The following is a 60,948-nucleotide window of genomic DNA, read 5'->3' on the forward strand; positions in this document are numbered from 1 at the left end:
GTGTCCGAATTTGCAACAACAACAACAAGGACACCTGGTTTTACCCAGAAGGCGAAAACACGACGTAAACAAGAGACGCACCACAATATATAAGGGAGCCCGAAGACCAGCAACGGCAGATGTACCAAAGCTATCAACAACTGAGCACTTTCACGTCACTCAGCCACTTATTTAATTTGTTACATGTATTTTGTTGTATGCAATAAAACATATTACGTTATTAAGTTTAACTTTCATTCAAATTAACCATTTGGATTCAAATCTGATACTGGCACGCAACAAGATTTAAAAATAATTTAATTGCGATCGATCAGTAATTAATGTGAAAGAGACGAATTTATTTAAAATGAAACATAACATAATAAAAAGCACCACATGGCTTATGGATTTTAAAATAATTTATTTGCGATCGATCAGTAATGAATGTGAAAGTTATTAATTTATTTAAAAATGGAACATAACATAATAAAAAGCAACACATGGTTTATGGATTTAAAAATAATTTAACTGTGTACATTGTACAATCAGTAAATTCAAAAGAACCGAATTGATTTTAATAGGTAATTTAATGCACACTGTACCGTTTTATTGTCGATACACACCAAATTGCCCAAAAAACCTTTTAATATTATAATTGACGCATTATAAAGTAAAATTTAGATTTTATTACGTGACTAATATTTTTGGATGTTTTGGATACAATTTACGATTAATTATTTATGTAATGGGCAATGACGTCAATGCCTTTATAGTATTCGGAAAGTATAAAATAAGATGAGTAAATGTGAATTTCATCAGTTAATTTTAAACAAGTGTGGTTAGTAATAATGTCGAACACGAGTGGTCAAAATTCAGATGAGGAATATATCCATGTAAGTACATATTATTATTATTTGGTATATCATTAATATTTTAATTTAAAAATATAATACTGTAAATTTAGGAACTTTACACCAACAAAAAATGGCACTTAAAAATTTGAGTTTAAAAACAAACGCAAAATCAAAAAAACAAAAAGTATCCATGTCATACACGAGTAGTCAAAATACCGACGATGAAGATACTGTTGTAAATACACCATTATTATCATTATATCAATAATATTTTAATTTAACCACATTAAACACATCAGAATTGAAAACATGATAGTATAAATTTAGGAACTTTATGGTAGCCAAAAAAATGAAAAAAGTCAAATGCTGAATTTAAAAAAAACCGGAGCCATTAGAAAAGTTACCCCAAAAAAACAGAAGGTAAAATATTTAATATTTAATAATATATGCACCAAATTATATATGTTTTTATTTTTTTATTTTTTTAGTTTCAGGCATATTTATCAGAATTAGAAAAAGAATACCATGGTATAAGCAATGAGGACTGCATACGAATAAATAAATCAGAAGGTGGAAAATTTTGCATTAAAATACCCACAAGAAAAACAGGGAGTGATTATTTGGTAGTTACAAAATATAAAACAACAGATATGAATAAAGTGGAACAAAAAGATAGGTAATTATTGTTATTTTGTATTAACCAGTGAATATTAGGATTTAACCTAATAATACACTGGAAGTGATAACATATTAAACTAGCACACAATTGAACCAACTAGCATACTTGTTAAATAATTATCCATAATATGGAAATATAGGTAATTAAATCATAAAATCATTAAATAATTTATTTTTTATTGATGGAAAACCTCTACGTTTACTGAAAAAACTTTCGTGGATGAAAAAGTGAAAATAGACAATGCAATCCTAGTGGCATTTAATCATTTACAAGATTTATTAATGGAGAAATGTATGATAAATGATAATAAAAAAATTGAATCTTATAATAAATAACAAACCATTTATATTATTTTAGTTTAAATCATAGGCGTGCGCAGAACATTTTTGCTGGGGGTGCACAATACTAAATTATAAATTTAACATTTAAATAAATTACCTCTCTTTATAACAAGCCATACCAAGATTAATAATAATAATAATTTTATTTATTTTCAAAGTTAATGTTTTACATATAAATTATAATTCAAGACGACGTGTACCCGGGTATATGGACTTGAATTCATCAATTATGTCTTCTAGATTGATTTGTGATGCTAATTCTTGTTCCACAAAAATCATCATCATAGAATCTAATCTTTTCTGCTTCATTTGACTCCTTAATTTAGTTTTTACTAAACTAAGTTTTGAAAAAGCTCTCTCACATGAGCATGTCGTAACAGGGATTGTTGAAAATAATTTTAAAGTTTTATGAACATTTATAAAATTTCCAAGGACTGATAATTTTTCCAACCATTTATGTAAGGTATTATTTGAAGTTCCTTCTTCAAAATCTGGAATAGCATGAATTAGTCTAAGTTCACCTTCAAATTCATCTCTATGTAAATCAAACTTTTTAGTTAAAATATCAATATCTGAACTTTCCATTTTGTGTTGCATCATACGACCTATAGCATGTATAAGATCTAATGTTTCTTGATTGAAACGGTTTTCTAAGCCATTAAATAGATCATCTAATACAACATAATAAACAAAAGTTTTCATTTCATTCTTTTTTTCTAAACTAAAATGTTGTGTATGGTTATTATCAATTTTATTAGATACTCTTCTATATTTAACATCTGGTATTTCTATGTGATGTGCACTACATACATTAAGAACTTGATCGTACAGCCTGGAATATTCATCTTCATCTAACCTTAGACTTTTTAAACTTTTTTTTAATGCTTGAACAATTGTTACAGCAGAAAACAAATTTAAATTGGGAGTTTGTAATTTAGCACTCACTATTTGAATTTGAGCTAAAAGAGATTTCATCACATATAACGCAAAAATAAAGTTAAAACATTTAATTTGGTATATTATTCCATTAGATTTTGCTCTGACATCAGGTTGTGTTGTTGTTTTAGAAATTTCTTTAAGACATTGTAACAGAGAGTCATAATTTTTTTCTATAGCTGAAACTGCTTCGGATCGACAAGCCCATCTTGTGGTCGACAGAGATTTAAGTGTTTTCAATTTAATATTTGTTTCTTGGACAATACGTTCTAAAACAGCATGTCTACTAGGACTTCCTTCTATGAAGCTATATATTAATTGGACACACCCAAAAAAATCAAAGATAACACGGTTTTTATTACCCAAACAATCAACTAATACCAAATTCAAACAATGTCCATAACAGTGGACATATGAGATGTTTGGATTAAGCTCTTTGACTTTAGCTTGTACGCCATTACATTTCCCAGACATTGCAGATGCTCCGTCAAAACAAACTGCTATCACTGACTTCCATTCAATATTTAAATTAGAGATTTGGTTTGATAAACTATTGAAGATAGCTTCAGAAGTAACAGAAAATAGACGTTGGAGACCAATCCCATACAGCAAATAAATGATTTTGATATTAACATGATATCAGGTTATTGTAAATATTAAGATATTTCACTTAGTGATATCCTTATAATATTATAGCAATAGCTTAAAATAATTATTCTACTATTTTTATTATTATTATGTTATCCTGATATTCAAAATGAGATATTTTATAGTATTTATTTATATTATAATACAAAGATATCACTAATTGTATATAAGCAAAATATGCATTTCTTCATATCTGTATGATATTAATTCTATATTAAAATTGAGATATTTAAAATTGTTCATTGATATCATAACACACAGATATTTTTAAAATAATATTATAATAATATGCATTTCTTCATATCTGTATGATATTAATTCTATATTAGAATTGAGATATTTAAAATTGTTTATTGATATCATAACATTCATAACACACAGATATTTTTAAAATAAAATATAATAATATGGATATCTTCATATCCTATATGAAAAATATATGTAATATATTATGTAAATATGTAATATATGTATGGTATTAATTCTATATTATTATTAAAATTGAGATATTTAAAACTTTAAAAACATTTATTGATACCATAACAAAAGATATTGCATTATTGCTAATGTTGTAATGTGTAAGTGATATTACAATAGTTGAATAGTATAATTATTATGCAACTATACCTACATATTTTCTTCAAAATATCTGTATGTAACAACCGGGTGGATAGCGATTAAGTGATTCCATCATCAGAGGGCCCCGAGATAGGTACCATTACAGTGACAAATAATACTGATCTGTCGGGCGTTTATAATTTGCATTACTTTTTAAGGTTGTAGTTTTCGTAACATAAAACTAAATAAAAGGGTCTTGAACCATCTTGAACTTTTAAACATTATTGTAATTTACGCTATTATTCACCTTATTCAAATTGTAATTTGCAACACTCTTATAAATACCTAACTAAACAATTTTTTTTACAGATTAACATAGGTATTATATTTTTAATCATTGATCAAATAATTAAGTTCATTTTAATAATTACATTTCTATAGAATGCACACCCCAATAATATCGAGCAAACTGTAAATATCACGATACTGTTGTTCAATATTGTACAATATTTTTTTATATTAGATTAGACTAGATTAAGCATAATTATGTATATCATATAGCCGATGCGATATTAGTAAATTTATTAGCTGGTAAATTCCAACAATTAAAGTTGAATATGCGGCGCAGGCCGCAGATTACATACAATTAATTTTCGTTTTCTGCCGTAGCGCATAACCAAAAGCTATTATTTATGTGATAGGTACTAGAATATTATATGTATCCAAAAATAGTTAACATAAATCCTATCGGTTATAATATCATGGGTTTTCCATAATATTATTGATACAGTCGTCGTTCCGCTGATTACCGATTGTCGACTATACACAGACCCCTTCGACCATCTTCGTCTAGAAGACATTTTACTCTATGGCCTATGCCCGATGCCGCTGCGGGCCGTTTGTCGTTTGTTATTTTTTTTTTCATTTTGGTATTCGCGTTTTTCGCCTCGTCATTCGCGTGTGTGTTATTTTTGTGTTATATCTACTTTTCTGCGTTGTATTTTTACGATCTAGTATACACTTCAACAATACTAGATACCTACTGTAAATTGTAAGTATATATATCAATATATCTATCTTTTTAGTTTGTAAGTATAGAACTATAATTTTAACTGTATAAATTAATTTATATATATATATATATATATATAAAAACAACATGCATAGACAAAATTTTATGAGTAAATCTACCAAACGAAGGAGATTATTGAAGAAAGAAAGCAATCTATTAGATAATTATACTGAAATTCCTCCACTAAGTGTAAGTGTTTCTAATGTATTAATTAAAGATAATTTAGAAGATAATCCTACTTCAAATATTATCGATGGAAATACAAATCCAATATCTCATTATTCCAATATTATTAAAACTTCTAATATTAATAAAAATGTAATAAATCAAATTGTATTAAACAAAGAAATCAATAATTTAGAAGAATTTACCACAAACAATTCAAATTGTGTAAACACTTTTGACAATAGAGGGGAAACATTTGAAAATTTTCAACAGTTAGATTTGAAGAGTGAATTAAGTAAATGGGCGGTTGAGTATGATGTACCTAATAATACACTATCAGGTTTATTAAAAGTTTTAAAAAAACATAATTGTTTTAGTAATTTTCCCAGTGATGCTAGGACTATTCATCAAACTAATATTAATAATCCATATAGTCAATCTATACTAGTAAAACTGTATCACCTGGTGTATACTATCATTTTGGATTAGCAAACGAATACAACAAACTATAGACAAATGTTTTTCTGATGAAACTATTAAGTTAGTAATTGGAGTTGATGGTCTGCCCTTGGCTAAAAGTTCAGGTAGTACTTTTTGGCCTATCTTAGGTTATATAAGGCAATTTAATCAAACTGTGTTTCCTATAGGAATTTATTGGGGTCATGAAAAGCCAGGTGACAGTAATATTTTCATAAATGATTTCATAGAAGAGGTTAGGGATCTCATTTTGAATGGACTTACTGTTGAATTATTTGATAAAGATAAACAATTAGTTAAGTTAAAAAAAAAATTGCTATTGATGCATTTTGTTGCGATGTTCCGCTAAGGCATTTTTATTAAAAACAAGGGTCATACTGGGTTTTATTCTTGTTCCAGATGTTCAGTACAGGGTACTTTTTTACTTAGACGTGTTTGCTTTCCTGATTTAGAATGTTCAAAAAGAACTCACCAAGATTTTTAAAAAAATTCAAGAACAATATCATACCCCAGGTCATATTACTAATATAATTAATATTCCTGGTATTAATGTTGTTCATGACTTTTCTATTGATTATATGCATTGTGTACTTTTGGGAGTTATGAAAAAAATGCTTACGCTGTGGAAAGGAAGTGGTGAAATTGGTAGAGTTGGTGTAAATAAACAAAAATTACCTTCCAATTTAATTAAACAAATATCTACTCGTCTAATATCATTAAAAAAGTACATACCTTCTGATTTAAGTAGAAAACCTCGGAGTTTAGATGAATTAAGTCGATGGAAGGCAACTGAACTAAGGCAATTTTTGCTATATACTGGACCTGTAGTGCTTTATTTACTAGTGTCAAAAAAATTTATTACATTTTCTTTACTTAAATGTATCTATGACAATATTCTTAAGTCCCAATTTTAACCACCTTGCGTTAGATGCTAAGGCTTTAATAATAAATTTTGTTAAACAGTTTGGTAAATTATATGGTAAACATTTTTATCTAGCAATGTACACTCGTTAATTCACTTATACGATGATTATGAAAAATATGGTTCACTAGATCAGGTTAGTTGCTTCAAGTTTGAGAACTATATGAGTAAATTAAAAAAAATGGTTAGGAAAAATGAAAAGCCTCTCCAACAAGTAGTAAAAAGATATTGGGAACAATGTAACCTCAAACCTGACCATGAAACTAAAATGTATTTTAATAATGATAATATAAAACCAAAGTTTGAAAAATACACACTGAAGGTCCTTTAATTAAAGATACGGCTTCACCACAATATAAAATATTAATTTTGGAAAAAAAGATTTTAAAAATTCATTCTGACTCTGATTCGTATGCAAGTGTATATACCAATGGAGAAACAAACATTATTAAGATAGTAAATATTTGTTATAATTCACACTTGAAGAAAGAAGTTATACTAGGTAGAAAATTTGAAACTGTAGAATGTTTCTTTCAAAAACCAATAAAAAGTTCTGACATAGGAGTTATAAAATTAGTAATTATTCTAAAAAAGTTGAAATGTGGAATATTAGTGATATAAAGTAAAATATGCTGTGTTACCTATTGATGGAAATATGTCAGTAGCTACACCAATTATTCATTTTAATAATTAAACAATATAATAACTGTGGGGTTTAGGTTTCTACTTAATATATTTGATAATAAATAATATTTGTACATATTTTATACATACCTAACCTACCTATATATTATATTTAAATTTGTTTCAATTCTCAATATTAGTTTAAGGTTAAATAACAAAAATTACTATTTACATCAAAGAAAAATGTGGGCAATAGTTCATTTCTTAGATGACAATAGTGTAGAAAGTGTTCCTGTTCACTGGATTGAAAATGACCAATGTGCATGGCCCAAAAATAGTCATAATATACATAAGCTAAGAACAAGCTGTGTCAAAACAAATGCATTTGAATTTAACTTTTATCGCATAAGAGTTCTTGCAAATAATATTAGTAAGTATAATCAATAAGTAATACTAGTAAGAAATATCATTAACTTTTTCTTTAAATGTATACAGATTCTATTTGTGGTGGATAATAACAGAATCTGTGTAGTGTACACTTTTTTAAATTCATTACTTAAATAATAAATTAATAACAATAACTTTGTTTCATAGAATCTTTAATGGAAGCAGAAGAAAAAGTACTTACTGCACAATACACATCAGACATATCTGATGGTTCTTCATTTTCAAAAAAACATAAAAACAAAAGGACAATTGATTCGATAAAATTAAATGCTGTAGCTGGTATGATATTTTTGTGTTTAAATGTTTTTATTTTAAATAATATATATATGTTAAATAAAACCAATTTAAATTCAAAATTTGAATAGATCGTTCTAATACTATGAAAATGAAAAAGTACAAAATTGGTAACGGTGATAATACTGTGGATTCAAAATTCAAAACTAAAATGTATAAAACAAAAAAGCTATATCAACAAAAGTACAATCATCATCATCATCAGAATCGGATGACCATATGTCAGATTTGTGTAAGCATTTTATTAAATTTCAATTAAATTGTGTTACTTACCTAAATATGAGACTTTTTCAAGTTAATTGTATATTGATACTATGATACTGTTTTAATAGTTTTTTGTATATGACTCATTATTTATGATAAAGACTTAATTTTTATTTATTTAATTAAATATTTTGTCTAATGCAATTTACTTAGCTGATCATGATTCTGACAAGGATAAGGAATATATTCCAGATATTCAAAATAAAAACCAGATAATAAATGATGGTAATAATTCTGATGAGGAAATAATAATTGTTAATAGTTTAGTAATACCAGAGGTTAAATCAATTGAAAATAATGAATCAAATATTGTTGAAAGTCATATTGAAAAAAGTATGTATATGTTTATGTTTGTGTAAAACTTTTAATTTTTGTATTACACAAGGCCTCGACTACATTGGTCATTGACTGGTCGTTAACTTTTTTATATGTTTATAATGTATTATCATTATAATTCCTGATTTTCAGCCACGTATCTTAATACTAACAAAGAATCGTCATCTATTTCAAAAAATATAGCTCATCCATGTATTTCAGTTGATAATAGTAAGTAATATACAGTATGATAAATTTTAATAAAATTATGTAAATGTTTCTGTTTATATAATTTATTTATTTTAACTAAGATAAGTTTTTGGGTTACCTACAAAAAAATCATTACCTGATTTTTATAGTAGCAAAAGTTTTTTCTAATCGTTTAGTACTTGAATTAATCCAAAAACATATGATTCATTATTCAATGTTTTTGATGAAGAGAATAATTTTTTTTTTTAATAAATATAATTTGTAATAGCTAGCAAATTTTGTTAATAAATCTATACTTGTCTTTTCTATTTCTAGAAGTTATAAAAAATGAACTTGCTAAAAATATTTATAGGAATTTAAAAAGTAATTTTGAACTTGCAGTTAATTATTTCTAAGATTGAAGTTTAATTATATTATGATAAAAAAATAATACTATTTTTTTTTCAATTTTATTAATTTCTTAAAACAAATATGATAAATTCACGTTAACAAAAATCTTAAAAATATTACATAATAAAATTTTATTTTTTTCAGCTGTACTGAAAAATATTTTGAACTATCTGGCATACTTAAAAGTTGAAGTTACCAAAATTTCTGATACTCAACAAGAAATAATTCAAGCGATTAACAATTCAAGTTCATCTAATATCAGTACTTTTTATTCATGCGAGATAGATTATTTTGTAACTGCTTGGCCTGTACCAAACCACGATGAATTAAACAATTTAGAAAAAAATTACAAGCTAATGAACAAATTTTAAAAACAAAGTTGTAAGTTAAATTAGTTAAATTATGCTAAATTGGTTAATTCTTTTAGTAGAAATGAACATTTGTTATCTCAAAAAATATTAACATTTTTGAAAATAATTTTTTTTATTGTTTAAAAAGAACAATTTTAATTTCAACATACATTTTAAGTTTTTTTTTTTAAAAGCAGATTAATTTTAGGAGTATTTGATTATATAATAATTTAATTTTGGACAAGTTATATATGAGCTATAAGCTATAAGTATTTAATGTTATAACTTATAACTAATAAGTAATAATAGAGTATACACATTACACGCGAGTAATGTGTCCGACATTTAATTTTTAATTATTTATTCAAAAAAAATTTAAAATGATGACGATTAGAAATAGTGAAAAGTATAATTTTATTTCAAAAAATTGGTTTTACAAATAATTAAAAGTATATGAAGAAAATATATTTTCTGAAATATAGATGGTTTTATTTATAATCACCCGGTTAGTATTATATTAAAAATGTTAATTTAATTTATTAATTTTATGATTAAATGTAGTTACTTGAGTTAATAAGAACAGGAGGAAAATCAGCCAACAAATGCTCCAAAAAATAATGAAAAAACTTTTTTCCGATCATGTTTTAAAAGATTTTACTTATTTTGGATTAAGAAATAAATATAATTTTTCTTCGTTATTGATCAACAGAGTAATTTTTGGTAATCTAATTAAATACATTTTTAATTGATGAATAATAATGATAAAAATGTATTTTAGATGCTACAAAACAATCTAAATTCCAAAACGTCGTTAAAGATGATGAAATAATTTCCATAATTGGGAAATGGTTAACAACAGCTAAATCCAGAATAGAAAATAAAAAACATATGAATGATGTGACTACAAATTTTCTACACTAACATTTTATAATTGTATATAATATGCTTTATAGCTTCTTATTAAGTAGCATTATTACATTGTACAATTAAAATAAAATATAATAAACCAATCTAAATCATACTTATTAATTATTTATTATTCTTATTTTATAACTACCTGTTCTATATTTTTTTATTCTTGTCTAATACAAATAATAATAGGTATACATCATAAATTATTTATATACAAAATATTTGTGTATATATGTTATAAATAATACATGGATGAGATATTCAGTTAATATAAATAATGTTATATCAGATAAATATTTGAATATAACTATTATAATAATATATTATTATGTACAATATTAAAATATGCAATATTACATATTCATAAAATAAAAAGATAATAATATTTGTATATTATTTCAATTTGAATGTTTAATAGTATATTGTGTGGCAAGGGCGGGAAGTGAGCCATTTCAGTCGCGGGCGTTGTGTGCGGCACGAGCCGTAGGCAAGTGCCGCATTTCGCCCAAGACTGAAATTGCCTTCCCGCACGAGCCACACATACTATTTTTTGTCACGCCCAACAGTGCAAATTAAATATGTTTAAATGTTTATGCGTCATGCAAGGAGGTTACTATACATTTAAGATGTAACCAAAAGTTTATGTTTTGTAAGAACCGTGGTAGGTGTACATTTTAGTTTCTGGTTGTGCAGAGGATACCTACGCGCCCGGCGGCCGGCACTTTTGGGGATTTCCTCTTTTCCGCACGGCACTTTTGGGGAATTCCTCTTTTCCGCCCGGCACTTTTGGGGATTTCCTCTTTTCCGCCCGGCACTTTTGGGGATTTCCTCTTTTCCGCCCGGCACTTTGGGGATTTCCACTTTACCGCCCGCTGGACGGAAAAAGGACGCTTTCGAACGCTTCAACCGTGGTCGAAAACCAAACTTTCGGTGCAGGCGTGACAAAAAAGATATATTGTATAAAACATCATTATGATGTTTTGTGTTGTTTATCTTATTAATATGAAAAATTGGTTCATAAGACATCTATACAATATCTGTAGAATATTAAAAATTATTCCAGAGACATGTTGAAGATATTAAATTAATATTAATAACACAGTCAAGATATCTGGTAGATATTTTTATGATATAATTTTGCTGTATGGGATGAAATGTTCTACTGGTTGACACTTTTCTTCATCAAAGTATCGTATTATCACTGACATTTGTTCATGATGCCCTACATCTGAAGTCTCATCAGCCATAATAGATACTATCTGGTTTTTTATTTTTGATTGAATAGTACGTTTCATAACATTATTTATACATATCAATAAGTCATTCTGTATACGATTACTTAATATTTTGCATTAAGAGCACCCTTTTCTAAATGATTTTCCAATACATTATCATACTTTTTCAAAACATCTATAAAATCCAAGAATAAACCTTTAGAGACAGAAGAGCTGTTTTCATGATGACCTCTAAAAGGTTTCCCACTTTTTGCTAAACAAAGTGTTACATCAATCAATCGCCGCATTATACTTCGATTATGTTGACGTTGTTCTTCTTTTTGACTAATCAATAATGTTTTACAATCATCAAGAAGAATATTAATAGATTTACCATTTAAAAAATCACTATGGGCTTTTACATTATGACAATGATTTTTTGTGTTTTGATGCATTTTAAACTTTGATGTTGCATTATTCCAATTTTTAAATCCCACTTGAGTAAATGCTAAGTCAGTATATCCCGCATTAATTCCTGAAGATGCCATGAACATACGGCATGGAAAACAAAATGCACGATCAAGTTTAGGACTATATTCCAACCAATCAAAACTTAAATACCAGGACTTATTAAAACTTCGTAAAGTATTTCCAAACTTAGATCTAGGATATATGTCCAATTTAGGACAGAAAGGCCCTTTCATTATTCTTTCTTTTTTTTCAAGCTGATATTTGGGTAATTCATTTGCTGGATCACATGGATCACACGTTTTCTCTATGAAAGTACATATCAATGAAAATCATGTATACAATTATTTTAATAAAATAATATTTGGTAATAGTATAATACAAACCTGAAGTAAAATAATTTTCATTGTCATCATTGGAATTTGACTGTAGATTTTCTTCAGTTATATCTAAAATGAAAAAATGACATAATAATATAAAAAAAATTGGTTGTAATAAATTTTAAATGTTTTTTATTTTAACTAACATACCTAGATATTTTATTTGTAGAATTTAAGTTATTACAAATGTTTATAATATTTTATGACTAATATTTACTAATTACTAATATTTACTAATACAAACCTGAAGTCAAAGAACAATTTTCATTGTCATCAATGGAATTAGGCATATTTTTTTCACTTAGATCTAAAATGAAATAATAGTAAAGATAATAAAATAATTGTTAGTTATACCTACATATTTTATTTAAGACCTCACTTTTGTACACCACAATATCACATATTATACATTAGGTACTTTATTTTTGATAAAATTAAATAGGTATATTATTTTAGTTTTACTTACTATAGTCCGCGCAACGAAAACTGGCCGGTGACTGGCGCGACTCTAGTGGCAATTTTCAATTAGTGGTTATTAAACTATAGGCCGTGGCGCGCGCCGCCGTGCGCCTGCCGCCTATTGTGTAAGCATCACAGTGGCGATGCGTAGCTTGAGAACCCACGGCTAACGGCACGTTCACGGCGGGCGGGTTTCGGGGGTAACCGGCCAGTTTTCGTTGCGCGGACTATAATTACAAGTACTTGCAGACTAATTCATAGATAAAACTGTTTTCAAATATATTAAAAACTATTCATAATTCAACAGTAAGTAGTGAACAGTTCAACATTTTGAAAATATAAAATTATTTATGGAGCTACTAATAGTACTATGACAAATTTTTATTAAAAAATAAAAATAATTATGTAACATTGTAACCTATTAAAAATATTCCAATATAATTGTATCAACATAACAGATATAACTTACCAATTTTTATTTTTTTGGGCGACGAAGGTTTAAAAAAAGTATACAAAGATGTTGATTTTAATTTTCGTGACATTTTTAACTTTTATATTATTTAACTATATTAAATACACCAACCAAACGTCTTTTAAGTTTAAAGTTATAACTTATAATTAATATTTAATTGCACATAATAGTATAATACAATTAGTTCACACACGCGCGACGCCATAAAATCACTATCTTGCATCCTTGCGCGACGCTGCCATAGAGATTTACTGGAATACTCAATAGTAACAACATTACACCAATTACTATAATATATCTATGAACATTTATAGTATTTAATTACATCACTAACCGATGTGTTTAATAATCACAATGATTCAGATGACGTTCTATTCTATATCTATGGCTATAAATAACTTTTGTATCACGATAACAATCGTGTATCGCGGACACAGACTTCTATACTATTTATAGTATAGAAGTCTGTGATCGCGGACTATCGCTATAGATAATAATAATAAATATAATAATAATTTTTTTTAACAATAATTTTAACCTACAGTCATACCTTTTTTCAAAAATACCAAATATTTATTTTCATTGATTTCAAGAATTGGGTCCCTGGGCTTTGAAAAAAAATTTTAATTCATAAAATATTTTTTAACTCAGTATCCAAATACTAAACTAAGCTTAACTCACTGGGGGTGCCGTTGCATACCCTGCACCTCCCGTGCGCACGCCTATGATTTAAATTAGTTTCAACATATTAATAATAATATTTTGATTTCTTAGAAGAAAGCATATGACTAATTCATTAATTTTCCAATATGATTATATTAGTTAAAAATATATATGTATTTATCATATTTTTTAAATAATGTTAATAATATTTTTATTTTTTATTATTTTTTAGCAAGCTTGTAACTAATTCATTAATTTTTCAATATGATTATATTAGTTAAAAATATATATGTATTTAACTTTTGTTTTTAAAAAAAAAAATAATAAAATAAAGTTATATAATTATCAATTGACTTATACTTAAGTAATGATATTATTATGTAGAATAAAATCACAAAATATTAACCCATGATATATTTATTATTATATTTTTGTATTACAAAGTTTCAACATTTTTGTAATATAATGTGTTAACATTACAAAATAAACCATTTTATCAATAGATTACAAATAAAAATAAAAACGATAATGTTTAATTAAAAAAAAAAAAAAAAACAATATTTATGTACTGTGGTATATATGATAATATATTACGAATTAAAAATATTAAAATTATCAATAGTTGTGTTATGTAAATGCAAAACCAGCAAAAAATAAATCATTTCATGGTTATTTTGGTTTTATTGATTTGTTATATCGGGCTTTAATACAACCTCCGCAAACTTCACATGATGCATTTGTTGCAATTCAAGTAAAAATGATTTCTCTTCATCCTTCATGTCCTCCATTTTGAAATTAAAATGTTTAATATATGAGCTGATAAAATCACTTCTAATACATTCTGGTGTCAATATAAAATATCACACTTGATAATCATACATGCATTATTGAAAACAGTTTTATACAACACCAATTTATTTGCTAACTCTATGATATTTGCATTTATACATGGTTGCAATAATTTTAAAAGATTTAAATTATTACTGGATAATGTAATCTTTCCATAAATACGATGTAAATTAACTGATTCAGATTTTACACATATTTTATAATAAAAATGGTTGTCCAATTTAACACGTTTTGATTGATGAACTGTGGTTAAAGAACAAACAATTGATTTAAAACAATCATGAGATATAAACTTATTCCATTGTGATACATTTAGTAGTAGACATTAAAATAGCCACAGATAAAGGTTGATCCACAAGATAACCAATATAAATGTTTTTTCCACCCTGATGTTGTATACTGTAGGTTGATTTGACTACTATGGTGTCCATGAAATATGAGGTAATAATTTTAATTATTGAATTCAAGATGAAAATAATTTGGTTTAACTTTCACCCTTGTAGATCGCCTAAGTTTTTGAAATTTCAGACGATGTAATCGTATTGATTGTTTTTTAACGTTTGAAATATTTCTTTCAATTTTATTTAAATTACATACACTTTTTTGTGGAAAAAATAAAATAAAATACAACATAGTCATCAGTGCACAACTGAAAAAACACAACTAAAATGATACAAAGAAAATAGTAAAATATAATCGTCAATATAATAATATTAAAAAACAGTTATACCACATTATAGAAATTAAAAGTAATTATTAGTTTACTTATTTTTGATAATAGTTTAATATTTTTTAAAATCGAAAAAATATATAAATGATAACAATGCACAAACATAATATGTCAAGCCCACAATGGCCATTTTGATTTGACCGCGCACATAAAGTAAAAAGATTTTATTGACAAAAACAGAAGAAAAAAAAAATGAAAAAATGTAGACTCATGGTCTAGTTGACTACGACACTGAGTGTAGTATTAACATACTTACTTACCCTAAATTTACAAACTCTAAACCCAACGCCTTAGCCCACTAGGCCATGAGTCTACGAGTAATTTAATTACCATTTTATGAATATAAGTTGAAATAAATAAAATGTACAAATCGTGAATTAAAACTCGCAAAACGATGCACCATTGTATTAACATTTACTCGGGGAAAATAAATAAAATGTAGTAATAGAACTATCAATCAGTTGGAGTGTAGTGTGAAATGATCGATTGATGATCGAAGCCAAAAATTATATCTGTTTAATCTATTCAGATGTTATTTTTATGTGTGCACAAGTGTAATTCCATATTCTATCTTTCATTAAAAACTAAGAATTATAAAATGTGCAATTTTTGCTCGCGTGGATAAAATGAACATTTTGTGTACCCACGGTAAACAACACCAATTTATGTAGAATTCGCTCCTTGCCACCGCTAAAAAACTTGGATCGAACGTACAAAATATACCTACTCGCGTCCTCGTCCAACGTAGGGCCGTCTGTCGGAAATCGAGATAACATATCGGGACCCTCATTCTGTACTCCGGGAACATGTCGAATAACGAAGTCACTATATATATTAATATAATATTATATATACTGCGATAATGGCCGGTGCAGTGGTAGTAGTGCCGTAGTGGTACTATTGTTATGGTTGTGGTTATAAATAGTTTTATAGTGTTATTTATTTATTAATTAACTAAATGATATCAATAATAATTAATATTATAAGTTATAACTTAACATCATGATTTATTTGGTAAAATTAAAAAGAAAACAAGAAAATAATCTTGTATTCTTGTTATTCTTGTCCGGTGTTGTGTTGTGGTTACTATAAAATAAATGCTATAAAAATCACGTGACGAGTGACCATATAGTGACAACATCGAGTATTATATTAATAAGTACGGTTAATACTCAAATTTATAAAAATGCATAAGGTAAAAAAAATCGTAAAGGAGGAGCAGAAAAAATTAGAGCCAAACGAATTTCTGAACTTAAAGCAGCAGGGAGTGATCCAAAATAGATGAAATTGCAATTTTGTACAACTATTAACACACAAAATGGTACGTTTATAAGTTAATTCAATTATATTTTGAATGGGTATGTTTTAGATTCTAGATACTGCAGTCCTGTAAAAAGATACTTTTAATTTGTATTTAAATAGTATTTAAAGTACTTCTTTCAAAAAGTGTTTAAGAATAAATACAAATACTGGTCTTCACTTGAGTTCAATACTTTTTCTCTGATATTTTAACTTTAAATTGACCATTGAGACTCATTCGAACTGTGTGTATTATTATGTTATAGTTAATAGTTTATAGTGGTTTATACATAGTGCATATACCAGAATTCTAGATAGGTTCTGGTACTGACTACTATAGCCTAAGTACTTGCCACCTGGCACCTACTGTAGTGTTATATTCTTATATTGCTAATTGGCAATAGGTAATAGCTATATTATCCCACAACTTACGAGCTAGATATTATTTATTATTGTATTTCATATATAATACAAAATTTCAATGATAGTACTTTTGATTTCTGTCTAGAAAAATTATAATAAATAATTGTTTATTGAAAAAATAGGTACAGTATTTAATTAAAAGTATTTGATTCTCAAATACAAATACATCCAAGACCATATTTAAAATACTTTATTCAAGAAGTATTTAAAAAGTATTCTAAATACAATAAAAATATTTAAATACATTTACTCAAGTACTTAACAAGACTGCAGTAGATAGTAAATAAATATGTAGGAAGTATTATAAGTACATTTATGTTGCTTTGACATTTTTAGATAACATCAATGATGAAACATCAAAACAATTAGAAATAAGAAATAATCCAACATCTTCTAGTGTAAGTATTAAAGTATATTGTATACCATATTAAAATATATGAAATGTAAATAAAAAAATATTTTACAAATGCTTAAAAAAACTTTATACTTTTATTTCAATATTTGTTGTATACGCTTCTATGGAAAACATTTGTGTTTCTTATTAAAAATAATTTGTATTAAATTTATGTTTATAGGATCCTCTGTGTGCTAGTACATCCACTGTGCATAACACCAGTGACTTAAATGTCAATGACAAAAGTTTGGAATTAGTAATATCTCATGGTAATGAAACAGAAAATCCTACATTTTCTTGTGTAAGTGTTAAAGTATATATATACCGTATTAAAATATATACAATGTAGGTAAATGAAAAAACATTTTAGAAATGTTTAAAAAAACCTATATATTTTTATTTCAATTTGTGTTGTAGACTATAGAATGGAAAACATTTGTGTTTCTTAATAAAAATAATTTGTATTAAATTTATATTTATAGGATCCTGTATGTGCCAGTACATTCACTGTGCATAATACCAGTGAATTAAATGTCAATGAAAAAAGTTTAAAATTAGTGATAGAACCTGATCATAATGAAACAAATAATTTTCCATCATCCGATGTAAGTAGTTATAGCCAATTGTATTATTTGCATTAGCCGTTAGGTATATAAATAATATTTTTTTTGTAGGACATCTGTAGTGTAACTAATCAATAAAACTTCATGCTAGTTCTAACATTATTCAAAAACTCCAGTTTATTGAAAAAATCAACCCTAATCAACCTCCACGATTAACCAATGTACCGTGGGTTTTGCATAGAGTTTATAATAGAATTTATAGTAATGGAGAGTGTCCCGAGAAAGTGGATTACAGTTGAGTGTATTAACTATGATGTAAAAGCCATTTATTGCACAATATGTATAGCAAACAGTACAAGTAATTTTTGCAGCGGTTGCACTAATTTTAAAAATATATATGCTGCTATTGAGTCCTATGAAATTAGTAAAGGTCATTCATCAGCTGTAGAAGCACACTTTTCAGCAAGTAATGAAAATAGTATTGAATTTGTTGTGAGCAGAGATATAATGAACCATAGAAAAGAGCAAGTGATGGAACGCATTCATATTTTGGAATAAGTATTTGATATGATAAAATTTATTGGGAAACAAAATCTATCATATCGAGGATCGTCTGAAGCATTATATGATATAGAAAATTCAAATTTTAACCACGGAAACTTTGGAACTTTTAAAGTTTACCGCAAAACATGATATGGTGTTAAATAAATATTTGACTGCTGCTATTCAACGCAGTAAACAGCGAAAACAAAATGTGGAATTAAATTCAAAAGTAAGAGGTGCGTTAATAACATTTTATCTAAAACTACAGTTAACAAAGTAATAGATGCCATTCTATTAACTATGAGAAAAACAATAAAGAATGAATTGGGTGATCGTCAGTTTAGTATACAGGTTGTAACGATCGAAATTGTAATTAATAATAATAATTATATACCATTATGCGATAGCGCTCTCCGTCCCATGGTCCCCTCGGCCACCGCTCATAGGCAACACCGAGTTCTACACACACACACTGTCACGTATGCCTAGTACCCGTGTTCGGATGACCGGCCGACACTGAATAATAATAACACCTCATTAACGGTATATAATAATATAAAAGTGTAAAGTACACCGGCCAAACAAATTTTAACCAAATTACGCAACTAAAATTATATAACGCCGTTCGGTGAATAACCCGCCCGGCCACGGCCATCTTTTGCTCACTTCTTTTTCTTCGCTTCAACGGACAACAGCATGACAGAGTAGCAAAGAGTAAAATCGCCGAGGGCGTTTTCGGGACGACGCTTAACGGCACAGACACCAAGAAGATAGTAATATGTTTTTGTTAATGTTGTGCATACAACACACGTACACCCACACCTTGGCCGGTGAATTAATATTATTAATTATTAAAATAGGTTTTGACACTTTTGGTGTTCTTTAATATTATCAAACATGATCGTTAATACATATATATATTTTATATTCATATACTGCTATTATTATCTATTTATTCATACACTGGTAACCAATATTCGGAGCCGTGTTTTGGAATTGACATCTCGTCCAATTATATATTATTATATTATATTTTTTATGATATATTTGTTTGTTCGGTGACCTTCAGTTGCGGCTAAGTTTTTATGCCGTATGGCTTTTCTTGGCCATAAATTAAAATTTTATTTTCTGGTATATATTAAAAAACCAATCCCCATAACTATGTTTTAAGTTTTTCCCTTTTCCAATTTATTTGTATAAAGAAAATCCCGCATGCTCCGATTTTCGAATCTCGGCTGTGGGTTGGCAACCTACACCAGCTTCGTCAATGTACACTCCACGCCGAATCTGGGTATGGCCTCGTGCGAGTTGTTACAAGGTAAACCAATTTAATTTGCTTAATTAACATAATTTTTATAACATATACTTACAGGTAGATAGTACTCAAGACATAGGTATCATTGATCAGGCAGCTATTTATTTACGCTATGTTTTTAACTCTCATATTAAAGAACGTCTATTTAGTGTAGTACAAGTAAAAACATCATCAGGAAAAGGATTGTATGAATTACTCAAAGAATGTTTCTCTCAAAACAATATTAATTTTAAAAATATTATTGGATCTTCCTTTGATGGAGCTCCTAACATGCAGGGCGAGTTCAATGGATTTCGTGCTTTTATAAAACAAGAAAATCAAAACAGTGTGTACATTTGGTGTTCTGCACATATTTTAAACTTATGTGTTTGTGACACATGCGAAAATTTGGCAGCTAAAAATTTATTTGGTTTATTAAATAGATTGGCAACTTTTTTTTCTGATTCATACAAAAAGATGGGTGTGTGGAAAGAAATTCAAGAAAAACTGACAACCAGTCAAAATAAAGTGAAAAAATTACAGAAAATAAGTGAGACTCGTTGGTGGTCCCTCGAAAAAGCATTACTATGGATGTTTGACGAAAATGACTGTTTATATCCTATAGTGATAAATGCATTGGATTTTGTGGCAACGTCAAAAACTTTTGACCCAAAATCTATTTCCGAAGCCAATTCATTAAAAGAAAAGTAGTGTCAATTTAATATTATAGTAACAGCTCATTTATTTCTTCCAATTTTCAAAAGTATTGGTCCTACTTCAACATACCCACAATCAAAGAATTTGGATATATTGAATGCTTTTTTAATGGTGGACAAGTGTATTGCTGACATAAGTAATTTAACATTTGAGAATGTTCTTAAATCATCTAAAGATTTTGTTTCAAAAATGAATAATTCCTTTCAAAAAAATGCATTAAATAAACTATATAATATATAATATATAATAAAATAATTTATTGAGAATAATTTTCCTAAAAATTAGTTCTAAATTTGAAGAACCCCAAACTGATCATCTATTTAAATTTAGTTTATCACCGTCAGTTAAGAAAGGATCTGGTTTATATAAAAATGTAATACCTCATACACAATTAGTGTATTATGATGATCTAAATGAATTATTCCCAAAATGCTGGTAATACTGGTGTAAATAATGAAATCATATCTATTATAGAAGAATTACGTGAGAGGAATATTATAGTTTAATGTCTACATTAGAGGGTTTAGCTAATGAGCTACATCGACCTGCAAGAAAAGTATTTCCAAGACGTAGTATAATAACGCGATTAAAGATGACCTTTGGTAAACTGATTTAATGGATATGCAATCTCATTCTAAACAAAATCTTGGTTTTAAGTATATTTTAGTTGTTATAGATACATACACGAAATATGTATGGGTAGAATCATTGAAAAATAAAACAGGAAAAGAATGTACAAAAGGTATGTTTAATATATTAAAACAAGCTAATCCAAAATTATTACAAACAGATAATGGTACAGAATTTTATAATAATCAATTTCAACAGTTAATGAAAAAAAATAAAATTAGACATTATAGTACGTATAGCGTTATCAAGTGTAATAGCCTTTTTTTCTCGTATAAATTTAGGTAAATCTAAATATGCACCTCCTATTAATGGATTTACTAAATTGATTCTCAACTGTAACCCATCTATTGAAACAAGTGTCCATCCTGAACCTTTAGCAATAAATTCAGATTCTTCAGCTAATATTTTATCAAACTTTGTGTTTAACAAACTAGCGAAATCGGATGAATTACATGCTAAAACATTCGAAGTTTTAAAAGCCACATCTTGTTTATCATGTGTTATAGGACGTGTGTAAGTAGCGTCAACGTGTAAATTAAATTTGATCGACGTTTTAATACACGATTGTTTTAACTTTAAAATTAACCCATGTAAAATATAGTTAAAAAATAATTTGTAATCTATATAATTTTCACAGTTCTTAATTATGAAAGTTTTTGAACCTTTTCTAAATCTTTCTATTTCAATAAGTCTACTTCCAATCGTGTTCATACGCTGTTTTTTTGTTATTATATTTCTGCTCATAATGAGACTGAAATAATAAAAAAACACATTAAATTTATATATACCTATATAAATGTACCTATGTTTTTTTTTTGTTTACATTTTTAAAAAAAATAATAATAATAAAATTCTTAAATAAACAATGAGTACTTAGTTTTTAAAAAAAAAAATCATTTTAGATTCAAACAAAAAGATTCTGTTAATAAATTTGGATCATCCAATAATGTACAATAATCGCTATGCAGACAGAGACGTATTTAGGAATTTTGCGCCTAAAAAAGTTTTAAAAGTTTTAAAAAGTTTTTTTTTCCGCTGAATTTTATCTTGATATTCTTTGTTTATTGATTTGAGTCTTGCTTTTTTTTCATATACGTCATACATATTTCTCATACTAGACACATATAGTATGAGCGATTTGTATAAAGAAACAACAGTTCCCAAATCAATGTCTACTGATTGTAATTGTTTACTAGTCAAATGGAACCTTTCCATAATATCACCCCACAAAGTAGCCATAAGCGCTATTTCTAAACTATTTAATTTTATAAGTAATCCTTTAGCTTCACACCTTGTACTAGGTTTTTCACTACAGTCTTCACTAATATCAGTTAAAGTTAGAATAATTTCATTCCAATCTTTGTTGAGACTCACACATGCTTCGTGTCTGGCTGACCATCTTGTGTCAGAGAGTTTTTTCAATGATACATTTTTAGATTTTTTAAAATGATTTGTTAATTTCTCCCACCGATGGGTGGATATACTAAAAAAATTGTAAAGATTTTGAAGCAGACTAAAAAAATCAACAGCATCTTTACAAGAGTCAACAGCACATTCTCCGATTAAATTTAGTGAATGCGCTGAGCAAGGTATAAAATGAGCTAATGGACACTTACTTTTATTACGTGTCTGAAGTCCAGAATAAGCACCCGCCATATTTGCCGCATTATCATAGGACTGTCCTCTACAGTTGTTTAAGTCAAGTGTGTGAGATTCAAAAACATGAAGTACTGCGTTTTCTAAATCGTCTGCTTTATGACCACTATTTGAAAGAAATTCTAAAAACCGTTCAACAGGTACGCCATTCTTGACATAACGAATTATAAATGCTAATTTATCAACATGAGATATATCAGGTGTGGAATCAATACTAATAGAATAGTATTTACTTTCCTTAATATCTTTAATTATATGATTTATAACTTTCTCAGCCATAATGTTAATAAATTCTTCGTAAATCGTAAAGGATAAGTAGGAGGTAGAACCTTTTTTTTTATTTCCAAATTCTTTAATATGGTTGGCTAGAAACGGGTCGAATTCAGATATTAGCTCAAGACTCATCATAAAGTTTCCATTTTGAGAAGAACCAAAATGATCATTCCTTCCTCTAAAAGGTAACCTACGTGATGACAAAGATTTAACTACTGCTATGACTCTTCTTAAGACATTTCTCCAATATGAAATTTCTATTTCAACTTGTTGTGTCAATTGCTTATCAACTCTGTTCAATATTTTACCTCTTTCCCTCATTAATAGAACACATGATTTGTGATTTATTGAGTTTTCATGCATTGTGATTTTTTCTTTACCTTTTTTCCAATCAGAAAATCCGTTTTTAGCAAATGGTGTAGTAGATCCTCCAAATAAACGGCACGGAGCACAAGAAATTGATCCTAGACTTTCTGAGTATACTAAGTATGATCTTTTTATTTTTTCTCCATTTATAAGTTTAGTTTCAAGTAATTCTGTAGAGAAATACCTTGTATGTGAAGTTTTTATTCCCTTATTAAGCTTTGGATAAATTCTTTTTGACTTTATAAAATTAGTTCTGTCAAAATTCTGATTAAATTCATTTACTGCAAAATATTCTTTGGTTTCCTCATTTATTATCCATTTAGCTGGATCATTCCTACAGAAAAACAGTTCAACATAATCTTAATTTATTAATTACAATATATAGAGTAAACTGGGGTAAATTTAAAAATTGTGAATTAACAGTTGGCAAAAATAATCATGATACACTGGTTCATTATTTTTAAACAAAAACAGTCATAAATTGCTTTAGATTCATACTCTTAAAATTGAAAATAATATTTCTTATTCTTAATAAACATTTTTAAATAAATTAAATAAATAATTGAAAATAAATATGTAGCTGAAATCATAATTTTGAATATATTGATTTGTAAATTCGTTTCGTTGACAAGATGATGGTAACCCATTTACGTCAGACTTTATTAACGCATAAGTTGTATCAAACGTTTTTTGGTATGATTCCAATTTTTTCTGTTTTTCGACAATATACAAGTCAATACAATGTTGTAATAGTTTCAAACAATGAAGATCAATATGAGATAATGTTATGTAATTATCACTAGAATATAAAATTACAGTTGATTGGTTTACATTAACTGAGTAGAAAAAATTATCAGCTATCTTAACACGTTTACATCGAGTATGCAAATTTTCGATAATTGTATTAAAATTGTTTTCACACATTAATTTACACCACTGAACAAGATCTAACGACTGACTAAAAACAACTTTTTTTTGTTAATTTACATTCTAATAATATAATAATTGAAATTTGCTTATTAACTAGAAGTCCAACCGTTACACTTTTCTTACTAAAAGGACGAATATCGAACACTGATTTTGATACAACGATTGATGGATTTATATTGATAAAATAAAAATAAAAAACAGTAAATAGTATTTTTTCTAGAAATATGAATACAATCACTAGACAGCTTAGTTCAAACTAACAAGTTTTCTTTATCCATACATGTTATATACTAAACAAATGTAAGGTTAAAAAGAAAAAAAGAAAAAAAAACAGGAAAGAGTTATTATACTTACCTACCTAATTCGATGGAACCTGAAACATTTTTTAAAAATCATTAACATATTAAATTTAGATTAGACGCGTTATCCCACTAGGCTATACGTTCATGAGGTATTAAATAAGTGATTAACACATTTAAGTTTATTAAATTCGGATTTTTTTTTTCATTGAAATATAAAAAGTTAAAAAAAATTATTATTAATAATAAGAACAATAATAGTAAGTACTAAACAACAGTATCATATGACCTAGATCCACAATCACAATCACAAATATCGATAATCTTACCATATTTTTTACTAAATTTTCAACCACAGATATGTATAATAAACTAGATTGCTAACTGATGATAAGATGCGAAGTTATTATCCGCCATTTTAATCGAGGCCGATGCATAGAGTAAGATAGAGGTAGCATTAAACATCATAAGTGAATCCCAAAATGACCTAAAACAGTGTGACCATTTGTAAAAATATTTTATGATTTATTTATTCTATTCTGAGTTTATACTTAGTTTTTGTATAGTACCCGATAATGATTTCTGAAATCAAAACAGATCTGAATTCTTGTCTATGATTATTTATTTAAATATTTAATACTTGGAGTCATAGAATATTTATTATTATAATATATTGCTAAATTTTTACGATTACAGATTAATTTTTATTTTACGGTAACATTTTTACCATATATTTGTAGATTGATCAAATTCCAGACTTTCACATAGGTAATATAAAATTTGTCAGTACCTATAATAATAATAATAATATATATACATATATATATATATATATAATTGTGTTTATTTTAAAGAATACATTTTACATATTATTTTACACAATAACTCTTATTTCATTAATTATAAATTATAATATACACAAATTAAAATATAAAATTATTATTGTTATTGGCCTTTGAAGAGAGTTAATTTATTATCCCATGTCCGCATTGATTGTGTTTCATTATGTGCTTTCAAACTATATTTTACTTTCAAATTAATATATGTTGTAGAAATTGATTTTATTAATAGTGGTACATGATCAGATAAAGGTGAATTAATTTCTTTGCTGTGAAAATTTAATGAATTAAATATTTTTGAGCTATTTAAAAAATGATTAAGTACTTGAGATTGTATTTTTAATTTATTTATTGCTTTAGTTTGGTAACTTAAATATTTGAGGGTTTTCTCAGTTTGTAAACATACTAAAATCACGTCGTCACTTGGGTAAACAAGACCTCCTTTAAAACCTCCTCGGTTTTTTATAAAAATTAAAGAATTCAAAAATTGATCTTTGTTAATAGCATATAATGCTTTTACACAAGTTTCACATTGAAGGGTTGATGCTAATTTATGTACTACAAATCCTGAAATATATATAATTATTTCTTTAGTAAAATTACTAAATTCAAAAGTATTCTGAGTGACTATATAATCATGATCATTAATGAAACTTTCAGCTGCTATTAAATTATCTTCCAAATATGTAGGATCAGAATTAATATTTGATGTACTTTCATTAATAACTTTAATGGGGTCACTACTAGAATAGTGAAGAATATCAATACTCTCTAAGGGTATGCAATTTCCACTGTTGGTTAGCTGTACATTATTTACATTTATGACAAGTTTTCTATATGCAGAACGAAACTGTCTGGCAGTTGGGTTGTTGTTATATCCATTTTGTGCTCTGATATTCCCGAAAAATAGTTCAAGGTGATCTTGACTTAACTTGTAAAGCTTAATAGACTTAATTTTATCTACTTTTACTAAAGTGTCATACAGCTCAATTGTTGAGATTAAACAAATAATAAAGCCAATGAAACCAGTTTTTCTGTTTGAATTGAGTATTGGTATGAATTGTCCATTATTATCTTTTATTTTTAAATGTTTAATATAATCTATAAATGTTAAACAAAAGTTGTTAATTTCTTGAAAATTTTCTTTACAAATTGCTTTTTTAGCACCAAAACATTTTTCACTTCTAGAGTTTAATACATCAAAGACTTCATTTAACATTTCTATAAACAGAACTGTAGCATCTACTCCTGAAAACTCTTTTAAATTCAGGTTATCTTTACAAAATTTTAGTGCATCAGCCACAGATTGGCTAAGAAGCTGGGTAGCAACCTTAACCTTCATTTTCTGTTTGAAGAAAAATATATGTTGTTTTCGGAGTTTATTGGCCAAGTGGCAACCTTCCTGTTCCTGCAGAATGAATAACTTTTTAATATAGTCAAAATCAATTATCATTCCATTCTTATCCATTAATTGTTTTCGTTCACAAAAAGCATTCCTTACCAATTTAACCATATGCGCAGCATCTAAAAAGACTAAAACTTCTTTGTTGGAAAAGTTTTTAGAGCAAGCCATTAATTTAGTACTTAAATTATCTATATTAAAACTACATCCTAATTGTTGTGCTAATGATATATTTGTGGAACATCCATCAAATGTTAAGCTTATTATAGTAATATTAGTTTGCAGTAGAAGGTCTAAGGCATGTCGAACAAGCTCAGACTTTTGTGAGCTATTTAAGCTATTTGTTAAAAAGTAACCAATTGGGATTTTCCAGTTCTCATTTACAGCTACGACCATAAAGGTTAATACTTCCTTAGCAATATCTAATGAATCACTATCTAAACCATTTCCAAGGTCAACACGGCCATAGTAAGTTGTGCCATCATATTCAAGTTGCTGGCGGATGGCCATTTCATCCATCATAAGACTACAATATAATGGATAGGGAGAATACTTTTGTTTAAGTGCAAGCATTTTCAAAGACTCATCTGTAAAACCAGGGTTGGCGTTTATGTGCGAGTACCATTTACTAAGCGTTCGAGCATGCGGCAATATCGTGTTAAATTCTTTCCTAACATATTCATAAGCTTTGGCAGAATAAAAATGTAATGTCAAAGCAAATTTGCGAACAAGCGGACTGTACTTTTTCTGTACACTCAGACCTAATTTTTTTTTTCTCCAATTAGATATTAAATGTTGATGCTTACCAAAACATTCTAAAAGCACTTCACTAGCATCTTCATTCAACAAATTGTCTTTCTTCAATTGGTTGACTATATTAGTTAATGAATCAACTTTTTTCTGTTTTCTTCTCACTTTTTGTTGTAAAATTTTACATCTTTTGGATTTAATTGCTGTTTCGTTTGAAAAATGAGCAATACCTCTTTTTAAAAATAATCTACCAGAAGAATCACCAAGAACTGGTATAGCTGCACTCAAGAAAGGAGACTTGATTTTTTTGGTTGATGTATTTGGTGTACATACTTCAGGAAAACATTGTTTGATCTGTAAAATATAATTGATACAAAGATCAAAACTACAATTTTAAGAAATCATTACATCATTATAGTTAAATAAAATGTACTTTTTGGTTTTCTGTTGAGGTATCTAAATCTAATACAACTTCTGAATTTACATCTAAAAATGACACTCCATTCATTGATACAGCAGGTGAGTCCTAAAAAAATATTTATTATTATTAATTAATTAATTATTTATTAAAACATGAATACTTTTACTGTTCCTTGGTTGTAAACATTGCAGTTAGGCATGGAGTATGTAATTTGAGTTGATTGTTCAGGAAATAATTTTACAGTGTTGATTTATAGTGTCAACTGTCAAGTGTGTTCGAATTTTCGGCTTTCGGAAACAAAATACAGAAAATTAAAACTTTTCGCGGAAAAATAAAATGTGATAACTGATAAGTGGAAGTGCGATCTAGTGGATAAATATGCGTTAAGTGACACAGGCCGGGGTAAATGACCGACGATTAAGCTTCAAGCAATCACATTGTCGAGATAGGAAATGCCACCTCTATCTTACTCTATGGGCCGATGTAGATTTTTCCTTATCAATTTTTATCATTAATTGTCAGTTGTCGATACTCGATTTGTGTACTGTACTGTAAAAGTTTGATTGAGTTGTTGACAGTTGTGTCTATTTTTCTGTCTCTTCTATTTTGTACAATACTACAATAGGTATATTGTTTTGAGACTGTAGACTGCATTTTACTTAGCCATTATAATATTTTATGCTATTTTTCCAATCATGCCATATAAGTGTTGTGCTGATGGATGCAGTAGCAGGGATGGGGTTCATGGTTCAACTACAAAATTATTTAGGTAATTAAATACTCAACACAAAAATAATTAGCTCTACTAAAATACTCTTATAATTATTTGTTTGATATTTTGTTTTTAATTATAGATTCCCAACCGATGAGATAAGGAGACAAAAATGGAAGGACCGTATCCAAAAAGATAACTTCATTCCAACAAAATATTCACGCTTATGCAGTCTTCATTTTAATAACAGCGAATTTGTAGAAGCCCCAGAAAAATTGATTTTAAAAAATACAGCTATTCCGTCTAATTTCAATTATTCGAAAAGAGCAATAAAATGTTTAAGCAACAAATTCGATTACAATTATAGTTCTCCAGGTAAATATGAAATTCAATGTTGTATTTGTACTACTTACCTATTTATTTAACAATTATTAAGTAAATTACATTTTTATCTACAGCTTATTCTTCATCAAATATAATTAATATAGCAACTACTTCTCCTAATTCTCCGATTGGTTCTGGCGTTGAAAGTGCTGTGTGTAATTATGAAGCTGTCGATCTGACTTTTATTGAACCTAGTAAGTTAAATATGTTAACAACTTTAATTTATACACAATAGTGCTATGTCATGTATTACATTTGTTGTAGATTCTAGCCAGTCACCTCATACCCCTACATATACACCAACACTCAAAAGAAAATTTAAAAAAAAATTATTTGATACACCAAGAAAAACCAACCTCAAAAAACGAATTAAACTTTTACAACAAACAGGTAGAAGGCAGAATACAAAAATTAATACACTTGAGGTTTATATAAAAAAGCTAGAAAATAATATAAATGATTACAGCAGTCTCACTTATGCTGGAGCCATCAGTCAGCATCCGTGAAAAGTGATTATTCTCTTTTGAGACAGGGTATAAGACAGTGTTTCTTAACTGGTGTTCCGTGGAATTAATATAAGTGTTCCGACAAAATTTTAAAATCAGTGAATAAATTTTTATTTAGAAACTCTAGTTTCATTCTTCTAACATTTTGACTTTTAAAACAAAACACAAAGATATAAGTAAGACATTTTACTAACATATTTGCAACCTTTTTTATGCTATACATTTATTGTTTAATATATTAAAAAATTAAAAAAACTAATGTAATATTACCATAGGCGTGCGTAGGAATTTTTCACAGGGTGTGCAGATTTTTTTTTAGATGAGTTACTTGACCTACTACAATCGAACAATTTAGTTAGATAAATAATATTTCTATATCATAATAATTAGTTAATAATAAATTTAAATTTTTAGACGCTGTTTTATTGATAATGAAAATAAAGAATATTAGATGTAAATTTAATATTACCTACTATTGACTAGGTATTGTATAAAATAAAAACAATTATTTATTTAAATATTATACTACACATACTAACCTACTCTCAATAATCAGTTTTAAATAATTTAACAATTTTTCATAAAAAATATAAATAATAATAATAATAATAAAGTATAAGAATATGCAGGGGAACATTGATGAGTCGATATTCAAGGGAAATTAAATTTATTCGACTTATTAAGGTCTGGATTAGTAATGACTGATAACCAGATAAGTGAGACTTAACTGTATATTAAATATACTATGTTGTAATTTTTATTTTTTGCAAATTCTTCCTATCAGAAATTGATGTCTACTATTGGTTCCTGTACTGACAGAGAAACTACTAATATAATTGAAAAAAATTTCACTAAGGTTTTTTTAAAAGATATTATAAATAATGGTAATGTGGCTTCTACTGCAAGGCGATACAATAAAGAAGTTAAAAAGTTTGCTACTACGCTTTACTTTTATTCCCCAAAAGCATATAACTATGTTAGGTATATATCCTCAATAACTGAAATAATTATATATTTGAATTACAGAAATTGTAATTTTTAAAAAGAAATTTTAACTCATAGGACTTCAGTTGCTTTGCCTAATCCAAGTGCTATAAGGAAGTGGGTATCAAATATAAATGCTGAAACTGGTATTTTACAAGATGTCTTGTTAGAAATAGGTAAATTTCCAAAAGAAGATAAATTTTGTTGTTTGGTATTAGACTCTATGACTATTAAAAAATCAGTTCAATGGGATAATGTTAGTCATATGTATGTATCACTAGAAAACATTATTTATAGTTGAATGTATTATAACTAGATATAAATTTATAAATTAAATTTTTTTAAGGTTTGTTGGTTATTGTGACTATGGTAATAGTTTGGCAGTTGAAGACTGTGAAAAGGAGTCAACAGAGGTTTTAGTTTTTATGTTGTCTAGCTTAAAACAAAAGTGGAAATGGCCAATTGGGTATTGGTTTGTAGATAAAATTAAATCGAATGTACAAGCTCAATTAATTAGGATTGCTATTGCACAATGTGATAAATTTGGGATTAATGTTGTAGTAACCAGTGATAGTTACTGCACGCTTCTTTTACGACGAATGCACGTTCCGTCGTAGGTTGGAGAGATGAGGTATATAAGTTAACAATAGATTAATAAGATAATTGATACGTTTATTAACTTGTTAAAACAATAAATGAAAAGGCTTTCGTTAGCGTAAGCACAAGTACTTAACTACCGGAGAGCAAGTGACAACACTGACTAAGTCTAACTGACTCTTAACTAACTCTAATTAAATCTATGATGAGGACTCATATTTATATGGAACATGCCGCGATGGAGAATCGGATGATCTACGTCTATGAAGTGGCGTGATGTGTTTAATCCAATCAGGAAACGGCATTAGTGGTCCGACTCGGTGGCGTGATATAGTTATAGGCCACTGGACTTTGGAACTACGTTTTTATACTAAAAACGTCGGTTTACTACAATGTGGTGACGGTTACTTGTGATGGAGCATATGCTAATTCTTCAACTTTTAAAACTCTAGGATGTGATCTAGACCAACCTTTTGATTTTATCAAGTCAGATTTTTCGATAAATTCAACTAAAGCTAATGTTTATTTCACACCTGACGCATGTCATAATGTGAAATTAGCTAGGAATGCTTTGGGAACGCTAGGAGTATTTAAAGATTCAATCAACAATCTTATTGAATGGAGATATATACATAAATTATTTGAACTGCAAAACAACATTGGATTTAAATTGGCAAACAAGATAAACACTTCACATATTAATTGGAAAAACAACAGTATGAAGGTAAAATTAGCAGTTCAAACACTTGTTCTGTCGCAGACTCTCTACAATTTTTATCCAAGACCTCAAAAGATTTTGAAAATTGTGATGCAACAATAAGATTCATTAGGGTTGTAGATGAGATTTTTGATTTCTTAAATTCCAGAAACCCATATGCAAAAGGCTTTAAACAACCAATTAATAGACAAAATATTCAATTTCTTAGAAACAAAAATGAAAAATAATATTGACTATTTGTATTCATTGAAGACAGCTACTGGGCAAGATCTATGGAAAAGTAAAAGAAAAACATTTTAATAGGCTTTGCTGCATCCATCAAATCTACTATAGCTATAGCGAAGGATTTGTTAATAAATCAAAATTTTAAATTTATTCTGACATACAAATTACGCCAAGATGCAATAGAACTTTTTTTTGGATTTATGAGAGGTCGATTTGGTCATAATAATAACCCTACCTGCTTGCAATTCAAACATGCTCTAAAAAGTACTCTATTGCACAATTTAATAAGACTTAGCTCAGGAAACTGTACACTGATGTCACCTCATGAAGATTCTCTTTTTTCAATTAAATGGAAATATAAAGCACCAGAACAAAATTTAGAAAATGAACTTGATATTTCTTTATTAGCAGAAAAGTACAATAAATTAGATATTAATAGCATCACTATTGAAAATATATTATATTTCATAAGTGGATATATTGTTAAAAAACTAATCCCAACTTTGAAATGCGATGGTTGTATTGAAGCCGTTACAGATCCGTTCGTTGAAAATGATCACGTTTATCAAAATAATACCACACCAAAATATTATACAATCATGAAAAACAGAGGCGGTTTGAAGTATGCTTCTGATGGAGTATATAAAATAGTTAAATTGACAGAAACATTATTTAAAACCATTATGGTGGATAAAAAACAAATGTTTATTAAAAATATGGATTTAAAAATTATGATAAATGTCCAAAACTCATTAGCTACAGACAAAACGCTATTTCCAGAGTGTGATAACCTAACCTAACAGATTTATTGGCAAGACCTCACAAAATCGATATCATAAACAAAGTAACCAGAACCTACCTTAATGTGAGATTATATTCTTACAGTAAAATAATAACATCCTCGATTATGAAAACTGCTAGTAAACGACAAAAACTCAGTAAAACCATTTTATTTTACAATATGTTAAAATTGTTATTGGTATTTATATGGAAAATTTGTTTAAATGAGAAAAATAACGTGCAATAAAAATTTGTTTTTTGTTTTGTCATTTCTTATTTGTTCAGTTGTAGAAGTTGTTCTATCTTCTATATTTATTTATCATTGTCCTTATCAAATAAATCTAAAGCCGTGATAAAGCCCATAGGCCTCGAATTAAATGGCTGCCGTCTGCTTCAACTCAACACATTAGCAGTATGCAGCAGTTAGCAATCTAGTTTATTATACATATCTGTGTTTTCAACAAACTGATTTCCTTTTGATAATAATACAAAAACACATTTCGGATTCCATCTTGAGTGTTCAATCCATGGATTATCTTCTTTTTCCCAATGATGCAATATAAGACCGCAGCAAAAACATACAACAATATTTTTTTCCCTGAATATATAAAACCGCTTTCAGCTAATGAGTATTTATCTTGAGATGAAGTCAATGGAAATAAATTGAATGTTTTCAATCTTGATATAAATGTAGTAAATTCTGGATATGTAGGATATGCATTGTTTCGTACTAACGAAACAAGTGAACAAAAACTGTTGTTAATTTGTTGAAAGTTTATTTAAAGTTTAATAAAGTTTAAGTTATAAAAAAAAATAAAAAACTTAACTGAATTAAACTTGATAAAAAATAACAGAATCTGATTGAACGATGATTGAATATTAACTGAACTGTCTGAACTGGAATGAATTAAATAAAACGACTTTTATCTATAATTTATTAAAATGAAATTACAGTAACCTGAATGTTTAACTTACAAGGGAAATAAATAGTGTTGAAGTGTGTATACACTGTTTAAACTTTATTTGTAACAGGGGAAAAAATAATTGGTTTAAGGGGGGAAACTATACCTTAAATTTTAAAAATCTCCGCAGTCAAAAGTGCGCAGAACATACAAATGTATACTACTCCCGTCCATAGCCCCTAGGCAATTTGGAGAATTCCAATTTTCCTCAAAACGTTGAGAAATATTTCTCCATTCTTCTGATTTCGGGGGGAAACTACAAATAAAATAAATCGGTAAGTGGAAGTCATTTTTTGGTTACTAAGTAGTAAACGCTTATAAAAAAATAGTGTGCCTATGTATTTTTGATATTTTTAACTGCTTTTGTAACAATATATTTGGAGCCTTGTATTAATTTCCTAGCTTTTTGACCAAATAAATAAAATTTGATTGACATTTATAGAAAATAAAAAACACATATATTTATATTACATATTATTGAAGTATTACCTGCACATATTGTTATTTATTTATTAAAAAAACCTTGCTACCATTTTAAATAGTCGCATTTTTTTTGCAGGGAGAAACAAATATCAGTAACCAATAATTCACCAGACCGTGATACAGAAAATATAAATACATCGATTTTCATTACAAATACACCAGTATCAATATTACATCAAACTCAATTTATTCGCCAAAGACCACACAGAAATATATTGGATCAATCCGCGTTAACAAATGAAGTTTTGCTTAGTGTAAAAGACCATTTCAAGCGGCCCCAAATAAAAGACGACCATTTTGATCTATTTGGCAAAAACGTTGCTACAAAGTTATGTGATTTATCTAATTCTCAAAGAGTCTTGGCCGAAAAATTCATCAATGACATTCTATTTGAAGTTGAAATAAATAATTTAACTATTTCACACAAGTTGGTGCTAACCAATAAAACCGAGGACCATATAGTTATGATTCAGCTTCTCCATCAACAAGTCATTCCACTGACAGCAATAAAAGTTATCAAATATAATATAATTATCCACAAACACGGATTCAGATGCAGTTCAACCATAAATCGTTTATTCCATTTACGAGGGTGGTTCAAATATGATCGAGACAAATGCTGTAACACGTTTATTTATTATCGAAAAAATTTACAAAAAATCACATTTTTTCTAGGTAATTCCCCTCAATATTTATACATTTTTTCCACCTTTCCGGAAGTTTTTTGATGCCGGTATCGAAAAATTCCTTGGGCAACTCGAACAGCCATGTGCGCACGAACCCCAATACCCCAATAACTTTTGACCTCCGAGAGCCTCTTTCAGTGGTCCAAACATATGGTATTCGCAGGGCGGTAAATCCGGACTGTAGGGGGGTGTTCCAGTACCTTCCACCCCAATTTCGATATTGTATCGAGCGTGAGACGCGCGGTATGAGGGCGCGCGTTATCCTGGAGGAGAATCGCACTTCGTGCTGGAATGCTCCTCCGTTTCGACCGATAAGCGGGTTTCACGTGTGTTTTCAGAAGGTTAGAGTAGTATACAGCATAATGGTAAGTTGAGTGCGCAGGAAATCGACGTACAGTACGCCCTGCCTGTTGTTAGGTTAACCTATGTTGTCTGGTGTGACGCTGGTTCGCGGTCGACGATCATGTGGCTCATTCTCAACGGTTTTGCGGCCATCCTTGAATGCTTTGGTCCATTTAAACACGGCAGCCCTACTCAGGCACTCACAACCGAACTGCTTTTGCAAACGCACAAAAATATCCGTGTTTTTAATGTCTTCTCCCACTAAAAAACGAATGATAATACGTTGCGCAACGGCAGTCGGCACTTGACGTTCACTCAGGGTCGTAGCACACGCGTGAAACACGTAATCCGACGAAAACAATGCCACACTGTTCGTAAGAAACCCAGCTATCACATAATCAAGCCACGACCGTCGAAACATACATGCGCGCCATTTACAGCGTTTGTCTCGATCATATTTGAACCACCCTCGTATTCAGTATTCGCCTCAAATTAAAAGATCATCAGAGAACTCTCGAAACACACTTGCATCTTATATTTCCAATTTTACTAACGATAATAATAATACTTGAGTTTTAATGGCAATTTTCATAATTTAAATTATCTACTATGTAGTGATACAAAAGTAATATATTTTTTATTTGTTATTAATCATTATCTATTATTTTGTACCAAAAAAAGAATACAGTTTTTTTATTTTTAATGCTTTTTTTATGACACAATGTAATAATATACATGGTATAACTCATTGTTTTATTTAAAAATAATGAATTTAATATATGATAATATGATATGATATGTTTGTAAATTGTTAATATTATTTTCATAACGAAAAATCTTCTTACATTTAAATAATCTTTGTGTAATACTTTATACACTGCTTCACACGTTTCAAGTATAATATACCCAAGAGCTTGTGGTGATATAATAGTTGAAAATTTAAGGTCTTCGTAACTTCTTCCCGTAGCTAAAAATCTGAGCGTTGCTGTCAACCTTTCATGTGGGGAAATAGATTTCTCATAACTGTATCTTTTTTTTTTAATGAATGGTGTCACTAATGAAAAAGTTGGAAGTACGTTTCTTCATCCATTCGCAAGTAATTATGCCAGTCTTTTGGAAACAACTTGAATTCGGTCAACAGATTAATGTGAGAATATTCGTTTCTTTTTTGTAACCAATTTTTACACCTTAGTCTACGTTTACGTTTTTTAATTTTATTATTTTTTATGGCTATCAAAAAGCATAAAACGGCAAGTGCGTCTTCGTTGGTAGCCATGTCTATTAAAACTGCCGGAACGTGCTGACATCAATCCGGCAGTTGTCTCCAGTGGCTTGTGCAGGAATAACTGACAGGCCGACCGGACCGTGTGTGGCTACCTTAATAGTAATAACAATGATGATGATAAGCGCACGGAAGTGAGTTATCATTTAGCACTCGGTAATAAATATTGCTACAACTCAGCCATACCTGCCATTAAGTGGACCCCTCTTGACATAATAATAAACTCTGTGGTTGAAAGTCAAAACATGATGCTAGCTCTACACTCTCGCCGAGGCGAAGCGAGGCAGCGGAAGCACGAGAGTATAGTCGTTTCACTCGCCTCGTCACGTCTCTTCTCGCCTCGCCTCGTGCGCGCTGCGTTCGGTGTCGGTATTTTGGTCACGAGTCAAAGGACACGAGACACGAGGCGAGGAGTACCAACTACCCTATCGTATAGTCTCGCGCGCACGCCTTGCAACCACGTGCTTTTCATAATCTAGCTTGCAACTCGTAAGCTAGTCGTCAGTGTAATTAATTGTTATTTTTTTTTTTATTTGAATAATATATTATTTAAAAATGTACGACTGGACGAACGAATTGTCAATTAAATTTATGGAAATTTATCAATCTCAACCCATTTTATGGGACCCAAAGTACCGGGGTCATCAAGATAAAGCTAAAACAAACGATGCCTGGAATAAAATCAGTAAAGAATTAAATATACCGATTGAAGAGCTGAAAAATAAAAAAAAATCAATCATGGCAACATTTCGCGGACATTTAAAAAAAAAAAGGCGTCCATCAGATCAGGAGCTGGCCTAAATGAGGTGTATCAGCCAATATGGTTTTTAATTTTTATTCAACCAGCTCGATAGTTTTTTAGGGACTATTAATGATTGTAATGCTACGACTAATACTGAACAGGTACATACATTGTATTAATAAATGAGGGGTGACATTCCAAAGTGTATTATTGCCAATTTTTTACATTTTTCAGGTAATACGATTTTTTATTGTGAATTATTATTAAACAATAGGAAAATAAATAGGCAAGTTTTGGAGCGAATTTGATGATATTTCATTGAAGTTAGAAATGTTTTATTTTTTTTAACCGTTTGGTTGTTGTAATCACTATATATAAATATAAATCACAATAAAATACTTTAGAATGTAGCCACTGAAATACAAATTAATTTTAACCTACCAAAACCACCAACTAGATTCACTTTCCCATCGAACAAGATTCTAAAGTTGAAAATAATAGCATTATTTTGAATAGTTGTCGTATACAGTGTATACTGTACAGTGTACACAGACACAAAAAATAAAAAAACAATACACATCATTGTAAAATCAATATCTAATAATGAATACAATAATTAATAAACATTATTTTTAATTTAATATTTATTTTATTACATAATATGTTGCAATTTACGTACGACTTAAAATGAAACTTGATAACTTCAAAAAGAGATAAAAAATAGTTTTTATTAAAATTAATTAAAATTATTTTGAAGTCAGAGTCTATTCTGTTGACTGACCATGGTACTGCCTGTTATTAAACAAATATGATGTGAATTCTTCTCTTATCTGGTTCGCGTTCATTGATGATCTTCGAGGTGTTTGATTTAAAGGCCTTAATGCACTATTTCCAACAACTTCGTTTCTCCGCGAACCTGGTTGAGTTATAGAACCGAAATTATCGCATGAATCAATCGTTCTCGGATGAATATATATTGATGCTGAAGTTTCGCTCCTTTTCAAAAAATTATGCAACAGTATACATGTCATGGTAATAATTTATACTTTTTCTAGGGCTAATGAAATTGGTTTTTTAAATACTCTCTATCTTGCCGTTAATATTCCAAACACATTTTCTACCACAACTCGGAAACTTGATAATGTTTGGTTGAAAATATGTTTTGGTGATCCGGATGTATGTTTTCCAGGATATGGTTTCATTAGGTTCGTATCAAGAGCAAATGCTCCATCCCCTAAAAAAACGTATGGAGTGTCTTTATTTGAACCAGAAAGGGGTGATTGCATTGGTAAATTGAGGCTATCTGAACTCATTTTTTGCCATAACGATGAATTTCTTAGTACACTAATTTGCCCTTGACTTCCAATGTCTGCATACATGAAACGATAGTCACTACTGACCAATGCCATCAAAACAATACTAAAGGAGTTTTTATAATTATAATGATCGGATCCAGTATGGGTTGGGCTTTGTATAACGATATGCTTCCCATCTATCGCTCCAATGCAATGGGGAAATTTTGTTCTGAATCCATTTTCTATCGCTAACCACTCTTCAGGAGAAGACGGCAACTGAAAACCAAAATTAACTGAGTTTTGTGGTTCAAAATTTTTCACTAATTGTTTAAGCTGTTTATAGGCATTTGAAATATTTTATTTTTTTAATAAATTATTTTTGTCTTAGTCAAAAAGTTTCGTTAATTGAGGTGTTTCTATGCAAAACCTGTTATTTCCAAAAACCTATTTTTTTTTCGGAATAGTGAATTTATTTTAATTTTAATTTTAGGATAATAATTCAGGAGTTAACCATGAGACAGACGAAGATGAAAATAATGATAGTAACGAAATAACCTTATCAAACACCTTCAACCATGAAACAATTAGAGAAAAACAAACCATAAGAGAAAACCAAACTCCGTCTAAACCTCGACGACGAGGTACTTCTATCGAGTTAGAGGATGCTGGAAAACAGATGAAACAGGTATTTTGTACATTGGAAAATTGTATCAATAATAGAAAAGAGGAGGACGAATATGATTATTATGCAAAGATACTAGCAACAAAAATACGTAGGCTACCAGAAAACGAACGTGAAGTATTCATGTATGAAGTTGATGGACTGTATATTAATTGCTTATGTCGTTTAAACAATCAATCATCAACTTTACGATCTACAACATCAATATTTGGAACCAATATTCAAAGCCGACCACTACCTTCACGCTCCATAACACCAATACTTGGAACAAATATTCAAAGCCGGCCATCATCTTCACTCGCTTCTTATTCTGAACCTGAAATTATAATTTTAAGTTCTCCGCAAAGTGCTGAGTACTCAATTTCCAATCCTTCTTCACCTGCAGTTATACAACATAAAACATATTCCGATCCACTATCCATCCCTATTCATATACCAGATATAAATCAACCAGCTATGACTAACTCAAACATAATAAGTCAAGCATATTACACTGCTCAAGAAGATCAGGAATATTGGTTTAAAGTTGTTTTGTTTTTTTTTTAAGATATGTTAATATGTTTTTTTAATTGTATATACAAGATTGTATTGTTTTTTAATAAGATATGGTTTTTTGTTTTTTTAATTATATACAGGATGATTTTTTTATCAAACAACACTCATTATTTCAAAAAGTATGGATTTTTTTTCATTTTTTTTGTTTTCAAATTTTTAGATACATGATTTTCTACAACTGTATAAAATTTTAATTTTTTCGCTCTTATATTTAATAGTAAAATAATTATCAACTTTTGATTTTCAAATGGCAACCTATATTTATAATTGCATAAATTATTAATTAATAAAGCCATTTTTTTCATGAATTTTCACGTTAAAATTTTTAACTTTCATTGATCCGTCGGCGAGTTATAGCTGCTCAAAGTTGGTTGGTTTTAGAAAGTTTTTAGGTGTTATACATCAGTACTAATTAGTCAGAATTGGGATTTTTATTTGTTAAGTCCAGTAGCTATAATAGTAATGAATTCGATATCAACGATCCATGGTATAGCGGAGAGTGGTGATAATATTAAATTTGTACCTGTTATTACCTAGCTGTTTTATTGTCAATTGTCATATAATTATAATATTAATTGGACTAATATTACTACTATAAATACTATTATTCGCTTATTGCTTTCGATTACCGACTCCGACGATGATGCATAATACGTCATTCTAATAATAGATACCGATTAGTGATTATGAAAAGCCAAAAGTTAAGAATACCCGTGTATTCTGTAACTCCACCCCACCTATAACATTAAATTATTTAAATTTATGAAGCAAAATAATAACCTTGCGTTCTGTATAATCACAAAACAATAATTTCAATACTATAGACCAGGGATGGCAAATAGGTGGCACGCGGGAGATTTTCGATGGCACTCGAAAAACTTTCATTTGTCCATATATATTCATATTAATAATATATATTTCACAACGACGTATTGTTATCTTACAGTTTTTTATTTAATAGTATTTATTACAGAACTACGTCGGCTCAGATATCTTATCTTTATTATTATAAAATATAATTTATATGTTGTAATATAGTAGGACAGTAGATTACTAGAAGTGTGTGGACAAGTTAATATTACTCGTATATAGGTAATCAGTTCTCGTTCTTGTATTGAGAGAATACACCGTGTGCGAATTTTACGTTATTATATTAATTTTTATTTAAAATGTCACATGCAAAAAAACAAAAATTACAAGATGTTCGAAATTTTTTACCATCATGGACAATTGAATATGGCTTTATTAAATATGGAGATAAAAGTCGATGCGGTCTGTGCTCTGAAATTATTGTATCTCGGACATCTTCTATCAAACGACATTTTCAGAGTTAAAAAAAAGTTAATTTCAGAGTTAAATATTACTGAAAGGAAAGAAGTTATTTCTCAACGCTTGAAGGTAATTGAAAACCAATCTAATTTGTTATGTAAATTCGTAAAAACTTCTAATAATGTCACTGAAGCAAGTTTTGAAATTTTTCATTTAATTGCCAAACACTCAAAACCATTTTGTGAGGGCGAGTTTTTAAAAACGGTCATGTTAAAAGCTGCTCCTAGTTTATTCCAAGATTTTAATAATAAAGATAAGATAATTCAGATAATTCAAGAATTACAACTAAGTAGAAATACTGTTAAAGAAAGAATTTTAAAAATGACCGTCAATATTTCTGATCAACTTCAGTCTGATATTAATAGTTGTGATTTCTTCTCGATTTGTTTGGACGAAACAACAGATATAAAGTCGTCTGCTAGATTAGCAAATTTTTGCACGTTTTTCAAACGGGAATGAAATGCGTGAGGAACTTTTAAAATTAGCTTATATACTTGAAAGAACAAGAGGTACAGATGTTTGTGATATTGTTGTCAATGAATTAAAAAAACTCAACATAAATTTAAAAAAAATTATTTCTGTTACGACGGATGGAGCACCCAATATGACTGGAGCATCAATAGGTTTTGTTAAGTTATTTGAAAAGCATGTTGGACATCCAATAATTGGATTTCACTGCATCATACACCATCAAATGTTGTGTTCCAAAGTCGGCACAAGTGATTTAAAAGAATTGTCAGAACAAGTTAATAAAATTATTAATTTTATAGTTGCTCGTGATATGCATAAAAGACAATTTAAAAAAAATTTAAATGATGTTAACTGTGAATATGATTGTTCGCGCCAATATGGCAAACTTATATTATATTCTTATTAATATACATGTAGAATGCTATCATGCATTACTGCAGTGCGGTCGGCGGCATCAGCTTCCGTGTACGACTGCCCAGTGTGTGTGTAATCACTGCGCTATCTATTTTATTTGTATTTCTATTCTATATTCTTTCTAAGTTTGGTTGTCGCCTTGTACTAGTTTTCTTATTTTTATATTCATTTACAGGCGAAACTGTTTCCATGGTTTAAAATGTTATGTCAACTTCTCTATTTAAGCTCGTTTTACTCTTGCTGTTGTTTTTCTGCCTTTCGCCGAGCAACTCGTTCCTTTCTTGCCGCTGCTGCAATCGACCAAGAACTTTCCTAAGTACAATGATTTGGAAAAATTCTTGTCTAGCCGTGTGTCTGCGTATGAGGTTGGTCAAGCAGGCAACCAGTCAACTCATTTTATACCGCCATCCAATAGTACACAGTCATCCAATAATACTCGTCCATCTCAAAAAAGAGTACTGTTTGCAAATCAAACTGGCCGCATTCCTTTTCAAGAAAGACAATGAATGGTGTGCCCTGATAAGCACCGACTATCAGTTTGTGAAAGTTTCAATAAAATGTCCTTGCCTGAACGTCAAGAGGTAGTGTTCAAAAACAAGTTATGCTTCAATTGTTTGTATCCCGGTCATCAAATTCGTCAATGTCGCGGTGGCAATTGCAACAACTGTGGGAAACGACACAATACCAAACTGCACAGTGACGCTTCACTCAACCCATCTGAACCAATGAATACTCAGTCATCGTCAACACCAGAGACTCAGTCTATAGTAACCTTTGTTGAACTAGGTACTATTAACATTACTGTACCTAAGCAAATATTATAGCTTGCTAGTGCATTGATTAATAAAAATAGAAATTTAGGTATTGTAAAATAAAATAAGTAAACATTCTAGTATAAATCAAATAAATAATTTAAAAAAAAATCTTTTGGGATCTAAAATCTATGAATAATTATTATACATAGATTGCTACTAAGTATTTGTTTTTATGATGCATGATGAATTTCAATATAAAGTATTAAAAGAACATATAATGTATTTTAATTTTAAATTGTATTGTTTTACATTGTGAGATGCCAAATACTGACTTTAGATATTTTGTAAAGGCAGATACAGACTAGAGAAATGGGGGGGAGGCAAAGATATTTATTAAGTTAAATAATAAAAAAAAAAAATGTTGTTTAATAGCAGTTATTACTTTGCCCCCTAAATCCCTAAGCTTGTATCTGCCTTTTGGTAACTGATGGTGTTGTAGCCTATTTATTGTTAAATATTAGAAATAGTTTATATTAAAGTAATAAATTAAAAGATTAAAATTTTTTTAGTAAGTAATTACATACCTGCATATAATACATTTTTGATGCACAAATAAGTTCATATTCTACAATAATTGGATCTAGGACATTTTGGCGTGGCCGTTTTGGTGTAAATGTCTCAGGTTATTTATAGTATAAAATAAAAATAAATAAAATTATTTGTTATTATTTATTCGATTTAAAAAAATTCAGTTGATTAAAAAATTTTAAAAAAATTAAAAAAAATACAAAAAACATTATTATTGTAAAGAAATATTATGTGCTACACCTCTTAAATATGTTAAAATGTCTCGTGAATCTGCTTCTTGAACTATTTTTAATAGACGTTTGTCTGTGTCCATATATTTTTTGAGCTTTTTAGGGGGACTCCTTCCTGATTCCAATTGAAATAAATATGTATCTCTTCCAGCTTGAATATTTTTTAAGCAAGTGATAAATGACCATAATGTAGGATGAACCGTTCCCATTTCAACGTTTATTCTACGGTTGGCAGCCTCTGCATGATTATTTGTTCTGTGTATACTATTTAGTATTCGTTCGTATAAATTCCAAATTGATGGAGGAAATCTAGCAGGTCTCCGTCCACGTCCATTTCGATTTAATCTTCCGATATAATTATCTTCAAACCATTTAAGCAAGGGCTGAAGTTTTTTTGGTAAATATGCATCTAATGCGTCGATTGCTATGTCAATATTGTTGATGCAAACAAATGCAATTGCAATTATCATTTTGACATGAATAGAAAAATCTGCATCGTTATTATATTTTGATATAAGATGCAATTCGCCAATTTTTTTTTGAAATTTTTTGTGAGATGAAAAAAACAACCATAAATAATAATATTTGGGAAATGTTTTTTCACTGAATTTAAAACAGCTAATTCAAAGTCTAATGAAATTGATGTAGGATTTAACCCAGGACATAAATTTATTAACATTTGAAAAAGTTTTTCATACGTTTTTGTATATTTATCAGGCAGTAATGCATATATAATAGGGTGTACACCATTTAAATATTCGGCAAGTATGACACACACTTGAGTAAATAGTGGGGGTGAAATTTTACAGTCCCATCTCCTAACCATGTCTTAGAGTTTCGTAGAATATCCAAATATCGACGTCTTCAAAAAATTAAAATTCTTTCTGACCCAGGTCCATATCAGCTAATAAAAATTGTTCTTCATGCCCTTCAGAAGGTGAATACATTTTATACACTTCAGGTATTTCTAAAGTTATAAGATCCTTCGGTGCTTCAGGTACGGCTTGTATATTGTTTCGTTTTCTTCGTACTTGTATTTTTAATGCATAATTAGATTGAATTGCTCCCTAAAAAAAATTATAAAATAATAATTTATAGGGACCATAATTTAATCTATAATAATATTATGATGTTAAAGGCGAAATAAAGCGAAATAGAGTAAAAATAATATTAATATTACGACTTATTTAATTAATAATTTAAAGTTACAACCTGATCTACCGTATTCGATAATAAATCAATATTAATATTGATATTTATAATATATATTATGTTAGTAGTATATATATACGGGATGTCTCAAGAAGATCTGACAAATGAAATAACTTTTGTTCTAATTGCAACGTGCTCTGATACTTATATTTAATATAATATATAAATTATTACATACTGTAGCCAACAATAACCATAACACTAGGGGCATAACAAACATCCTTATAATTATGCTAAGGGTGGGCAGCCAAGCAAAGCAATGATCGAGTCTAGACAGCAATAATCGAGTGTAGACAACCATCAAGTCGGGACCTAAAAAGAGCAGTTGTAATTGGAAAGTATCAAGTATCATCACACGTGTGCTTTCCACCCGCTAGAAAATAATGTCTATATGGTTGTTATCTGGCGACATGTGTGGATGCGTAATTGTCACCCGGTAGAATATTATAGACGACGCACACTGTCGCGCGGATAACGCAGAGGCGTGGGAAGAAGCGGATGTAGGTGACGCTGACCATCAGGGACCTGAAGGTACCGCGGGAGTCCCTGGATGATATATAAGGGGGCCCAGATTAGGCACATTTTAGACGTGATCCATCAGAGTTAGAGCGAGCACCTTCACGTCACTCAGTTCAATATTTATGTCTCCTGGACTTAGAATATTTTTCACAAGTTTAATTTGTTTAATTATTTGGACTTAGAATAATTTTCAATAAAAAAAAAACACTTGGAAATATTTTGAGAGTCTTCATTTTTTACAAACAAACCATTCGATACTACATTATTCTACTGCTTGCACGTGGCACGTTACATAATCAATATTTTTAAAAAAAAATTTACAGTAAAACAATAAAAAAATTGTTAGATTTTAACATGCACCTATTTAAAAATTAAATTTTTTGAAATTATGTTTCTTACATAAACTAGATCGTAGTTTACCTAATGAGAATATTGATATTTAAATGATTGTAAAAAATCAGCCACTGGACTTAAAAAAATGTTTTTACCATCTAAATTCTTTTTTTAATTAGATTCACAAATTGGCTAATAATTACACCTACTTTAGCTGCTTCTGATAATCCGGCCAGACATTCATTTATGGCATTTGATGTGGATTCCGTGGTTTCAGCTGCACGTCGTTTCATATGGTTAACTGCTATATTTCCTTCGATTTTTGGTGCTTCAGAATCATGAGTATGTTCATTTATTGATTTTATTATTTCAATATCGTCTACTGTTGTGTGTACCCGAGCTTTGCATTCATTTCTGTTTCGGCAACGCCAAAAACGACGTTCTCCATCACTACTTAATGCATCAAATAAATACATATAACCATTGTTCACTAAAACATCTCGTTCTTTCGTGGATTCAATTAATCTTGACATTATAAATAAATATTAATTAATTTAATAATTTAATAAAACTCACTACTTGTATAAAAGATTTGAATGTATATAAAAAGTAAAAACTCACTATTTGTGTGAAATATTTATTCTATATCTAGCTAGGAATATTAAAGGACAACAAATAATAAACTTATCGCACGGCAGACAAGAAACGAAAACGGGTATAAATCATTCAAAACGTAGATAATCTATCTAATCGATAGTATACGTTTTGACTGGTCAACTGGTTAATTTTAACTTTAGTTAAAAACCCATAGGGCACAAGTACAACATAGTAATATAAACTTATCATTAAATTCCAACAATACTTATACAATAAATACTATCAAAAAATAAAAATATACTTACAATGGTAAATTAGTTAATAAGAGACGCCAAAACAGCTTCACGTCAAAATAGCTACATGCCAAAACGGCCACGCCAAAATGTCCCATTCCCACAATCATTTTTTCATAAAATCCAGGCCCTTCATGAATTTCTAGTTGATATTAATATTATTAGGGCCACTTTTAAATTTTACTATTGTTTTAGGTCTGGGCAGGGACGTATTTAAAATTTCAGCGCCTTAGGGCACATAAAAAATTCCGCCCCATTTTTTTTGTTGACAAAGAGTGAGGAGAGGAGGTTTAAAAGGTCTATTATAATTTATAATATACATATACATATGAAAATTAATAATTTATATTAAATATTTATGTTCTAAATAAACTTTAGGATGAGATATCAAAATAAACTTTAAAAATTAAACACATTTATTAGTAATAATTATATTATAATACAAGGTTAAGTATAACAAGTAATCATAATATATGTATAACATTATTTGTTTAAAACAATATTAAAAAACTTAAATAAGACAATTAGTATAGTTAGATATTTTTTCTTCTTGCTTGTTTCTTAGCAAACGTTTTTATGATTTCACTAAAATCTAATTTACAAGTTATTGATGATTCAATAGCAAGCACTGCCAAGCTGTTAAGTCTATCAGATGACATGGTAGATCGTAGATAATTCTTGATACGTTTTAAAACTGAAAATGATCTTTCGGTTGAACAATTTGAGACTGGTGTGCATAAAAACATATGTAATGCAATATTAATGTATGGAAAAGTAGTAACTAGATCAAATTTTTTTAAAAATAAACTCATTTGAAGTAAAGTTGTTGGTGGATCATCCAATGTCTTCAATAAACTTTGAAAATGAATACATTCATTATCAAATGGTTCATCCAGATCTTGATTATAAATTGTACGTAACATTTTAGCAGATTTTCTTATTTCAGATGGACTGTATTCTTTTAACTTCAAAATAAATAAGTATTTTGAAATTAAATTATCATAGGCCTCTTTTCTTTTTAATAGTTCATTTAACAAATTATCACAGATGGGATAAAAAGTAATTATTTTAAAGTATTGATAGCCACAAAATACAGTATCTGGTTCATTTGATTCGTCAATTTGATTTTTTCTTTTTCGGTTTTTTGTTTCAAACTGAGGAACATTTTCTTCAAATTTGTCTTGAGCCAATTTTTCATAAGTATTGAACATTGTTCGTAATGTTTTAATATATTCAATAAGTGTATTATATAATTTAACAACAGAACTGAGATCTAGTTGAACAGATTGCAATTTTTTACTAACATTATTAAATGTTTGAAGAATATCACACCATAATGATGTCATAAATGCAGTTTCTAATTTATTCATATTCCGTAACAATCCACTGGCTTCACTACGTGTAAGTGGTTTTTCACTATCAGAATCTACTAGCTCCTGCAATTCATTTGTTACAGCTATCCAATTTTTATTAAGACTCTGGCATGCATCATTTCTAGCAGACCATCTAGTTACTGAAAGTCCTTTTAGAGTTGACTCAGCATGTTTATTTAGTATTATCCAGCGATGTGTAGATGATGAAAAAAAAACATATAAATTTTGAACAAATAAAAAATAATTATTTGCTACACTACAACAGCTGGCTGCACATGATCCAATAAGGTTTAAGGAATGGGCAGAACATGGAACAAAATCAGCAAGTGGTGCTACTGATTTAATTCGAGCCTGAACCCCTGAGTAAGCACCGGACATATTTGCAGCATTATCATAAGATTGCCCTCTAAGAAATTTAATATCAATATTATGCTTATTAAATGTAGAAAAAATAGTTTCTGCTATTGATTCAGCTTTGTGTCCAATATTTTCTATGAATCCCAAAAAACGTTCAACAGGTTCTCCACTGCTATTTACATATCTTACGACAAATGACAACTGGTCAATATTTGATATATCAGGTGTTGAATCAATGCTAATTGAATAATATGTTGAAGATTTTAATTCTTCTACTATGGTACTTATTACTTTCTCAGCCATACTTTTAATAAATTGTTCATAAGTAAAAAAGGACATATAGGATGTATTTCCTTTACCAGGATTTCCGTATTTCAATATATGTTTTGATAAAAAGGGGTCATATTCAGCAATAAGTTTCATAGCCATTATAAAATTACCATTATTTTTACCAGAAGATTCAAAACTATCATCTCCACCCCTGAATGATAGTCCATGACTAGATAATGATTTAACAACAGAGCATACTCTACTGAGCACATTGATCCAATAATCAGTCTCAGTTTGAAGTTTATATGTAAGTTGTAAGTCTATTCTTCCAAAATCTGATGAACGATGTTTCATTTTAAATGTACAAGTTTTATGCATGGTTGAATTTTCATGATTATTAATTTTATTTGGATGTTTCCAGTCTGAAAATCCCTTACGTGAAAAATTGGAAGTATTTTCAAACAAATAACATGGGATGCAGTATATTTTACCAGTACTAACTGAGTAACACAAATAGTCTCTTTGATATGTTTTACCATTAATTAATGTTGTTTTAAATAAATCTTTGCTTAGGTACCTGTTGTGAGATCTAAATTGTCCTTGACGTATATACTGGTATTTTGTTTTAGATTGTGAAAAATTGCCATCTAAGTTCTGATTAAATCCATTTCTACAGATAAAATCTCTGGTCTCCTCGTTTAATGTCCACAACGCAGGGTCAGAACTAAACACAAATTTCAAAAATAATGATTATAATTATTATTTGAATCCTAAAATTCTAAATAAAATTGATATTTTTATTAAAAAATATTATTATTAATATTAGATACAATTCTTAACTTAATTACGTACCCTGGCAAATCTGAAGAACTGGGTGCTTTTAAAATATTTACTTCATTGTTAATCTGAGTTTCTAAACTGAAATTAGTATCTTGCTCTTCTTTAATGATTGAACATTTAACTGCAGATTGGTTAGTAAGTGTTAAATTTACACTTTTTGCAGAATCATTAAATTCATTGCTTAAACAAAATAATTAATAAACATTATTTTCTCCATTCTTAATAAACATGACTTTAACATAGAAAAAATAATTTGAACAGTATACATTATTAAACAATATTACAAGGTAAAATATCTATAAAATGTATTACTTGTCATTATCTATTATTTCACTAACAGCAGTATGGACAGTTTCTACTTGTTGTACCCCTAAAAACAAGGTAGATATTATTATTAATTGATGTTATATTTTCAACTAAATTTTATTATTAAGTACTATTCTTATAAGTTATGTTTGAATTGTACAACATAAAAAAATATTAAAACTTAAGAAGTTTGTTTTCTAGAATACCTATCTACCTTAAAATGTTCTTTAAAGAAAAATGCCTACAAATAAAATAAATGTATTTCTTATATTTGTTCAATGAAAACAATTTTTTAGCAGTAGAAATATACAAATCAATTTAAATACTACTTATCCAAAATTAAACTTACTTTGAAACATGACATCAAGTTTCATATTATTTTTTATACTTTTTTCCGCATTTTCTTTTTTAATTTTACCCAATTTTCGGTAAGCACAGCCGCTAAGCTTTCTACTCATAATCTCAATCTAAAAGAAGTTTATATTATAATCACAGTTAAAACTTAAAAGATTAGTATTAAAAACTAGGGTAAGTAATTAAAAAGCTTTATGTCATTTTAGGTATCAATATTATTACCACTCACTGAATAATTATGATTTAATAACGAATAACAAATTTGTTTAACACTAAAACACTTTTATTTTCAGCAAAAATTGTTCACATTAAATTATCATTATTATTCATACGGCAATATATAATTATAATATAATAATATTAATAATATTATAAATAATATATAATTAAAAATTACTTCAAATAATTATTAATTAATTACTTACCTATTGAGTATTTTTTTGAATAAAATAGAACGGACAGAAAGACACACTATAATATTATATAAAATTTAACATTTATTCGACGACTGTCATACGTTAAATGTTGATAAATGATAATTCAATAACTTTAGATTAATAATCAAATAAGTATTACATAAAACCACAGAACTATTATTATTCTGTGGTAAAACTGTAAAAGTAAAATAAAGGAATACAATATTATTAAATGATATTGTGCTTTTCAATAGCGCTAGCTGCGACTCTGCGAGCTATTCTGCGTACGTCGCGCGTCGTTATCAGTTATCCACGGAATTATTCGTATAAAAATAGATTTGAGAGAATTTCCTAAAATAAACTTTGGAGAAATCTCCACAAAATCGTCAAAACTACAATACATAAGAAAAAAATATTTTATAAAATTTTAAAATTATAACCACGTTGGCTTCACACATTAAAAAAGTTCATACAGTAAATTTAAGCTCAGTTTACCGCCCCCAAAATTTTACCAGGAGGGGCAATGGCCCACCCTGCCCCCCCCCCATAAATACGGGCCAGGGTCTGGGGTTTTTTGAGAATTGTTTCTAATTTCTTGAATATGTTGCGTGCCAGTATCAGATTTGAATCCAGATGGTTAATTTGAATTAAAGTTAAACTTAATAATGAAATATGTCTTTATTGCATATAAATAAAATACATGTAACAAACAAAATAAGTGGCTGAGTGACGTGAAAGTGCTCAGTTGTTGATAGCTTTGGTACATCTGCCGTTGCTGGTCTTCGGGCTCCCTTATATATTGTGGTGCGTCTCTTGTTTACGTCGTGTGGTCGCCTTCTGGGTGAAACCAGGTGTCCTTGTAGTTGTTGTTGCAAATTCGGACACGAATTTGAGAATGTGCAATAACATCTCAAATGTATCATTAGTGCACTATAATTATTGGTCTACTACTATTACTATCCCGACACGTGTCATGGTCATAGTAGCATCCGCATTACCCTTGACACGAGGCATGGTCATACTAACTTAGCCTTGATATCTTGTAGATATCTTACAGATATCTCATAGACCATAACAAATACATAAATAACTAGTCATATTTTGCATAACTGCATAACGAAAATTTTGGTTTAACTGTATGATCAAGTTAGAAATACATTTTCCATAGACCTGGACTTTAAAATGATGGTAAAATTTTATAGTGACTCATAATAATATTATTAGAAATTAGAAATTCATGATGAGCCTGGTTTTTACGAAAAAATTATTGTAGAATATGAACTTATTTGTAGTTTGTACATCAAAAATGTATTATATGATTTATATGCAAGTATATAATTTCACTAAAAAGTGTATCAAATATAGGAAATTATAAATGTATGATTGAAAAAACTGATCAAAATTTAAATAATTCTGTGTCTGCAAATTGTACCTATTTTAAAAATGTAGAACATATTATATTAAATTTTACTAAAAGATGAAAAAAAAACATTAACTAGAATTAATAAACTGTGTATTAAAAAATGTTAATATAGATATTTAATTAAAAATATGACATGTATGCAAAATATAAATTTTGAAATAAGCTTGGCCCTTGTGACATTAAAATAAGTTGTTTTCTTAAGATGTAATTGTGTTTAAAATGATTTTAACAAACTTTATTCATTCAAAATGCATGTGCTTATTATTTTTATATGTAATCCTACAATGTTTCGTTATATATATAAAAAAAAAAAAATTGTTATAAAAAAAGAAGAAATTCTAATACATACACATTGAAAAATAGACTAATTTTGATAAAAATATACATTTTATTTATAATTTAAAAAATAAGTTGACTGTTTTGTTTTTTTAACTCTTCTGCATGTTATAAATCAAGTAAATATTTGTGATTCAACCTGTATTAAAGTATATTATATTTTTGGTAAGTATGAACATGTTAACATATTCGTGTTAACTTCCACGTTTACAATATTACAAATTACAATTAAACTGAATTAACAGCCTTGTATATGCATTCTTAACTCCAAATGGACAGGAGTTACCTAGTTTGTATTTATGTAAATCGTTATACATAAAAATAAACTATTTTTTTTTATTCTCTTGACATGTTATTTAGAACATAAGAATTCACTACTCAAACCTTGTTCCATAGACAAGTATACTAATAGATAGGCATCTACTGTGTTATTTTTCGGAGCATTGTGAAAAGCGCTCCCGGTGACCGATGTAAAGAACTACGGCGGCGGCGGCGGTGGCGGCGCTCGTCGCGTCCTGGTCCAAAATATATTCCCGCTATTTTTAAATTATTATTTAATAACATCATTTTTTTCTCAATTTATTACCCATTATTTTCTGTACGTTACTTCAAAATAAATACTGAAATACCTTATAAAAATATGAATAAGATATTATTTGCTAATCAAACGAAAACACCTTTTATTAATTAATGGAAAAAACAACAACAAAAGTTAATATATATTTAGGTTTTGTTTTTTATTATAAGACATATTTCGACAAAATTTAATACAATTCAAACATTTTATAATTACAGAACAAAATATACATTTATTATATTTCATAACAATAAAAACATAATTATAGATACATAATAACCATTGCCGGATTTAGGGGAGGGCTGAGTGGGCTGCAGCCCAGGGGCCCCCACAAATTCGGGGCCCCCACAATTTTATGATATTTAAATTAGAATACAGAAAAAGTATTTTATTTATATTTACACATATTTAATTAAATAATATTGAACTTTTTTTGGACATTTAAAAATTTTTATTTTACTAACTAATAATAGATGTATTTACGTTTATTGACAATGAATGGTCTCTAAAAATCAAGATAAGATTATAGTTTATGCCGTCCGCGATCGGTGTGCACCGTCGATTGTAATAAGTAATAACTAAAAATATTTAGTAAATGTGATTCTAAATAATATACACATGTGGGTTTTCGGAAATATAAAATACACATTACAGACTATCTGTCTGTAGATAAATTATCGTAATTTGTTCGTTGCACTTATTGCATGTCAGACGTCCGTTAACAATAGTTGCATACACAATAGACAATAGTTACAGACTTTATTTGTTTCTTAAATTATAAGTTAACTAGTAAATAGTGTTAAAATTTAAAAATGGAAGAAGATCGTCATAAATTAAAGCGAGTTTATATGAGTGGCGCAGAAAAACGAAAATTGGCAAAAGAAAAAGATAAAAAAAATACGGAAATAATTTCAAAAACTAGGCGAATGACAAGAGTTTTTCATAACACAGCCCGACACAACTTCTTCTTCTTCTGAGGTTAGTTCAAAGTTTTACAATTACTATAGAAAGAATAAATATTACTTTTAATAATATATATTTTTTATTTTTTATAATAAATAGCATATAATAATAAAATATATGCAGGTTAGGTAGTTTAAATAATAAATATTACAATTAATATTTTTTTCATGTATACAGACTATACTATACTTATCTCTTCAAATTTACCTTTCCTAATTAAAATTGTTTAAAATCGAAAAAAAATTATACGTATATTGGCCACTTAGGTATATATTAATTAAAAAAAAAATAATAATAAAAATTGAAAATTAAACGCATTAATATTATAAATACAAATTTAAAAAAGTCTTATCAGTTTAATCTCCATTAGGTACATATTTTAAATATATTTTTTATTTCAATCATATCAAATTGCTCTACCGCCTCAACTAGTAACTATCGCCAAAAACCCTTCATCTCAAATTATTGTTGAAGAAACAAATGAAAGCTTAAATTTAGATATAGGATTATGGCCTGAAGATATGACAGGATTAATAGATTATTGGGCAAAAATAGGAAGTTCAAATATACAAAATTGTAATGAAGAATTATTTATACAAAAATCAAAAAAACAGTTTGATGTGAAGTTTACTCGTAAATGTAATAAATCATTGTTTGAGCGAAAAACTGCTAACGGAGAAATAATTAAGCGTTCATGATTATGTTTTTCACCATTCAATGGTAGCATTTTTTGTTTTGTTTGTAAGTTAATGTCCAAAACACGCAGTCAATTTACTCATGATGGTTTCTGTGACTGGAAGCATGCAGATAATCGATTAATAAGTCATGAAACTTCCAAAGATCATTTAAATTCTGTGATAAATTTAGCTGTTCGTTCAAAAGAATTAGGCCGTATTAACAATGAACTTATAAAACAAAGTGAAGATGTAAGGAGTTACTGGCGTAATATAATCAAGAGACTCGTAAGTGTTATAACATTTATATGTGAACGAGGTTTAGCATTACGTGGTAAAAATGAAATTGTCGGTTCGTCTAAAAATGGTAACTATCTTGGAATTCTAGAGCTATTAGCTGAGTATGATAATTTTCTTAAACAGCATATTGAAAATCATGCAAATCGTGGAAGTGGTCACACTAACTATTTATCTTCTACTATCTGTGAAGAATTAATAGAAATAATGGGAAATAATGTTTTGAATTAAATAATTTCTCGTATAAAATTATCTAAATATTTTTCAATTTCATTAGACTCAACACCTGATGAAGGTCATATAGATCAATTAACATTAATTTTTAGATATATTGAAAAAGATACACCAGTGGAAAGATTTTTGGTATTTATGCCAAACCAAGGCCATAAAGCTCAAGATATGTATGATGGTTTAATAAACTTTTTAAATAAATATGACTTGAACATAAAAAATTGTAGAGGCCAATCGTATGATAATGCTTCTGCAATGAGTGGGAAATATAATGGTCTCCAATCAAAAATTCTGAAAAATAATAAACTAGCTTCGTGGATTCCATGTGCTACACATTCCCTAAATTTGGTAGGAAAAGCAGCAGCCGAGTGCTGTACTGCTGCTGTTGAATTTTTTTACTTTTTAGAGCAGTTATATGTATTTTTTACGGCATCAACAAAACGTTATGAACTACTGGTTAAAGCTCTAAGTTTAGAAAATACCAAAACCCGTATCCATGTACCACAACGAGTTAATACTACACGCTGGTCATGTAGATCTGATGCAACAAAAGCTCTTATACTAGGCTATAAACAATTTAAAGATACTCTAATTCAAATAGCTGATGACTTTGAACAAACAACAAAAACGCGTTGCGATGCAAATTGTTTAAACAACAAATTGTGCACACTTGAAACTGGAATTTACACGGTTTTTTGGAATAATATCCTTGAAAGAGTAGATAAAACTAATAAATTACTGCAAGATGCGACATTTGACCTTAATACTGCAATATCTGCTATTAAGTCTTTAAAGAATTTTGTTCAAGCTAAACGTGATAACTTTGATCAATATGAAAAACAAGGAGCAGAAATTTAGGAAACAACAGATTATTTGAAACACCGTAAACGGCAAAGAAATATCCGTTTAAATCCAATAGATTTTTATGAAAAACCCGAGGTAGATTTAACTTCTTCTCAAAAATTCAAAATTCAAAATTGTTTACCTGTAATTTATACGTTTATTTCTAACTTGGATAAACGATTGTCTGCTTATGAATTGGTATACCAACGATTTGGCTTTCTTCGAAAAATAGAACAACTAAAGTAATCAAGAAATTGAAAATGAAGCAATTAAACTTGTTAAAATTTACCAGGATGATATTGATGAACACTTAGGAAACGAACTTATTCAATTTAAAGAATTTTATAAACATTTTAAAGATGAAAGCAGAGAATTTCACAATATTAGTCAAGAACATTTGATGTATAAAATATTAATTAATAAGGAAGTAAAAGATTGTTTTCCTAATGTTGAAATAGTTCTTCGTATTTATCTTGTTATTATGATTACAAACAGCAGTAGTGAAAGATCATTCTCTAATTTAAAGCACATAAAAAATAGATTGCGTACTTCTATGGACGGAGACAGGCTCAAACAACTAGCGATAATGAGCTCTGAGTCTGATATTTTAAGAAAACTTGATTTTCAAAACGTTATTGATAAGTTTGTACAAATAAAATTAAGAAAAGTCCCCGGCATTTAATTTTAATTACTTGACATTATTATTTTTATTTATTATTTTTCATTTAATTACTTACACTGAATATTATGATAAATGATAATATTACTTAATATACTAGTTATACTCGATTTGATTGTTTTTATAATTATTTATTATTAAATAAGTAGTAGTTAATTGTTACTAGTGTTACTACTACTAAACATAATAATAAATATTATTCAATAAGTAAAAAAATATATTTCTTTGTTTATTTATAAGGGGCCCCCACAGTATATTCCGCCCAGGGGCCACCACATACCTACAGACATGAATACAGTTTACAATGAATGAACTAATATATTACAAAATTAATATTAGATAATAAAAAGTAGATATAATAATAATAATAATAATACAGCTAAGTGATAAATTTGTCAATTTAAGTATAACATATCTTTACTTACATTAATAAATATAGAGTTGAAACATGTGAATTAATTTGTAATGTTAAGAAAAATTGTAATTGTAATGAAATAATTATATATTTTAAAATTAACATCTTATTAAATAATGAGAATAATAAAAAAATTTAATCAAATCAAACATATAGAAATAAATGCTGTACTCAAGATGGGAGAATAGAATGATTAAAAAATACAAATAATAATAATAATAATAATAATGAGCTGTTACAATTTAAGTCAATATTTTCATTTTATATACTTAGGTTTTTTAGAAAATGTTTTATACCTCGAAAAAACACTAATTTTTATATGATCATTTTCGTTTTTTGAAAGATTAATAGTTCCAGCTTGTAAACGGTTTATTTGGGTACACCAATTATGTACCATAACTTTAACAGTGAAATTTGTTAATTTTTTTCCAAAAAGTAACTGATGATCTGAATACTCTACTACATTTGTATTAAAATTTTGATTGATAGCGTTTATAATTTCTGTTTTCAAATTTAGATGATGGCATATCGAAGGCAATATTTTAGCTATCATATTAATGATGTTCTGAATTAATTTACAAAATATTGTATTTGGATATTTTAAATTGGCTGCATGTTACTTGCGTCCCAAAAAAAAATATTTTTTTCAGGTAGTAAATTTGACCGGTAAGTTGCGTCCCGTTTTGGGGGACGCAAGTCAGCCATATTATTATCATCGATATTATCTTCAAAAATCATTAAAATCGATAGTATCGTGTCACTAAAATCGATAATTCATAAATTGTACTGTAATAGTATATTATATTAATAACTTATGTGGGTATTATTTTATGTGAAGAAGGTATGGTAAGGTATTGGTTGTTAGATTTGGTGGTAAGACTTAATACTATAAATTAGTATCACATGAAATTAGTAATAATAAATAAAATTCAAGCTATTGGTTTAACTAATGATTTCAGAATTTCTACAGAAATCGGTAAATTTTTAAAGAGCTTTTTTGGATTACCTTTTTTTTACCTCCTGAAATGGTGAGTGATGTGTTTGTGTTTGAGCTTATGGTCATTGCTCCGACTGGTTGTGAAGAATTTACAGACTATATATTAGATAACTATATTTCTGAAAATTCTAAATTCCCTCCTCACGTTTGGTCTGAATGTTCAAATAGTATAAAAAGAACAACAAATGCATGTGAAGCTTTTCACTCGAAATTTAATTCATATTTTTACTCTAGTCATCCACATATTTTTCAATTCATCGAAGTCTTAAAATCATTCCAGATTAATACATATGTCTTAATTAATAGCGTTAATACTCAAAAGAAAGATTATAGAAAAAAAAACATTTAAAATTAGATTACTTAAATAGGTAAACAAATTGAAAGTTTTAAAAAAAACGATATTTCACCATTATATTTTATAATTAACGTTTCATTTAAATTTCAACCAATATAATAATTCATAACATATGATTTTTTTATTATTTTTTATTATATTATTATTATTGCAATTGAATTGAACTGATAATTTATTATAACCATTTTTTTTGTATTAAATTTGTATCATCAATGTACATTTTTATATCGATTATATCGATATTTTCGGGGCGCAATTAGGTCATAGAAAAAGGTATACCGGGACGCAAATACGATATGACCTTTTTGAATCTTTTTTTTGCGGGACGCAACTCACCTACTGATAATAATTTCTGACGCAAGTAGTATGCTCCCTTTAAATTATATTTACCACCAAGATAATAGTCTCTGCTTAATGCAAGTTGATGATCATTATGTATAGGTTCAGTACAAATTTGAGGCAAACAAATTGGACAATTTTTAAGAAAAGTCGTGTTAAGAGGATGCTACACCTAAAGTGAAACGTATACAACGTCCGAGAGAACGCGCTGTTAAGTGTTTTCGCGATTCGCAAGCGCGCGGCGTTTAAGTCACGCCCACTATTCGCATTCGGCGGTCGGCCGACAAGTTCTCGTTCGGGATCGGAACAATTCGGTAGCACTGTTTCATTTTCATTATGATCGTTCGTCCAAGACACTTAGATCAATATAAAATGCATTAACGTAAATACGGCCGTAATATTTTAAATACCCGCGCGTGACATGTACCTATGAACTAACGATTACAATGTAAGCCACTGCTTACCTAAATATATTTAACAGCACATAGATCATATAAACTGTATTATAATATAGCTTGGTTTGTATTTATTGAATTATTACTGATTCAAATATAATACCAATAGTAAAGTATTATTAAATAAAAAACTATAATATATTATATTGCTATTGGTTATCATTAATCAATTATTTTGGAATAGAAACATATTGCTTTTTATAATAATTATTATTTTTAAATTTTCGGAATCTTGATGAATTTGTCAATATTTTATACTCATTCAAAATATGTACAATCACTCCGTGCTGAATATAAAATAGCTTGTTAATTATTTATTAGTGCTGACGTGACAACGTCTTTTACATAAGGAATACTACTAATATTAATATATTGTAACGTGCCACGTACAATTAGTTGAATGATGTCGATTTGGAAAGGTTTTGTGAAATAATTGAACTTTCGAAATTATTCTAAGTGTTTTTTATTTAAAAATTATTCTAAGTCCAATTAATTAATTTAATAAAACTTGTGAAAAATATTCTAAGTCCAGGAGACATAAAATATTAAACTGGGTGACGTGAAGGTGCTTGCGCTAACTCTGGTGGATCACGTCTGAATTGTGCCTAATCTGGGCCCCCTTATATATCGTCCAGGGACTCCCGCGGTACCTTCAGGTCCCTGATGGTCATCTGCACCTGCATCCGCTTCTTCCCACGCATTGCGTCATTCTGACATCTATATTCTTCTATCGGGTGGTAATTATATTTCTATATTATTCTACCGGGTGGCAAGCGTACGTGCGATGATCTGCCTTTGACCCTGCACGATGCCGCCGCATAATATAATTGTTATAATATAATATTTTCGTTGCGGCTAGCGTTCTCACGCCGTTCCGCCGCCGCTGATGATCGACAATTGCTACGTCAATGTGTTAATCGTTCACGGTTAAGAAAATCTGTACTTGATATCACCTGCTCACTTTTAGAATCCAATTATAAGAATAATTGTTACACCCTCATCAAAAAGTGTCTGTTGCACCCCCAATGTTAGGTTATTGTTGGCTATGGTATGTTATTCATATATTATATTTAATATAAGTATCAGAGCACGTTGCAATATAATAATAATAAGTAATCAATAATTATATTATTATAATATTGCTTATTATATTCTGATCCTTGGTCTATGACGGGTCGCATAACTAAATAGTAGGTAAGTATACACGTAAATGCAGCCGTAATATTTTTGATGAACGCGGATACCTACGCGATTTCTATTTATTGCATTATTAGATGCTTAATTCATAAAACGTATATACA

General features: G+C 28.6%; 5 protein-coding genes and 2 pseudogenes across 5 annotated transcripts; 3 read left to right on the top strand and 4 right to left on the bottom strand.

Moving 5' to 3' along the window:
- Positions 1-774: 774 nt before the first annotated feature.
- LOC126551665 (uncharacterized) lies at positions 775-1,829 on the top strand (the record flags this gene model as incomplete). The annotated part of the gene is made up of 5 exons (XM_050205608.1): positions 775-817; positions 944-1,068; positions 1,161-1,253; positions 1,322-1,508; positions 1,693-1,829. Coding segments are annotated over exons 1-5 (585 nt in total), but the record flags the coding sequence as incomplete, so codon positions are not given.
- A 201-nt stretch (positions 1,830-2,030) lies between these two features.
- Positions 2,031-2,555, bottom strand: LOC126551621 (uncharacterized). The gene has a single exon (XM_050205528.1). It carries the CDS (start codon positions 2,553-2,555, stop codon positions 2,031-2,033), a length of 525 nt encoding a protein of 174 aa, XP_050061485.1.
- Positions 2,556-11,776: 9,221 nt separating this feature from the next.
- Positions 11,777-14,881, bottom strand: LOC126551666 (uncharacterized). The gene is made up of 5 exons (XM_050205609.1): positions 14,807-14,881; positions 13,981-14,038; positions 12,744-12,806; positions 12,506-12,568; positions 11,777-12,426 (listed from the first exon to the last, which is right to left on the bottom strand). Exons 1-5 carry the CDS (start codon positions 14,879-14,881, stop codon positions 11,777-11,779), a joined length of 909 nt encoding a protein of 302 aa, XP_050061566.1.
- Positions 14,882-37,687: 22,806 nt separating this feature from the next.
- LOC126551667 (uncharacterized) lies at positions 37,688-40,397 on the top strand (annotated as a pseudogene).
- Positions 40,398-44,174: 3,777 nt separating this feature from the next.
- Positions 44,175-46,550, bottom strand: LOC126551669 (uncharacterized; annotated as a pseudogene).
- Positions 46,551-47,540: 990 nt separating this feature from the next.
- On the bottom strand, positions 47,541-51,601 carry LOC114122469 (zinc finger MYM-type protein 1-like). Its single transcript, XM_027985140.2, has 5 exons — positions 51,073-51,601; positions 50,643-50,760; positions 50,300-50,357; positions 50,000-50,167; positions 47,541-49,871 (listed from the first exon to the last, which is right to left on the bottom strand). The coding sequence occupies exons 2-5, from the start codon at positions 50,749-50,751 to the stop codon at positions 47,681-47,683; spliced, it is 2,526 nt and encodes an 841-aa protein (XP_027840941.2). The 5' UTR covers positions 50,752-50,760; positions 51,073-51,601; the 3' UTR covers positions 47,541-47,680.
- Positions 51,602-54,211: 2,610 nt separating this feature from the next.
- On the top strand, positions 54,212-56,422 carry LOC126551671 (uncharacterized). Its single transcript, XM_050205622.1, has 4 exons — positions 54,212-54,321; positions 55,129-55,520; positions 55,611-55,734; positions 55,792-56,422. Exons 1-4 carry the CDS (start codon positions 54,212-54,214, stop codon positions 56,420-56,422), a joined length of 1,257 nt encoding a protein of 418 aa, XP_050061579.1.
- The last annotated feature ends 4,526 nt before the right edge of the window (positions 56,423-60,948 follow it).

Source organism: Aphis gossypii, chromosome X (assembly GCF_020184175.1).
Source record: "Aphis gossypii isolate Hap1 chromosome X, ASM2018417v2, whole genome shotgun sequence".
In the NCBI taxonomy this organism is placed as follows: Eukaryota; Metazoa; Arthropoda; class Insecta; order Hemiptera; family Aphididae; genus Aphis; species Aphis gossypii.

What these genes read in the sequence shown, in the direction of transcription:
- LOC126551666 (XM_050205609.1), bottom strand. Translation starts at nt 14,881, where the DNA reads ATGGAGGACATGAAGGATGAAGAGAAATCATTTTTACTTGAATTGCAA. An exon ending in ATCATGTGAAGTTTGCGGAG is followed by an intron (nt 14,039 to 14,806) that starts GTTGTATTAAAG and finishes TTTTTTTCAAAG; the next exon opens with CCCAGGGACCCAATTCTTGA. An exon ending in AAATTGTTCTTTGACTTCAG is followed by an intron (nt 12,569 to 12,743) that starts GTTTGTATTAGT and finishes TTTTCATTTTAG; the next exon opens with ATATAACTGAAGAAAATCTA.
- LOC126551671 (XM_050205622.1), top strand. Translation starts at nt 54,212, where the DNA reads ATGGAAGAAGATCGTCATAAATTAAAGCGAGTTTATATGAGTGGCGCA. An exon ending in CTATTTATCTTCTACTATCT is followed by an intron (nt 55,521 to 55,610) that starts GTGAAGAATTAA and finishes CAATTTCATTAG; the next exon opens with ACTCAACACCTGATGAAGGT. An exon ending in GGCCATAAAGCTCAAGATAT is followed by an intron (nt 55,735 to 55,791) that starts GTATGATGGTTT and finishes AAAAAATTGTAG; the next exon opens with AGGCCAATCGTATGATAATG.
- LOC114122469 (XM_027985140.2), bottom strand. Translation starts at nt 50,751, where the DNA reads ATGAGTAGAAAGCTTAGCGGCTGTGCTTACCGAAAATTGGGTAAAATT. An exon ending in GAAATAATAGATAATGACAA is followed by an intron (nt 50,168 to 50,299) that starts GTAATACATTTT and finishes ATTTTGTTTAAG; the next exon opens with CAATGAATTTAATGATTCTG. An exon ending in AGTTCTTCAGATTTGCCAGG is followed by an intron (nt 49,872 to 49,999) that starts GTACGTAATTAA and finishes ATTTGTGTTTAG; the next exon opens with TTCTGACCCTGCGTTGTGGA.
- LOC126551621 (XM_050205528.1), bottom strand. Translation starts at nt 2,555, where the DNA reads ATGAAAACTTTTGTTTATTATGTTGTATTAGATGATCTATTTAATGGC.